The sequence below is a fragment of the Asterias rubens genome, chromosome 5 (assembly GCF_902459465.1).
Source record: "Asterias rubens chromosome 5, eAstRub1.3, whole genome shotgun sequence".
NCBI classification, from domain to species: Eukaryota; Metazoa; Echinodermata; class Asteroidea; order Forcipulatida; family Asteriidae; genus Asterias; species Asterias rubens.
In genome coordinates this window covers 3900332-3960926 of record NC_047066.1, presented here as the reverse complement: position 1 = coordinate 3960926, position 60595 = coordinate 3900332, and the positions used below count along the sequence as shown (strand labels likewise).

General features: G+C 40.0%; 4 protein-coding genes across 4 annotated transcripts; 3 read left to right on the top strand and 1 right to left on the bottom strand.

Moving 5' to 3' along the window:
- Positions 1–4995: 4995 nt before the first annotated feature.
- LOC117290573 (switch-associated protein 70-like) lies at positions 4996–37481 on the bottom strand. The gene is made up of 13 exons (XM_033772029.1): positions 37197–37481; positions 25879–26415; positions 24867–25013; positions 21800–21926; positions 21066–21244; positions 19752–19889; positions 18571–18708; positions 15435–15572; positions 10396–10533; positions 9266–9432; positions 7931–8141; positions 6786–6983; positions 4996–5500 (listed from the first exon to the last, which is right to left on the bottom strand). Exons 1-13 carry the CDS (start codon positions 37287–37289, stop codon positions 5396–5398), a joined length of 2316 nt encoding a protein of 771 aa, XP_033627920.1. The 5' UTR covers positions 37290–37481; the 3' UTR covers positions 4996–5395.
- A 375-nt stretch (positions 37482–37856) lies between these two features.
- LOC117290656 (electron transfer flavoprotein beta subunit lysine methyltransferase-like) lies at positions 37857–40638 on the top strand. The gene is made up of 3 exons (XM_033772175.1): positions 37857–38572; positions 39422–39552; positions 40103–40638. Exons 1-3 carry the CDS (start codon positions 37989–37991, stop codon positions 40465–40467), a joined length of 1080 nt encoding a protein of 359 aa, XP_033628066.1. The 5' UTR covers positions 37857–37988; the 3' UTR covers positions 40468–40638.
- A 3150-nt stretch (positions 40639–43788) lies between these two features.
- LOC117290261 (TLC domain-containing protein 2-like) lies at positions 43789–51022 on the top strand. The gene is made up of 4 exons (XM_033771557.1): positions 43789–44452; positions 48277–48359; positions 49189–49271; positions 50187–51022. Exons 1-4 carry the CDS (start codon positions 44265–44267, stop codon positions 50565–50567), a joined length of 735 nt encoding a protein of 244 aa, XP_033627448.1. The 5' UTR covers positions 43789–44264; the 3' UTR covers positions 50568–51022.
- A 1120-nt stretch (positions 51023–52142) lies between these two features.
- LOC117290085 (TLC domain-containing protein 2-like) lies at positions 52143–57420 on the top strand. The gene is made up of 5 exons (XM_033771333.1): positions 52143–52481; positions 55378–55444; positions 55496–55604; positions 56278–56360; positions 56953–57420. The coding sequence occupies exons 1-5, from the start codon at positions 52294–52296 to the stop codon at positions 57331–57333; spliced, it is 828 nt and encodes a 275-aa protein (XP_033627224.1). The 5' UTR covers positions 52143–52293; the 3' UTR covers positions 57334–57420.
- The last annotated feature ends 3175 nt before the right edge of the window (positions 57421–60595 follow it).

Here is a 60595-nt window from a genome sequence, read left to right as displayed (position 1 = left end):
GCACGTGGTTTTCTTGCGCAGTCCTTGAAAAAAATAACGACATTATTGACATTAGAGCGTGCGTGCGTACCTGGGGAAGTTTAACAGAGGGCGCCCTACATCATAGTGAACACTTGTTTTCGACATAATAAAATAAAACCCCTTGAAGTTGTGTGCCGTTGTCATGACAAATTAATGTTATGTTTATTTCGCAGAATTGCGTGTTTGTTTAGGTCAGAAAAATGGTTTGCATCAATGATTTAGTGCATGATCCCATGTCAAATTATATTATATTTTGTGCTAGCCAGTTCAAGTACACTCAGTATGTTCCTTTAATTCTAAATAATGCCAATCTTGAGCAGGTTAAGGGTACTAAATTTCTGGGAATTCATATTGATGAAAATTTGACTTGGAAGAAGCATATTGGCACTATAGCAGTTAAAATATCTAGAAATATAGGTATAATGAATCGGCTTAAAAATGTTCTTCCCCGTAGCATATTACTGACCTTGTACAACTCTTTTATTTTACCTTATCTTTATTACGCAATTTTGACATGGGGGAAGTCCAACTCCTAAATGTAATAAACTTCTCACTCTTCAGAAACGTGCAGTTCGGGTTATTTCCAAAGCGGACTATTGTGAGCACTCTGGGCCTCTCTTTTGTAATTTAAAACTGTTAAAATTCGTTGACCTTTATCATCTTAACTTAGGAAAGTTTATGTATAAATATATGAATAATCTTTTACCTGCTTGTTTCAACTCCAGTTTTACACTTACCTCAAACATCCACTCCTATTATACCCGTAGCGCTGCTAGGAAAAATCTGTATGTTAACTATATCGTAGAACCTCCTTGTCTAAAAATGGTGTTGTCCAGCGTGGCACTTTATTTTGGAATAGTCTGTGGATGACTCCTTTAAATCATTGCGTACTCTCTCAACTTTTACCAAAAAAACTTAAAACTTGTTTTCTTAATGAATACTAAGATTCTGATGTTATTTTTGTATGTAGAAATTGTAACGGCTTTATTTTCTGTCTTACACCTGTCAATTTTGTCCTGTTAGTTTTGTCCTGTATTTTTAATGTCTGTCTGTTTCTTTGGTTTGTCTGTTCATAGGCTGGGGAACAAAAGCTGTGCTTCTCCCCGGACCGAGATGTTGCCTTTTGTTTATTGTTTCATCTTTTAATATATTATTTTATATTTACTTTTATTTTGTCCATATTACTCTGTATTATACACTATTTGCAACATTGAATAAAAAACAAACAATGAATGTTTTTCATTCGTGCAATGGTGCGAATATGTTCATTCGTTGAAAGTTGGAATGTTCCATTCAACTCGGCTCCGCCTCGTTGAATAGAACATTCCATCTTTCAACTCATGAACATTATTCGCACCATTGCACTCATAAACATTCATTATGTGTATAATATCTATCTATCTATCTATCTATCTCAGTATCACAAGTAGAGCGCATTATAATAATTAGAGTCCCCAGCACCACACACCTCAGCAACATACATCCCTACATTGCGAGATTGATTGCAGTATCGATCCAGATCCAGATCTAAATACTGAGGTGTGCATCCACCTGTTCTTACTAATTAAAACCTATCCACTTAAGGCTCGCACAATTGTTTGTTTTCATGCCGAATGGTTGAGAGCATTGGATTCAAATTCTTGTGGTTAAGCTCATCACAGTGTGGGTTCGAACCCAGTCATGACACTTGTGTCCTTGGGTAATAATTGCTTCAGGGATATACATGGATAGGCCTATACCTGTGGTAGGTTTATATTCTGTCCTTACTCTATGGTTTATATGGTGTATGAAAAAGCCACTAAACAATCACAGCAGCTCAGGGAGGTATACTCCCAAGGGAGCTATACTCCCAAGGGAGCTGAGAAAGATTAAAGGAATGTTATTGGTCCAATGACCAGGGCACTAAATGTAAAGCACATTGAGACGTTATCGAGAAAGTACAAGAACTAGTTAACATTGTTAATATACAAATGACATAGACAGGGAAAACAAATACTGTGAAGTTTTTTTTTTTAAAGTACTGCGTACATTTATTTGTAAAAAAAACCCCAAAACAATTCAAAACATATAATACAAAAATACTTCATTAAGAAAGTACAATAACTCACAAATTTAAAAATATATAATTTGGGAGAAAATACACAGCTATAGTACTGCTGGTCATAATTAACATGAATTAAGTACTTAAATAGAAATTTATAGTATATTTATCATGTAAAGATAAAAATTTACCATATTGGAAATTGATAAGTTTATGAAATTGTATTTTAAAAATTTAGAAGTCACATTATTATTTGGAAGACAGAATAGCTTTTTTACCAAGGGTTAGGCCTGAAATTATTATTATTATTATTCTGCTTACTGATCGACTTTTATGCAGGACAGCTGTTACAACTTGGAACAGATCATGTTCAAGATCACAACACTTCAGTGTAACCCAGAAACCCTTCTAAAGGCCACTTTTGGGGCTTAGGTCGTCAATTATTTTTAAAAACATTTTTAAAATATGCACTTTCCATAATACTACTAATAATAATAATGAAAACTTATAAAGTGCACAAATCCATCAAAGTGCTCATGGCAATAAGTACAAACAAAAAATACACATATATAAACAATAACTCAAATTAAAGCGTAAGCCTAAGCTGAGAAAAATTCTAGAGTATAGAAATAATTATACTACAATTTGTGGCGGTTCATGCCTACGGTTCATGCCTACAAATATAAATGTGAATTCAAACATATTTAAAGACAGTGGACACTATTGGTAATTGTCAAAGACTAGCCTTCACAGTTGGTGTATTTCAACATATGCATAAAATAACAAACCTGTGAAAAATTTGAGCTCAATCGGTCATCGAACTTGCGAGATAATAATGAAAGAAAAAAACACCCTTGTCACACGAAGTTGTGTGCGTTTAGATGGTTGATTTCGAGACCTCACGTTCTAAATCTGAGGTCTCGAAATCAAATTCGTGGAGTATTACGTCTTTCTTTAAAACTATGGCACTTCAGAGGGAGCCGTTTCTCACAACGGTTATACCATCAACCTCTCCCCATTACTTGTCACCAAGTAAGGTTTTATGCCAATAATTATTTTGAGTAATTACCAATAGTGTCCACTGCCTTTAATGTAAGAAAATATAATAAAAATCATGATGAAAATGTTTACACAACTAAGTAAAAAGAAGGCGTGCCACCATACAACGTGTAAACATCACATCATCTGTGATGGTGTCTTTCCAGGGCCCAATTTCATAGAGCTGCTTAAGCACACAAATTTGCTTAAGCAAAAAATTAATTGCTTAGTAAGATCAGATTACCGGCCAAGACTCCACTCAATTGTTATGCTAAGTAAACAACAGCTAAATACTAGTCATAAGCAATGTATATGGCATGAAATTTTGGCCAGTAACACGTGTAAAATAAGCGAGCTATTTTCGTGCTTAAGCAAATTTTTTGCTTAAGCAGCTCTATGAAATTGGCCCCAGGCTTAGTGCTTTGACTATTTTACCAAAATAGATTAGGCGCAATATGAATGTATCATTATGTGGTGGAATGTTTGTCTGACATTATGTGTATTTTGAGCAAAAATTGCACCATTAGTGTGGAGTGCTTTTGCCAGTTACGACCAGCAAATGTTTAACCGAACACTAGACCCAGTGACATGGGGCTCTTTACTCATTTAAAAAAAATTTGACGTTTTGCAAGTGTAAACATTAAAGGCAGTGGACACTATCAATAAATTTTAGCATAAAACCTTACTTGGTAACAAGTAATGGGGAGCTGTTGATAGTATAAAACATCATGAAAAACGGCTCCCTCTGAAGTAACATAGTTTTCGAGAAAGAAGTAATTTTCCACAAATTTGGATTTTGAGACCTCAGAATTAGAGTTTGAGGTCTCAAAATCAAGCATCAGAAAGCACACAACTTTGTGTGACAAGGGTGTTTTTTCTTTCATTATTATCTCGCAATTTCGACGACCGATTGAGCTCACATTTTCACAGGTTTGTTATTTGATGTATATGTTGAGATACACCAAGTGGGAAGACTGGTCTTTGACAATTACCAATAGTGTCCTGTGTCTTTAAGAAAAGAAAATTATCAGTTACTGGGTCTTACCTACATCTTATACAGTATACAATTCCATCTCAAAGCATCACTCAATAAATGTACTAAAAAAAATAAACAGATATAGTCTTGATGACTCGCATCAGTTTTGTACCGAGTGGATAAAACCGGCAGAGAGTCATTTTTTTAAAAAAGGTAATTTCTCACTCACATAATTATAAAAGACTTCACAGGCCTGAACCCTTCTTTTATGAGGCATCTGAAAGCCCACAGCAACTTCAAAGACCAAATTAGTCAAAATTTAGTCAAAATGTTAGGATACACCAAGTGTGGAATTTTTTTGACAATAACCAATGGTGTCCAGTTCCTTTAAAGCAAAATATATACAAGTAACTAAGAGTATTCGTCATTTAAAAACAATTTTTTTCTTTTTCGAATCCCAACTGAGGCATATGCCTGTGATTTTGTTCACAGGACTCTGGAAAATATGGAGTATACAGTGCTATTACACACATCAGTGTTTATGAAAAAAAAAAAAAAAAAAAAACCTTTTTTTAAACAAAAAAACCTTTTTTTAAACTGCATAAAATACAAAGTCTATGACCTATAAAGTAAGTGAAAAAACACAATCATAAGTTGCCAAAAATATATACACATACCACAAATAAACCACTGTAGCATTTTGTAACCATAACTGCCTTGTATCTTATATTATACAGGTATAACACCCAAGCAGATCCTTGCCATTTGATTGGAGGATTGTCCGTCACAAGATGGCAAATAAACGTACCTCTGCGCGCTATGACAATCACCGTAAATTTTGCGTTCCATTCACTGGCATCTTTGGACCATCCGATTTGTTCTATTGCATGGTGAGTACCACATCGTAGCGTGATAATGCAGCAGTACAGACCACAAGGCATGATCCACGTGTCACAAAAAAAACCAGCAGTTTTACAGAACGAACTTAGTCACTGTTAACTCCTAACAAGCCAAACCAAAAGAAATGGCTGTAGCCAGCCTAATGTCACAGTTAATAATGTATGCTTGGTTTATTTTGAAAGTTGTATCCTCCAATCAAAATGACTAAGATCTACTTGGAAGATATATAAATCAAATATTGAATGTTTTTTAATTTCTATAGTGAGAATATTTTCATTCTAATACTCCATTCAACTCGGCTCCACCTCATTGAACAAAACATTCCATTTCCCAAATTTTTATGAAAATATTTGCACCATTACACTCATAAGCATTACTTATTTGTATACTAAAACAACCACAGATGGAATGAGTTGCATCTACCTATTTAGATTTTCTGTCTCCTCCTGGTTGGTCTGCTGACCATTACAACCCTCCGAATGACCATTCGCAGCTGACCCACTGTTGCTCGTTTTATCACTTGCCTGCGTTCAAGAGAAAAAAACAAACAAAACAAAAAACAATTATGGAAAAGTTGGCACTGTCAAGTTGGGCGACTAGTCACACCTAAAATAGTCGCAAGATGCATTGCGGGAAACTGCGACATATATGGATTGAAGAATTGAGTCACTGATGTCTGATTGTGCTTTCGTAAGTAAATTATGTTGTCGTGAATAGTCGTGAGTGACACAATTGGTTCACCAAGCAGGTAGTCGGGACTATTTTTGTAGTCGTGGCGACACAATTACCCGAGTAGTTGATAGTCGCCTAAGCAATCAATAGACCACACGATGCTAGTTGTTTACAGTCAGCCCTTTAAAGGCAGTGGACACAATTGGTAATTACTCAAAACAATTAGTATCATAAAACTTTTCTTGATGATGAGTAATGGGGAGAGGTTGATAGTATAAAACATTGTGAGAAACGGCTCCCTCTGAAGTGACGTAGTTTTTGAGAAAGGAGTAATTTTCCACCAATTCGATTTCGAGACCTCAGATTTAGAATTTGAGGTCTCGTAATCAAGCATCTGAATGAGCACAACTTTGTGTGACAAGGGTGTTTTTTCTTTTATTATTAGATTGAGCTCAAATGTTCACAGGTTTGTTACTTTATGCATGAAAGGAGTAATTTTCCACGAATTTGATGTCGAGACCTCAGATTTAGAATTTGAGGTCTCGTAATCAAGCATCTGAATGAGCACAACTTTGTGTGACAAGGGTGTTTTTTCTTTTATTATTAGATTGAGCTCAAATGTTCACCGGTTTGTTACTTTATGCATATGTTGAGCTACAATAAGAAGATTGGTATTTGACAATTACCAATAGTGTCCAGTTTCTTAAAACCATCACTACAAGAAAATCTGTCTTATTTGTTTCATAAATGTGAAAGTTTACCTCAATGCTCAACCGAATTGAAAGAAACTCATTAGACTGATAGTCAAGCTTTTTCACAAAAATATGCATACGTTGAGACACACAAAGTGAGAAGACAGGGGTCGATTTCACAAAGAGTTAGGACTCGTCTTATCTCGAGTTAGGACGAGTAACTCGTCTTAACTCGGGATTAATCTTAAGGTCTGCATGCTACAGTGCAGGGTTGGGACTCGTCCTAAGTCATAAGATTAATACTAAGTTAGGAAGAGTTTTGTGAAATCGACGACAGTTCTTTGACAATTACCAATAGTGTCCAGGAGAACCGGTAGAGAGCGCACTGATTTCCCCATTACAAGCATTCAAGTCAGAGTTTTCGAAACCCTGATTATGAGCTTACCGCTATCTCCTGAATTAATTCTTGTTGCTCCTTGTACAGCTTATTATCCAGGAATTTGGGTAATCCACGGTGGGTGAAGAGAGGCTTGGCGCTAGGCTGGATCGGCCGCGCCAGACCAACTGGCTTCAACAGCTCTCGTCGTAACATCTCTTTTCTCTCCTTCAACTTTTCCGCCTTGTCGATCTTCTCCAGTGCGACCTGTTTCAGAAGATAATAATAATAATATTGAAGTCTTATACAGCGCACGTATCTACCAAACACGGTACTCAAGGCGCTGAGTATATACAAACTTAGAGAAAGATTCAAGATAGAAGGGACGATGCATTGTTAAACAAAATCTTGCTGACAATTTTAAAGGCACTGGACAGTATTGGTAATCACTCAAAATAATTGTTAGCATAAAAGCTTACTTTGCATCGAGCAATGGAGAGCTGTTGATAATATAAAACAGTGTGAGAAACTGCTCCCTCTGAAGTAACATAGTATTTGAGAGAGAGGTAATATCTCACTTAAATCATAAAAGCCTTCACATGACGCCTTTTACTTGGCATCTGAAAGCACACAAACTTGTGCAACAAGGTTGTTTTTCTTTTGTGGGAGATATAATAGAAGAATAAATACCCTTGTCACACTAAGTGTTGTGCTTTCAGAAGCTTGATTTCGAGACCTCCAAATCTAATTCTGAGGTCTCAAAATCAAATTCGTGGAAAATTACTTCTTTCTCGAAAACTATGTTACTTCATTTCTCACAACGTTTTATACTATCAACAGCTCCCCATTACTCGTTACAAAGTAAGGCTTTGTGCTAAAAATTATTTTGAGTAATTACCAAGAGTCCACTGCCTTTAAGATAAAAATGAAGTTTGACTCGAGGTCTTGTGTGAGAAAAGTTTAAGGCAAAGTATACCTTTTGGTTAAGACCAGGACTCGAACCCACCCTCTACTGATCAGATACAATAAAGCGACTGTTGCAGTGGTCCAATCTAAATGTAACTAGTGTGTGCACAGCTAACTTTGTGCTCTCGACAGTGAGTAGCTTTCGCACTCTACCTATGTTGACCAGATGGAAGTTGGCAGACTTGACAATACTGAACTCACTCGGCCACGACACTTCCATCCCTGATAACATTCTTACATCCACTCACCTTAAGTTGTTGATCGGCTGCCATCCTCTCGTTCTCCAACTCCTTGAAGCGAGCTCTCTCAATATCCAGGAGGGCCTCCTTCTCCTCTCGCTGCTTGCTCAACACCTCGCTCTTGAGCTCCAGATCTTCTCGTCTTTGCTGTTCTTCTTTGAAGATGCGGTCTTGTTTCTCTTTGAATTTCTCCCGCTCTCGAGCCTCCTGCTCCAAGAGTCTGTCGAATTTATAGTTTCAACTCAATTAATTATTTTTTAAGTAGGATTTTAAACTTTGCATGGTGGAAGTATAACTACGAGAGGTTTGCTGTAACACCATGTGAATATCTCCATTGCTTGTACCAAGTAAAATGTTATGTTAAAGGCAGTGGACACTATTGGTAATTACTCAAAATAATTATTGCCATAAAACCTTACTTGGTGACAAGTAATGGGGAGAGGTTGATGGTATAAAACATTGTGAGAAACGGCTCCCTCTGAAGTGCCATAGTTTTAGAGAAAGACATAATTTTCCACGAATTTGATTTCGAGACCTCAGATTTAGAGCTTGAGGTCTCGAAATCAACCATCTAAATGCACACAACTTCGTGTGACAAGGGTGTTTTTTTCTTTCATTATTATCTCGCAAGTTCGATGACCGATTGAGCTCAAATTTTCACAGGTTTGTTATTTTATGCTTATGTTGAGATACACCAACTGTGAAGGCTAGTCTTTAACAATTACCAATAGTGTCCACTGCCTTTAATAATTAGTTGGAGTAACTATCAATAGTGTTCAGTGCCTTTAGAAGGTAACCAAATTCAATAATCGGGAGAACATCCAATATCATGGCTCTGATTACTACTGAAATCAGCGATTACGATCACCATTCTCCGCTTACATGCAAGCACAGAATTTCTGCATTAGCTGTGTAAACGTAGAATGCCTAGTGACGTGGAGTTTGCACGCGCATTGCTAACGGTAAGCAGAGCCATGAAAAATGCCATTTGCATGTTAGATTTTTAAATTGACTAGTACAATGGCGTGCTCGGTCATAAGTTTCCGGAGTTGCAATGTCACATAATTAGGGGCAAGCTTTTGCTTAGTTACGTAAGAGACGGTGAACACCCATACATCATTCTGAATGGCACACAATGGTACCTGGGTTTGCTCCTCTGAAGGGTTGCTACGCAAAGGCTTGCCCAAAACAATTTGACATATAGAGCAACTGTCTCTATAGTCTGATGAGGAATTCAAATGTACGCGGAATTCAAATGTACGCGAAACCAGTTACTGTACCAGATATTATTCAAATGAAAATCGCAAATAGTTTATTGGGCCAAGTCCTGTAAGCGCCTCTCACCTTTGATGTAGTGCCCTGGCCTCCTCAGCGTCTGTCCTGGCTTTCCTCTCTTCTTCTAAGGCAATCCTCATGTGCTCCATGAGGGCTTCAAGCTCAGCCTTACGTTCCTTCTCTGCCTCCTTCAGGGCCTCTTCAAGCTTAGCTTGTTTACTTGCATCAGCACAGGCCTGTTTAACAATAATAATGAATCCTATGAAGAACTATTCACTGCCCTAAACAACTTTTAATTGGCAAGCCTTGTCCGTGTTCACAGCATCCTCAATGCAATCACCGGCACCGCGTTTACACTAGATCAAGAAAAGTGGATTGAGATCCAACAATTTTTTTTGTATGACCGCAGATCAAGATACCGAATCGCATTTACACCAGTGCATGATCCGGCTTCGATCCCACTTTTAAATGGGATGTATATTTGGCAGTGACATCACCACTCCTCAGAGAGCTCACGCAGTTTACGTGGCAAAGATGACGGGTCATGATTACAGCGTGCCATATTTTCCTTGATGTACATCAACAAATATTACGATGGAACGATCTGTATGGTTATTGTTATCCCAATATTGTTGGCGAAGATGACAGGTAATGAATCTACACGGAGCGCTGAGTTAATCAGTCTGGTATCAACAATTAAAGCAATAGATTGTACTATATTTGTAAAGTTGTTGAGGGAATCCCCAAAACCTTGTTTTCTGATCCGTAAATTTTGCGTTTACAATGGTTAACAGAAAACAAGGAATAATAATAATAATTCAAAATTCTTATGTGGTGCATTTCACAATAACCATATCAATGGGCTTTACATTAGTGCCCTGGTCATAGGGCAAACAAAAACATCCCTTTAATCTTTCTCAGCTCCCTGGGGAGTATACAGCCCTGAGCTGCCGTGGCACTCCAGTGGCTTTTTCATTCAAACTATCAACCTCTAACCCTCACAGGGTACCCGTTTATACCCCTGGGTAAAGAGAAGCAATTATAGTAAAGTATCTTGCTCAAGAAAACAAGTGTCACGACCGGGATTTGAACCCTCGATCACTCCAGTGACTTAGGTGCACAAGAACTTGAATTTGATGCTCTTAAAACTGCTCGGCCATGACACCCTACAGGAAAGGTTAAGAAGGAAAGTCACTGACCATCCTGAGCTCCTCAAGTTGCTGCGCTTGTCTGGCTCTCTCTTCATCCTCAAGAAGATGCCTCTTCTCCTCTTCCTCTTCCTTGGCTTTTCTCAGCTTAGCTTCTTCCTCTGCCTTCTTTTCTGCAGCCAGTCGAGCCTACAACCAAACACACAAACCATTGCATCAGGTAATTAATAGCTATACAGCACTTAACGGTCAAGCTACAACCTACCTATCTGAGCTTCTACAAAAACATATACCTGGACGCTCTGGTCTTCGCTCTTCTGACACTCATAACAGAGTTTCTAAGACCATATTGAGACAGGTCATTCTGTGTGGTTGCTCTTCGAGTTTGGAACACTCTCCCAAAAGATCTGTGTAAATCGACATCCCTTCAGTGCTTCAAGTCCGTTTTAAAGACATCAATTTGTGAAAAGGTTCTTTGTAATTCAGTATCAAGTTTTCTGTTCAACGGTCCATTAATTTCCTCTTTGTGCGCCTTGGGTGTTTTTATTGATAGATATGTGCGCCGTATAAGTATACAATAATTATTATTACTATAAGAAGTGAATTACAAACAATATTTTGGTTGTAATACTCTAAACCAAAGTGAGATATGAAATCTATACTCCATGCCTTTCCTCAAATCCTTTGAAAAAAAAAAAAATTACAAATGCACCATTTAACAACAATTATTTTAGCATGTATAACTGATTTATGCGATTTCCCTAAAAAAAACATTGCTCTGTGATTTTTACAGGTAAATTATAATACACACATGTACATCTTTATTCATGGTGAGTAGGGATTCATGCCATGGCTACATACTGGATCTCCAAAAGGTATCACTGGGGATTTAAGGGCTAGGAATGACCGGGATTTGGGGGAAGTATTGAGCCACTTTCCACCATTAAATGTCCCATATGGTCTGCGTCTCAAAATAGTCTCTCCTAGTCAAACTCCTACTGCCTGGCTTCGTGCGCCAATCCCTGTTTTTTCTAACCGAAGGTAGAGGTGTGAAGGCGAGTTTCTGGCGCCTCAAATCCAGATTGCTCCGGACAGGTGAAGTTCGTTAGCCATGGGAGGCAATCCACCTAGGAGAAGGTACTCTGATTCCAAACCCGGGCAGGAGGGGCTCGTTAGCCATGGGAGGCAATCCACCTAGGAGAAGGTACTCTGATTCCAAACCCGGGCAGGAGGGGCTCGTTAGCCATGGGAGGCAATCCACCTAGGAGAAGGTACTCTGATTCCAAACCCGGGCAGGAGGGGCTCGTTAGCCAAAGGGGGGCAATCCACCTAGGAGAAGGCACTCTTGACTCCAAACCCGGGCAGGAGGGGCTCGTTAGCCATGGGAAGGCAGCTGTCCTAGGAGATGGAAAACTTCGACTTCAAACCAACCGCCTTGGGAGAGGAGTTGCGACCACCCAAGTACTACCTCCGCAATTGAAAAGCCTGAACATGAATTATAATCCATTGATGAATCGTATACTTCCAGCAGCCGGAGTCCGCAGGAACTTAGCTGAGGGGATTCGAGCACGCTCGCCCTGTGAGCATGATGACGATGTTCCTTTAACATGTTTAAACCCCAATTTTGTATCATCTTTGGGGAGGGGGGCGGCTGATGGGTGCCGGAGAACCAACGCGCTACTTAGATGTAAGAAGAGTACGTCTATTGCCACCATGAATGTTCGTACAATCAGAGAGGATAGGAGTGCCAAGGAACTAGTGGACAGGATGAGGAAGTACAGTGTGTGTGGGATCCAGGAACATAGGAGGGTGAACACTGATGTCATATGAAGGAAACGGTGGTAACCAAGATGATCGAGGATTACTATCTTGTTACGACATCGGCTTGGAGAAACGAAGGCCAGGCAGCAACTGGTGGTGTTGGACTCATGCTCAGCAGGGACGCACTGAAGACGCTTATCAGTGTTACCCGGTCCTCTGATAGGGTAATTACTGCCTCCTTCAAGGGAAACCCAGTTCTAACAACCATAGTGGCTTATGCGCCAACCCTTCAAGCACAGGAAGATGAAAAGGTAGCATTTTATAATACTCTGAGACAAGCAGTTGAGGCTGTCCCTCAGCATCACTTTCTTGCCATCCTTGGTGACTTCAATGCCCGTCTGGGACTGGGGGATGCTCCTTTCACCTACCATCAAGTTGCCAATGACAATGGTAAGCGCCTGATAGAGCTCATTGAGGACTACTCTCTTCTCGCCAATAACACCCAGTTTGAAAAGCGTAAGGGAAGGTTCTGGACATGGTTGTCTCCATCAGGTTCAAAGGACCAGATTGACTTCATCCTTACCAGGCGTAAATGGAGGAACAGCGTACTTGACTCTTGTGCCCACAATACTTTCTCTACAGTTGGTTCAGACCATAGAATTGTGGTGACAAAGGTGCGCCTTAGTCTCAGATCTCCACGTAAGGCAGCCACTGGAAGGGTTCAGTATGATTGGGGGAAACTCCGAGGAGACAGTAATCTACAGGAGAGGTACGCCATTGAAGTCCACAATCGGTTCCAGGTACTGACTGAGGATGAGGAATCTGCAACCTGCCGCTACGGGAAATTCATTGAAGCAAATAAGGAGGCTGCAGAGATCTGCATGGACAAGGTTCCTAAGGTGAAAAAGAGGGCAAAAGCCTCAAGGGATCCTCGTGTCGTCATAGCAAGAGAGGAGATGCAAGTAGCCTATAATTCACTAGTAGCAGATTACAGCTGCAACAAACAAGAACAATATGCTAGCAAGAAAAAGGCTTTAGCTGAAACCTACGACCTTATAGAGGAGGAGGTACTATTCCAGAAAATCAGTGAAGTGGAACAGGCTCACGTTAACCAAAAACATGCATTGAGCTGGAAACTGATCAACGAGATCACTGGTAAAAAGACATCCAAGCCCTCTCAGATCAAGGGAGACACAGATGAGCAACGGGTAGATGCATGGTATCGTCACTTCAAAAACCTACTTGGAGACGCACCGGCTGTGCTTGAAGCTCAGGAGGAGGTAGAACAAGTGTTCATTGATCTTGACATAGAGGATAGTCCATTCAGCCAGGAAGAGTATGCCAAAGCACTGAGTAGTCTCAAGAGTGGAAAGGCCTGTGGTGAGGATGGTGTTGTCCCAGAAGTCCTAAAGCATGTCCCCATCAACGACATCATGCTTGTTTTCATCAACTGTGCATATGAGAAGGGAGAAGCACAAGATCAGTGGAGCACAATCAATATCATCCCGGTTCCAAAGTCTGGTGACCTCACTTGCACGGACAACTACCGAGGAATAAGTCTCACCTCTTTTGCTCCAAAACCTTTAACCGCATGTTACTTAACCGGATACGGCCAGTGCTAGACCTGCTCTTAAGGGCAGAGCAGAATGGGTTCCGACAAGAGAGGTCAACGGTGGGGCACATCATCGCGCTGAGGAGAATCGTTGAAGGAGTCAGGCACAAACATCTTCCTGCAGTCATCACCTTTATCGACTTCCGTAAGGCGTTTGACACAATCCACCGGGACAAGATGATGAACATCCTCACTGCCTATGGGATCCCAAACAGGCGAGTTGAAGTGATCGGGTCAACATACGCAAACACCAGAGCAAAGGTCACTTCACCAGATGGGGTCACCGATTTCTTCGACATCCGAGCTGGAGTACTCCAGGGTGACACCTTGGCCCCCTTCCTCTTCATCATTGTCCTTGACCATGCCCTGAGAAAGGCGATTGGCGGTAGAGAAGAAGAGCTGGGTTTCACCTAGTTCCCCGCAAGAGCCGACGTGTGCCTCCTGTGACAGTCACTGACCTGGATTTTGCGGATGATATCGCATTGGTGTCAAACACGATTGAGCAAGCCCAGGACCTGTTACTGTCAGTCGAGGAGGAGTGCCTGAAAATTGAACACAAAAAAGACCAAGGTGATAGCTTACAACATCAGTGACCCTCCTGTCCACACGAGGGATGGCACAACTCTTCGTTTTGAATCTGACTTCAAATACCTTGGATCCTGGATCAACTCCAGTGAAAAAGACCTGAAGATACGAAAAGGACAGGCATGGTCCGTGCTTCACAGCATGAAAAAGGTGTGGTCATCAACGCTGAGTGCCCGGCTTAAAAGATCACTATTTGTCGCAACAGTGGAGTCAGTGCTACTATACGGAGCTGAGACCTGGACCCTCACCACCAGTATGGAGAAGTCTCTGGATGGTTGCTACACCAGGATGCTGTGTATGGCCCTAAACATCCCCTGGCAGGACCACATGAGAAACTCCAACCTGTATGCTGGCTGGCCAAAGGCCACAGAGAAGATCCGTGAACGCCGACTCAAGCTCGCTGGGCACTGTGTCCGCCACTCGGAGCTTGCCGCTTGCCCAACCATCCTCTGGGAGCCCACCCAAGGCAAGGCCTCTGTGGGAGAAGATGTCTCTCCTTTGTAGACACACTAAAACGAGACACCGGCTTGACCAGCGCTGAGGAACTTCGCTCCTGCATGCTGGACCGGAACATCTGGAGAAAAATCACTGGGCAGGCTCAAGCTTCTAGATGGCGCTCGACATGATGATGATGAAAGACACTGGACACTATTGGAAATTGTCAAAGACAGTCTTCTCACTTGGTGTATCTCAACCTATGCATTAAATATCAAACCTGTGAAAATTTGAGCTCGATTGGTCGTCGGAGTTGCGAGATAATTATGAAAAAAAAAAATCCTTGTCACACAAAGTTGTGTGCTTTCAGATGCTTGATTTCAAGACCTCAAATTCTAAATCTGAGGTCTTGAAATCAAATTCGTGGAAAATTACTTCTTTCCTGACAACTACGCACTTCAGAGGGAGCCGTTTCTCACAATGTTTTATTCTAGCAACCTCTCCCCATTACTCATACCAAGTAAGGTTTTATGCTACATAATAATTATTTTGAGAAAAAACAATAGTGTCCACTGCCTTTTAAAGCAGCTTCATGAAACTAGGCCCACCATCTCAAAACCTGGTCGATCCGCATGCAAAGAAACAAAATTTGATAAGTTATATCTGTTTTTGATTCATTTTAAATCAGCCTCCTTACTGCTTTGACTTCTTCCAGTTCCTTGGCTTGCTGCGCTCGGTCTTGGTCATCCAAGCGCCTCCTCTCTTTCTCTTCCTCCTCCTTAAGCTTCCTCAGTCTAGCCTCTTCATTGGCACGGTGAACTGCCTCAAGGCGGGCCTGAATATGAAACCAAAAGTAGCACAAATTGATATTGTTTTTTAATTGGTTGAACTAGGTGTATTACATCTGTTTCAGACAAGCGCGCCAGAGTCGCGCCAAACCAAATAGATTAGGAGCGACTCTAGGTCACCCCAAATAACATTTTGCTTCAGACAGGCACACTTAACATAACATTTACATTGGCTTGGCTTATGACAAGTTCGAAGTCTGAAACCAAGGTGCTCCAGAGTCGTTCCAAACGACTGCAACAGTTAATCTTCTAGCATCTTCAGTAAGACTTCTAGCATGTCCAGTCGCTCCTAATTGACGTCCTTTCAGATGTTAAACTTTTCATGCACTAAATTCAGAATTTGGTTCTGCGCGACTCTGGAGCGCCTGTCTGAAATGTAGTTTTCAATTATGGTAGCTAACACTCGGCTGTGAGTGAAGGGATAAGAAGCAGATGAGAAGGAAGTATATAGGGCTGGTACAAGCTGGAAGGAGCCATCTGCACACCGATAAGACCAGGGTTGTAGTACAAGCTGGAAGGAGCCATCTGCACACCGATAAGACCAGGGTTGTAGTACAAGCTGGAAGGAGCCATCTGCACACCGATAAGACCAGGGTTGTAGTACAAGCTGGAAGGAGCCATCTGCACACCGATAAGAAGGAGCCATCTGCACACCGATAAGACCAGGGTTGTAGCTAGATCAATTTTAGTTCACCAAGGGCGAGTGGATTAACAAAATTATTCAAGTTAAATTATGGGGCAATTATTGATGCAGTGCAGGCCTCCGGCAAGGTGCCAGGTTTCAAAACTGTTTGCGTTATGGAGCCATGCATTAAGTTGAATGGTCTTTTGACTGTGTTCTTTTTTTGTGACATTTCATACTCCTTATCATTAGCTGTGTCTCAGATCAATGCACAGTAGACAATATTCTGATTTAATCTAGGGGAGGTCTGTACCGTATTTTCCTGCGGATAAGACGCTCGGCGGACAAGGCAAAGCACCCTAAAATGACCCCCAAAAAATTCAAACGTCAGCAGACAAAGCACACCGCCACACAAGGCGCATGTTTAACCGCACACAAAAGAACACCGGGCGCCAACCGGTGTCGGTACATTGACACAAAGACGTATGCCTTTCAGAACCTACATATACCGACCTTCATCCAATCAGCCAAAGAGGATCCTTGCTGATACAGATAACATTGCAACGACAGACGGACGTAGCGTGTGTGTGTATCCGCCGGCCGGGAGGTCGCTGCATATGTACACGTGCGAGTTCGTAAAGCTAGCACCCTGTTGATTGCGCTGCTCAATCTCGAGATTGCACAACAGATGTTGGGGGCATGTGGGCACCGTATTGAGCGATGTTCGCCGACGGGTTGCGCTACGCCTTCGCATTTGGGCCGCCTGGAAATGCGCTAAAATTCCCCGTGCGGATCCCAAGCATGCCCAGAAACGTTGAGTCTTGTCTCAATGCGTTTATTGCTGGTTCGCGTAATTTTCACCAATAGAGGGCGTTTAATCTCCCGCTATTACATTGTCCCAAAACGCCCTCTAGCGTTCAATGTTTCTTGTATTTATTGTCACATGCAAAGCAACAACGACTACAGGCGTGATACCTGCTTTTGTGTTGCGTGATGAAATTTACAGACCTCGGAACGATTGCGTTTTGGGGCTTATTTTCTGTGTCATTTTAAGAGATTTTCAAGTCGAACTTGAACATCGTTGATTTTACAGGCAATTTAAATGCAAGGGCAAACAGGATTTTAACAATCGTTCCTACCCGAAGTTTGGAAGCAATAAAATAATTCAATAAAATAAAATGTGTTTTTGTCCCTACCGACCCTCTAATGTTTTTTGGCCAGTGTAATAGGAAACACACATATTATTATTTTGTTTGGAATTACAAACAAATACAAATAATTTTTCTATTATAGTAAGATAATGCTACATTCCCATAATACTTTTTAAAGCAAACGTCTAAAAAGAGGCAATAAATAAATATACGATTTAAATGTTTATTGTAACAATAGTATAAAACTCTTGTCCTACCAAAGATGACTGTTAAGTTCCCAAAGTACTTATCAATCACAAAGGTCTAAAAAGAGACAAATACAAAAATAAATTATTACCCCATCCTTTTTATATGTTAAGCCTAAAGCACACTTCAGAGATCATTATTCTCTACAATAAAAACCCTCAAAGTTTACCACACAATAGCGGTTGGGTGAATGACGTTTGTTTGAAGTTATTGACTGTCAATCGTTTTCGGAACTAATACGTGGCCACACAGAAAAAGGTTTGTACAATGCCGATGTCTGCCGATGCCTGATGAATAGCCTTGTTTGACCGCATTATTGAGTAAGGATTCTTCACACAAAGACCGTTGATTTGAACTGGACAAGAAGGTATTTTTTATTTCACGCAGTGATCATCAAAAAAAATCAATCATCAGCAGACAAGGCACACTGAATGACAAGACGCAACGATGTTTTTGGGGTCTAAAAAGTCAAATAAGACGCGTCTTATCCGCAGGAAAATACGGTACTGGGCGGCACATAATTGCGAGTCCTGGGCAGGCTCGCCCAGCACCAACCTTGCTCCAGTTTGTATAAGAGGAAAGGATGAAATGGGCAGCTCCATATTTTTTAACAATATTTTTACGCAAGTCGCCAGACACACAAGGCCTGAAGGCCACTTCAAGGTGTTGGCTACAATGTGTTTTTGCCAGGGGCCGTTGCCACCTACTCCTGGGGCTGAAACAGATGCTTGGGTATCATCCATCAGAAGCCTGGCTGGTAGGGCATAAAGAACTACCTCCCAAACTTTACGAAGCAATCATGGTTAAGTGTCTTGCTTAAGAACACAAGTGTCACGACCGGGACTCGAACCCACACTCTAGAGATCAAACACCAGAGCTTGAATCCGGTGCTCTTAACCGCTAGGCCACGTCACGCCACAAAAAAGGTCAAGATGATGAAGAATCAAAACGTTGCTTTTGACTTACAGCATTGACAGCCTCCAGTTCCTTTGTCTGTCGTTCTCTCTCTTGTAACTCTAACCATCTCCTTTTTTCCTCCTCCTCCTCCTTGGCTATCCTCAGTGCTGCCTCCTCTTCAACTCTCCGCTCTGCCTTTAACTTGGCCTAGAAAAACAGAAACAGAACCCACAGTCCACCATCAGTCTTATCTTAGAAGAAACATATTAAGGAACACATGTATTTTCTTATTAAAGGAACACGTTGCCTTGGATCGGTCGAGTTGGTCTTTGAAAAGCGTTCTGTAACCGTTTGTTATACAATGCATATGGGTAGAAAGATGTTGTAAAAGTAGAATACAATGATCTACACAAATATGCCTCGAAATTGCGTGGTTTTCTTTTTACCTCGTCGACTAGTACGGTGGGCCATTTATGGGAGTCAAATTTTTGACTCCCATAAATGGCCGACCGTAAAAGTTCGCGACGTAGAAGGAAAACCGTGCAATTTCGAGTGATACTTGTGTGGATCATTATATTCTACTTTTAAAACATCTTTCTAACCATGCATTTCATAACAAACGTTTTAAACCGCTTTTTATAGACCAACTCGTCCGATCCAAGGCAACGTGTTCCTTTAAGCAGCTACCTGAAATTGGGTCGTGATACTTCACACCAGCAAAGGAGGCAGTAGGAGACTTTTGAGATGCTTGCGACAGCAAACATAACAGTCTTTTTTTGTCGCGCCAACATGCTGAGTATCGCACGTGTAGGTTTGATCATGCGCACTACTAGCGAGAATTCTATAAAAGAACCGTTCCAAAGTCTCACATTGCCTAGGTACCAAGTTTCCCCAGCATGCCTTGCTCGATCATAACCCCTGGAAAGTGTTCATTAAAATGTGCTAGCATCTAGCACATTTTAATGAGCGCCTGTAATTAATCTTTCTATCGCGTACGCATGTCTTTCATCTTAAAGAATGTTCATGTTTTCCTTTTTTTTTAAATCGTGTTCGTGCCATAAAAACGCGGGCGTGTTCAACATGCAAATATCTTAAACTACGCGCATGCGAACTTTACATCTAAGGCATAACCAATTTCATGAGCCAATCAGTGTTGTTTCTCAGTACATCACTTCCAGGGGGTTAGTGACGAGAGGAATCGATACAGCGCGCTGCGCATGGTAGCAAGGCTGGGGTCCTCTATAACCTACCGCATTAATACTCTCCATCTTCCGTTCTGCTAGTTCTCTTTCTTCCTTCTCTAGCTGTCGTTGTCTCCTCTCCCCCTCCTCATTGAGGAGTCTTAAGGCAAGCTCCTCAGCAGCCTTCCTCTTAGCCGCTTCTTGGGCCTTTCAGAGCATAGTAAGATAAGACCGTGATTCTTATTTTTTAAAACCAGTTATTGAAAGTATTTCCAGGGATGCCCATCCATGTCAATCATGCCTGGCTATGAACTCCCCATGTTAAGCATTACAGAATTGGCTTTGCAACAAAACAGTTGCTGGCAGTGTAAGCACTTCATGTAATCCACCATATACATATACTGACAAACATGTAGAAGTTTGAGATCGATCGCCCATCTGGGTCACGAGAAAATAGTGAACAACCGATTACACATTTTGCATAACATTGATGCAAAAAAAAAAAAAAATGAATAAAACGCTCACTGAGCGATAAACTGCAAACGCAACGTTAAATTGTTTATTTCTCATCAAATATTGCATTTCAGACAGAAATATTTCAAGGGATGTTTTCTACTATCATCATTATTAGATTGTGTAAGTTTGATGTAAATCTGTGATCTTCACGATTTTGTTTTCTTTCCAATTCTGTAACGTTCCTTTAAGCCCGGTTGTGGAAGTGTCGTGGCCAAGCCGTTAAAGAGCATCAAATTCAAACTGTGGTGTTTCTGATCAGCAGAGTGTGGGTTCGAGTCCCAGTCATGACACTTGGGTCCTTAAGCAAGACACTTAACCATTGCTTTGTCCTGTGGATGGGACTTTAAGCCATTTTGGTCCCGTGTGTTGTGTAACGCACGTAAAAGAACCCAGTGCACTTAACTAAAAGAGAAGGGGTTTACCTACATGTAGGTATTCCTGGCTGTGGCTGCTGAATGCGCCGTAGAAAAATGGGTCTCAAAATTCAAAACTTCAATAACTTTTATTTCTGTAGTTGGTAGATATGTGCACTATATAAGACTTTGATATTAAACTTCCAGCAAATGCAAATGCAAATCAAGTTTGATTATGAGAAATCGCTAGGCTGCCACCCTTGTATTCAAAGTTTCAGGACCTTGTCAAACGAGGCAACTTTTACAGGCAACTTGGAGGCAACCAACAGCAGTGCATGCTACAGCACCAATCAGGTAGCACCCAAGTCATTTTTCGAACACTGTCTGACGGTCCACGAGAAAAATAGATGACAAATTAAATGTGAATGCCTGTTCTTCTATGAGATTGCACGGAACTTGTTGCCTGTGAATTGCCTCGTATAACATGACCTTAAGATGCCGATCCAACAAGTACCTTTTGGAGGTCTTCAATCTCTCTCTCCTTACTCTTCTTCTCCAAGAATTCAGCTTCTCTCCATTTCCTCTCCTCTTCCAGCTTTATATTCTGCAGCCTCCTCTTCTCTCGTCTCTTCAGAAGCTCCCCGTATTGACCTTTTCCTTTTGTCTGCTCTCTCTGGATGATGGCCCTTACAGCTGCAGAAGAAAGACGAACAATAAGCCATTTGCGCGTTAGATTTGAATATAAGCGAGGTTTAGCTGCGCATTACGCGAGCAAATAAGTGAACGTGAACATCAAAAATGTTATGTTGTTTCTGGGTGACGTCGCCATTTTGGGCTTATTGCTTGCTCACATACTGCGCGCACGTATGAACCTGATGTGAAAAATGGAAACTTCACGTATGCTAAAAACGTGAGATTTTAACGACACCTTTTATTGTACCAGACATTATTCAAATCCAACTCGCAAATGGCTTATTTAAAGGCACTGGATGACTACTAATCATTACTCAAAATAGCTGTTAACATAACAACTTTCTTGGTTACTACAATGAAGAGCTTTTGATAGTATAAAACACTGTCAGAAACGGCTCTCTCTGAGATAACGCTCCATGGGACAGGACAACAGGACAGGGCAACGGGACAGGGCAACGGGAAAAGGCAATGGGACAGGGCAATGGGAAAGGGCAATGCGACGGGCCACCTTGATGTTAACTGTCACTTTGAGGTCGGAGGTTATCTGCTCCTTACCTATTAGCCAGGCCTGTCTAGTGCGTGGATCAGGGGCACTCAACTCATATCTCGTCTTCTCTTGCTGTTGACATTCTTTGGTCCAAATGGCAAACACATTCTTGTAGCTCTTCTGGTCTGGAATATTCTTCAAGTGAGACAAACAAAATGAGTGGCGTGAGTTTCATAATAATGTTATTTTAATGTGGGAGGCCATTTCTGCTAAGCAAGAACTTTCAGTGCTTAGCAATTTTTTGTGCTTTTAATACAGGCTTTATGAAATTAAGCCCTGTTCTGTGGTGTTTGTTCCATAGTGTTTCAAGTCTCTACGCTATAAATGTGGACCCTTTTTGTCTTCCCACTTCCTATGTAATGCAGGAACAGGTTTCATACAATTACATGCAAGTCAATATCAGATAACATACATAAAGGTTTAGATGAATCCATGATAAATGAAATAATGTAAATAACAACTGCGAGGTGACAGAGCAAATATCTAAAGTTCAAATACACCAGATTGCATGAACGCAGGTAAAAGATCTATGTGCATTCATCCCGTCATAAGACAAATAAAATAAAAAACAAGTTTAGCATCCTTTTTTTTCTTCAAAATGGCTGCCCAACACATTCTAAAAGACAATCTGCTGGGCTATTTTTCCCAATTTTATTTTTTTCGTCTGAGATCCTTCATTTCCTTTTTTTTTATTTAAACAGTTTTGTTCATAAACAAAGGAAAAAAAGAAAGAAAGTGGCCTCTCTATAGACGAAGTAGGCAGTGACGCCAAACATGTTTTGTTTTTATTTGGCCTAAGTGTACTCTAGATTTGGCAATACCAGCTTCCTACTTCCATGTTTACTCAGAACTGGCAGAATATTCTATCAGAGTGCAACTTCAACATGATTCCTGCTTCTATGAACAAACACTCACATTCTAAACACTGCCACATACACACAAAATCAACCTCATAGTGGGTGCGTTTGATTAGCTTCCTCGTGTCGACCCAGCGATGCTCATTCGGGTGAGCCCCTGACAAGAGCTAATCTAATGGTGACACTCACCCTTTCGTGGTGACATCGTGCACCTGGGGCCAGCCCCAATTGACCCGCTCCACAAGCAGGGCACTTGGGGCTGTCCCAGGTGAGCCCCTGGAATGACATCAAAGCTATTCGAACGCACCGGGGCAGACCGGGGTCGACCAGGGGAAGCTAATCAAAATCACCCTATGTACAAATAACCACATTCTAAGCACTGCCACATTAGGACTCATTTTATACAATCCTATTTACTTGGCAGGGTGCTATGTGGGTGCACTTAATCATGCCCAATTTCTGCATTTTTCAGTTCGACTGTGTTGCACTTTGATGTATTTAGCAGGATGTCCAGAAAACACCAAACGGGGCCCAATATTATCGACAGGATTTCTCAACTTCTGAATTCCAACTGAATGAAAACAGCGCCTATTTTTATGGCTCTGCTTACTGCCGAACTCTGCGCTTACGATCACCATTTGCACCAAATTTCTGCGATAGATTTGTAAGCGGAGAATGACTAGTCATGTGGAGTATGCAAGCGCACAAGCCAAAATTTCTCTGTTAACCCATGAAATACACCTGGGAGGTAAATGAAGACCTCCCTGCTTCCGCAAGTGCCAATTCTCTGGGCCCTGATAGGTCCTCATGTCCCTTAACTCACTTGATAATAATACGCTTTAGCTTTTCGTTTTAGAAGTCAAGCCCCGTGACAAGCCTCTTTGCCCCGTGACAAGTCAATTTTTCTGCATTGTTCCTGCTGTTGTGTTTTTTTAATAACATGATACCATCAACATTTATTATCTTACTTCATCAAAAAGAAAACATCACAGAGAGAAGTTAATTTGTTTTATAAAATTTTTGTTCGAAAATGTATACAGGGTTGGAATTTTACACTCAACCGCAGCCCCCAGGTCAGTAGTTTTTAAAGCATCAGCTGTCGATTTCACCAAACTCTTCCTTAATAAGGATTAATCTCAGGACTTAGGACGGGTTTAGTTCCATATCAAAATACGCAGGACGCATTGAACTCATCCTACGTTAGGACGAGTTAGGATTGATCCTAGCGTTTCGTGAAATCGGCTGCTGGCCAGTAAACTTGTGATTACACAAGTCCGCAGTCTTTTGTTTTTATGTTATATAATAATACCTCACTGTGCAAAATCTTGAATGGAACCAAATCAAACGTGGACTTTAATCAACTACTTGTTCAATTATGCTGAGTAATGAAAACTACTTTTTACCCAAAAAGAATAAAATCAAATAGTTAAATGCGTGTTAAATTGTGGTAGTTTTTTTTCTTCACATTTGATTCTGGTCAGTTGGTCTTGTATCAATTTTTCTGTCGACAGTAAACATTTTAAGATACAAGTCCTGTGGTCATGTGAATTTTCCCCATAACTTTGAGCGATGGAACCATGTTTTAATAAGCTAAAAGCTGTAAGCTGAATGGCCCCCATGAAGCTGTTTTGCACAAAATAGTGCTTGACAAATTTCTTTGCTAAGCAAAAGTTGAGCGGGACACCAGCCACAACAATGTACACTTAGCTGGTAACCTGTTTATGGTAAGCAGTACTTTTTGTCCTTAGCAAGTTAAAGAATCCAGGCCCAGAGGGCAATTCCATAAAGCCTGTCAGCACAAAAACTTGCTTAGGAAAATTAGGTTACCAGCCTAAACACCATACAAATTTGCTAAGCAGTATTGTCTCCTGACGATGACTAGAGCAAGCTAGTCGAAACGTTGAGACCAATTTCAAGAACTGACTCCGCGGTAGTGCAATTATTACGTTCCTATAAGCTAAAGTAGTACCCAGCCTATTTTCTATACATCTTCTGCCCGGGTAGTAGTTAAAAAGTAGGTAAGTTCTTTTCAGAACTGAGAAGTCTCCCGAACATCCGATAAATCTACTCAATGGTAGTAGAAAGGAGTAAAGAAAGACAGTTCTCTACCTGGCAAGTAGATACACACATGGTGTTACTGCAAAGCAGGTTTTACAATATTTTCTGCTTCTAAAACAGCTTTATAAAATCAAGCCCTGATCATAAAGAAGAAACTTACTTCTGCCTCCCAGCAGGATGTGATGAAGACGTCTCCTTTTTTCTCCTTCTCGTTGCGGTTAGTGTAGTAGGACAAACAGCCAGGCTTCAAGACAAACCAACGCTCCTTCCAACTCTTAATCTTGTGACCCCTCTTAAAAAGTAATCCCTTTAAATACCGAATTACGGCAAAAAGAAGAAGTATACAGATGTTATTGATTTTTTAAATTGTTTTAACATTTTACAAAAATAAAAATTTTGTTTAAAATCAGTGGACACAATTGGTAATTACTAAAAATAATTATTAGCACAAAACCTTACTTGGTAACAAGTAATGGGTAGAGGTTGGTAGTATAAAACATTGTGAGAAACGGCTCCCTCTGAAGTGGAGCAGTTTTCGAGAAAGAAGTAAATTTCCACGAATTTGATTTCAAGACCTCAGATTAAGAATTGGAGGTCTCGAAATCGAGCATCTGAAAGCACACAACTTCGTGTGACAGGGGTGGTTTTTTTTTTCAACTATTATCTCACAAATTCGACGACTATGTTCAAATTTTCACAAGTTTGTTGTTTTGTGCATATTATGTTGAGATACACCAAGTGAGAAGACTGGTCTTCGACAATTACAAATAGAGTCCAGTACCTTTAATAGTGTTACATAACCAGTCTTAGGCCGTGTCCGAAACGGCGACTTCGGCTACAGCTACGGCTAGATCGCGCGCGTCTGCCTATTCTTTAACACTGGTAGACGCGCTGATCTAGACGTAGCTGTAGCCGAAGTCGCCGTTTCGGACACGGCCTAACACCCGTTTCAGACAGGTGCGCCAAAGTCGGGCCAAAATCAATAGGAGTGATTCTAGGTCGTTCCGAAAGACTGAAACAGTCAATCATTCGTCTTCTAGCGAGTCCAGTCACTCCTAACTGACACAGATGTCAAACTTTTTAAAGTGTATTCAAAATTTTGGTTTGGCGCGACATTGGAGCATCTGCCTGAAACGGTAGTTACAAAACCTGAACTATACACAGTTATATACCTTTTTCTCTACTTCTTCAATGATCTCATCATAGACTTCTAACACCGCCTCCGCAATGGACGCCTTGTCCATCCCCTTAGCAAATGTCGACTCATAACAACACAGCATCTTATTGAAGGTGAACGTCTTCAGGTCCTTGGTGACGTACTCAAAGTGGGTCATGTCCCACTTCATCCCGAGCGCCAGCACAAGCTTCTCCATCAAGAGGGCCATCTCCTCCCGGTCGATAGTCACGGGGTACGTCTCAGGCTCCGCTAAGAAGTTAAAGATCTGCCAGAGTTTCTTGAGTTCCGGATTAGCGACGATCTTGTTGTCCCGGGTCTCGTACTTTTTGAAGCTCAGCATCCAGCAGGTGTCTTCCAGCTTCTTGTTGTCGATGTTCTCATTCTGGAGGAAGTTCTGCTCCTTGAGGAAGTCTAGGTAAGATTGGAAGCAGATGGAACCCGTGCTGTTGCACTTGAATTTCTCGCTTACTTTACCGGTGATTTTGCCTGTGTTGTGAGCACCTAGTGAGGCTCCAACGTGGGCCGTCAAAACCTGTTCACAAAAGAAAATGTGCACAAAGTCATAACAAAAATGTGCCCACAGCATTCAGAAAAAGTTACGTTACTAAAATTTTGCAAAAAAATAGTTAATGGCCTGACGTTTTGAGTCTGTCTGGAAGGCTAAGTCAAGAAGGTTTTCGAGAAAGACTAATGCTAGGCCATTAACTTTTGTTTGCATAATATACACCACATGTCCTTTTGGTTGGTAAGCAGTTTGCAGCTACATCAATTTCCTCATTACTAAATTTTGATACATCAAGAAAACACTAGCTCAATGATCTAGTGGTAAGACAATGTGAACACAGTCATCAAAACATGTGAACACAGCATTCAGAAAAAGTTATGTTACTAAAAATTGTGCACAAAATAAATGGCATGACATACTAAGCCTATAGTATGCTTTTAACCAGTAAACAATTTTATTAAATTGGGCCCTGACCATCCCTACTAACCCACGTCAGAGGAAAGGGCTGGCAATTGTTTTGGGTCACCATAGGTGACTAAGGAGCTCCATGAGGGTGCACCACCCGGCCGGGATTTTCATCTTTGAGAGGGCAAGGCCATACATTTTGCAAGGGGGCACTTCCATAAAAAAAATCTGATAGTTTATAGGAAACTTTTGAAGGGGCACCAAGGCCAAGACCAGGGGCAACGGAGGTCATGGCCTTCCCGGCGTCTGTGTAATTAACTATAATAATAATAATAATAATAATAATAATAATAATAATAATAATAATAATAATAATAATAATAATAATGTATGCATTTATATAGCGCCTCACAAAGATCAGTGCGCTTTACAATTTACATACAAACAAACAATGCAATGACAAAGATACAAAAAACAGTACAAGCAAAAACAAAATGGTCGGATTAAACAAATAAATGAGTTTTGAGTTTATTTTTTAACCGTTCCAGTGTGTTGGTTTCCCGGATGTTACGAGAGGGAATTCCAGAGCCGGGGAGCAGCGGCTTGAATAGCATGATCTCCTATGTGTAACTTAGTTTTGGTGATGTAAAGACGTGTTTTGTTGTACGATGAGCGGGTGGCATAAACGGATAAGTTGAGTGCACCCTGCACCCCACTAAATAAACTCCAATAGCATACAGTGTAAAAAGGTAAATACTCCAATTTTACATGTACACTTAGAAGTCTCACAGCTTTTTTTCAGTAAACATGGTAAAGGGGAAATGATTCATTGACTCTTGAACTTTAAAGTCACCTGGAAGTGGTATTTTTTCAAAATAAAGCTTTTGTCACTAATATATGTGTTTTGATGAGTGGAATGTAAATAAACAGTTAACTAAGGTTTTAAACAATTAGTTCTTATGTTATTTACAAATTTAAGAGTAGACCCCGACCCGAGAGGGCGCTGTTCGTGACGTCAATCGAGGCAGGGTTTTTTTTTTTTTCCGGCAATGCCGACCATTTGTATTGCTGCTGAATGCAGAAAAACACTTTTTGAAACGTACCAACTCACGACTTGGACGTACATGTACTTTGCACGTGTGTTTACTATACGCATTGCAGGCAAAGTCTGCCTCGATTGACGTCACAAAAGGGGTAGGCGGAGTCAGCCCCCCAAACAACTTTATATATTTTTTAAACATATAAATCGTGACAAACAATTACTAAAAAAATTGTTTTATTGTTCGTAAGCATATACTCTTATGTTTGAAAGAAAAAAAAATCCTATTTCCAGGTGACTTTAATCATCAACTCAAGTTGATATGGGGAGTCCCAGGGATCCTTGAGGTATTCCCTCTCCAAGTCAAAACCATCCCACCACCAGTGTAATTTTCCAAACATCTGAGCATCAATTTTGGCTATTATTACAATTTATTTCCGGCCCTATGTCATTGAAGTCAACAGCCCAAAGTCACAATTGTGAAATTTTGAACACCAATCCCTTTTCTTGGGCTCTCCAATCCGTCTTGAATAGAATATTTTGAGGCTCTGTTTTTCTCCCATTTAGTGGGGTGCACCCATGCCTCCACACACACTAAAAAGGGAAATTCCCTTTTGCCTACATCCCCTTTATTTATGCACAGGTCTAGTATACACGCCTCCATAGTGATCAAATACAGAACGTTTACTCCTTTCTGCCCATGGTGCACAAGTATTTACACTCTGTTCACAAAGGTCAGGGTCCCAATTGTAATGTGCCTTTACAACAACCAGGGAAAACCTAAAAAGGCTTTTATTACACTGTGCTACGTACCATTCAGAATTGTGTTTGCGATCACATGATGAAAGAGGAAGTAAAACGGCACAAAACAATTCTGAATTCGCATGAATTAAATATATTCTGCAGACAGTCTGCTATTTAAAGACAGTCTTGTGACCTTCTTGATGTTGCAATTGTACACCAGACAGAGTAATTGTTAGGCATAGATGCTTCCAATTCTTACTAAACCTGCAATGAACAACTTTTCTTGGTATTTTTTTAACAAGTTTTGAAAACTACCAAAACGCATTATTTTTACTCTATTTTTGTAACAACCGAAAATTCATACCTCTTCATTGGAGCTGGATTGGGAAGGTAGTTGTCAAAGACCAGTATTCTCACTTGGAGTATCCCAACATGAATAAAATAACAAATCTGGAAAAATCAGTGGACTCAAAGGCCTGAAGTCGTTCTCAGATTCATATATTTTGATAAGAATTTACATCTATTCTCAAAAACTACAATACTTCAGAGGGAGGGAGCCGTTTCTCACAATGTTTTATACTATCAACAGGTCTCCATTATTGCTTGTATACCAAGGACATTTTTTATGATAACAATTATTTTGAGTAATAACCAATAGTGTCCAGTGCCTTTAAGCTTTTTATATAAAGTATCCCATGGGATATGTGGCTAGTTAACTGTGCATTTTACTCGCCCAAGTGAATGCGATCAAAACCAGTAATGGTCATTAATTTTGGTTTTTACCCATACACCGATGTGTGTTAGCACTGTACACTCAGTATACTCAGTATACTCAGTATACTGAGTATACTCAGTATACTCAGTATACTCAGTATACTCAGTAATGGTCAAACGAAATACATTCACGCACAAAATCAAAGATTTTAAAAACGTATTATTCACAACCGGAAAAGTAAGTGAATAATTATGAGCATTTTTAAACAAGTACATTTTATGAGAGTGGAAAAAGAAAATTTGTACTAGCCAACGTCCTGCGGGATACGGTGCAAGATTGATTGACATTTATGTTGCAAAGTTTTCAGTAGCCTACAGTGTAAATTGAGATTTTCCCATAGGAAGTTCAACATGTTCAAGGATAAGTCATCTTGTTGTGACTCTCAAGGGGTCCTGAGAAAGAGGAAGAGGATCAAGTTTAATTAAGGGAAGTAATTAAAGGCAGTGGACACTATTGGTAATTACTCAAAATAATGATTAGCATAAAACCTTTCTTGGTGACGAGTAATGGGGAGAGGTTGATGGTATAAAACACTGTGAGAAACGGCTCCCTCTGAAGTGCCATAGTTTTCGAGAACGAAGTAATTTTCCATGAATTTGATTTCGAGACATCATATTTAGAACTTGAGGTCTCGAAATCAACCATCTAAACGCACACAACTTCGTGTGACAAGGGTGTTTTCTTCTTTCATTTTTATCTCGCAACTTTGATGACCGATTGAGCTCAAATTTTCACAGGTTAGTTATTTTATGCAATGTTGAGATACACTAACTGTGAAGCTAGTCTTTGACAATTACCAATAGTGTCCATTGCCTTTAAACAAACTTTCACAGACCACACAAGTCTCAATTTCAAAAGCAAGCAGAGGACACGCAATGTGGTTAGAAACTTGCAAAATGATGTCCAGATTTGGAAGAGTGTGTCACTGTAAGTACTACATGTAGCACCTTTTACTTTAACTATAGAAGCAGGGCTTGCCCTAAAAACTAGCCTGGCTTTATACGTTGTCTAGTTAAAACTGCTACGAGCTAGTAAACACCACTTCTCAACTTGCCCTTTGGGCTAGTTAAAACTGCTACGAGCTAGTAAACACCACTTCTCAACTTGCCCTTTGGGCTAGTTAAAACTGCTACGATCTAGTAAACACCACTTCTCAACTTGCCCTTTGGGCTAGTTAAAACTGCTACGAGCAAATAGTTATTGTTTTCTATGAAATATGTCACGTTTCTTCCTTGTTATGTTTGGCTTAAGAAATAAAATATTTATGTGCATTTTTTTCATTTGTTTGCATTTTCCCTATAAAAAAGCAGTTTTACAAAATTTTCATGCAATTTAGTAATATGACCTTTATACCTTTAAAAAGAAAAAAAAAAAAATCTGCCCATGACTTTTCTTTAAGATTTGTAGGTGCACAGTTGTTGGGTGCAAAGAGAGGTATGAAATGCAAGTGACGAAAAACTCCCTTTTTTATTTTATTTCACAACTGGTTGTGATTGTATTGTTGGCAATTGAAAACTTGCTTCTCCCACCAATACCAAGTATAAAAGCAACAAGTATTAAAACAAAATACCAGTCACATTACAATAGGAGGCCCTTGAAATTTGAAATGCGAGTGACGTGAAATGCGAGTGACGAAATGTAATGTGACTAACGGTACCATTTTCTATTATAAGAATGTATACAAAGATAGTTTTGAGGGAAGTAAGGTGTATAAAAGTATACGACATGTACTAGCATTACTTAAGCCTATTGTTTTAGGCCTATAGAGGGCAGGCATAATTTGTGGTACCAAGGATGCATCCCATCTCCATAGGAACGGCATCTCAGCTGCAGGTAGCACTAACTAGGACAAACACTACTGATCCTTGGGCTTTCTACAATTCTCCACTATCCAGTCTGGTTGTATTGAAACAAAAGGTAATTTAAATTGATCATTAATATGTGTAGTATGTAGTAGCTTACTACCAAAGTAAATAAAAATAAATTATTTGTTTATTGTTGTAATTAAAAGATAATACTCGTTGTGTTCAGGGTTGTAAACATTTAAAACGAGGGGCCTTAGAAAATGGATACATGCAAATATTCTCGTTGTTCAGATCGCCCTCACGTATTATTTTAGGTTTTAAAAACTATAGAAATTAAAACAGTTTCTCTGATTTATTACAACTATAATTTGATAATTTGGTATTTATGAGATGATTTACACAATTGAATTGTTTTCTGCATTTATTGTATTAGGCCTATATAAATTCTTGTATTTAATATAATCTTATTACATCCATCCCATGTTGACTGGCAAAAGGAGGCAGAAGCGTTAGATTGAAAAAAAGAAAGCAGCAGGAAAGTATGATGATCACAAGAACACAGGGAAACTTCCAGTAAAAGCAAACAAAAATAATAGGCCTTTTGTTTAAAACTAAGACTTGTTACGAAAATCGGTAACACAGTCAGGTAGAAATTAGAAACAACTATGTACAATAAGCATTTCATGAAGTCCTGCAATTGAAGTCCGTGGTCTAATGTTTTTTATCTAAACATTTATGCAGTTATTGAATCTTAAATAAAATGAAATAATTTAATTAGCTTGAAAAACATGTGAGCGTCAACGCCGCTTTTTCTTTTGTTCATAACGAATGAAGAAATTTAGTACTCCATGCTATGCTATAATATCGCAAAGTTGAGTTGAGGCCAAAGTCAATAGGCTACGATTTACTTCAAAATATCTTAAATATTCATGAATCAAATATATATTTAGCTCACCCAAAGTGTGAGTGTCAACACAGCTCTTTATTTTGTTTACAACATGACTGTATACAATGCTATAATGCAAAGTTGAGTTAAGGACACAAAAAGACTACGATTTACTCCAAACTCAGAGGACGAGTTGATAAACCAGGAACAGGAAATGACAGGAACAGGAAGGCAGTTCCAGAAAACAGCATTTTAATCAGGATATCAAGTGTCAACAGATTTGTGTGACAAATGTACATACTGCACGTACCTACATCATACTACCGAGTAAAGAATACACAGTTCTACAATATAATACTTGTTTCCATTACTAAGGGAGTCAATGTGTAGTGAAGAGGTTTTCAACTAGTGGTTTAGGCCTAATCCCAACGAGGCCTGGTTCTTGATAATTTTACCGAGACGAGACGGGTTTAAACCACTAGTTGAAAACCGATTCAACACACTTTGATTCCCATTCATACCTTTTCGGTCAAAAACGTCATCACTTTTTGGTCAAAAAGTAAAATCAATTAAAAAATGTTAATTGTTAAATGATTTCTTTCAACACAACACCCCTCCAGCTATGAAATGGTAACGCCCTCCGCTGCCCTTGGGTAAACAACTCCTTATAAGGGAATGCTGTGCACGTCGCGCGTATCGCGTGATGTGGCACAACTGTTTCAGCCGTTGCTCTCGACCAATAGGAATGAAGAAACTGTGTTATAAGAACAGGTGCAAGGTCGCGTGTCACGCCCATGAATTAAAACTTTTAACCCGTCATAAACAAAGGTTTATACACACCCACGTGACGCGCTCTCCACCAATAGGAATAGCGAAACTGTCTGAGGTATTTATGAATCTAGGTTTACAGGCAGTAAAGCAATTTTACCAATAATAATAATAATAATAATAATAATAATAATAAGACTTGTAATGCGCACATATCCACCCTGCTGGGTGTTCAAGGCGCAGTAAAACCAAAAACAAAACAAAAACAAAACACAACACAAAGAAAAACAGACACAACAAAATTAGTCATTGAAAACCTGTGACATACATGTAAGATAAGTTTTGAGAAGAGACTTGAATTTTGCAGTACAAAGACAAGATCGAAGATTAAGTGGTAGAGAGTTCCAGATGCGTGGCGCGGCTGAAGAAAAAGACCTGTCACCCCATGAGTGTCGAGACTTGGGTTCAATGAGGAGAAGCATAGAACTTGATCGAAGATTCCTTGATGGAGTGTAAACTTGAAGCAGTTCAGAAATATAGTGGGGAGCCTTGCCATTAAGAGCTTTGTGGACAATGAGCATCAGCTTGAAGATGATTCGTTGAGAGATAGGGAGCCATTGTAGTTGTTTCAGAATGGGGGGTGATAGCACAGGACTTTCTAGACTGTGTCACAATGCGGGCAGCAGTATTTTGGAGCCGTTGAAGTCTGGAAATCTGACTACTAGGAAGACTGTAGAGAAGAGCATTGCCGTTGTCAAGACGAGAAGTAACAAATGCGTGAATGACCTTTTCAGTGGCACTTTTGTCCAAGTACTTGCGAATCTTACCTATATTCCTGATGTGATATGATGATAAACGAACAATGTTGTTGATGTGTGGCTGAAGTGTCATTGATGAATCAAAAATAACCCCTAAGTTCCGAGCTTTCAGCGAGGGAGCTATCCGAGCATCACCGATGGAGATGTATGGCACTGAAACCTTAGTTAACTTTTGACGTGACCCAAATTGAAGGAACTCTGTCTTATCATCATTTAACTTCATGAAGTTTTGTTGTGTCCAACGTCGAATCTCTTGGATGCATTTCTCAAGTCTTGCAATAGATGCATTGGCGTTTTCTTGAGAAGATTTAAACGTGATGTATAGCTGAGTGTCGTCTGCGTACACATGGTAATTCAGATTAAATTTCAGGATGATGTCACGAATCGGTAAAGTGTATAGCTTAAACCACTGCGGGCCGAGTACCCACCCCTGTGGCACAGAGTAGTTCAAAACAACAGGGTCGGATATCGCGGTGCCAATACATACATGCTGAGTTCTATTGTAGAGATACGATTTGCACCATGCTAGGGCTGTGTCCTCTATGCCAAGGTGATTCTGGAGCCGAGAGAGAAGGATGTTGTGATCGACAGTGTCAAAAGCAGCACTCAAGTCTAGCAGGACTAGTGCTGTAAGGTTACCACTGTCCATTGCAGAGAGAATATCGTTGCTCACATGGACTAGTGCAGCCTCGGTACCATGGAAAGGCTTGTATGCTGACTGGAACACGTCGGACAGGTTGAAAGTATGAATGTGATCAGAAATACGTGATGAAACTACTCGTTCGATGACTTTTCCAAGATATTTTAAGTTTGCAACCGGTCTGTAGTTTTTGAATATCTCCTTGTCCAGTTTTGGTTTCTTGATGAGCGGCCTGATGTAGGAAACTTTGAGGCTATCGGGGAAACAACCGGAACTGAGGGATTCGTTTACAAGCTTAGTGATGTAGGGTACAAAAATATTGATGTTTTGCTTTATCATGGATGTTGACACTGGATCCAGCTCACAGGATTTTGAAGGAGATTTCATAATAACCGTTTGAATCTCAGCAACAGTCGCAGGCTAATGTATCTGTCCCCTGTCATTCTTCTTTGATCTTGAAACTCTGTATTGCAATTGAGGGTGACCATTTAATTAACTTAAAACGGGATCAAGACAAAATACTTGAATTTTGTATACACGCACATTAAACATATGATAGAGCATGTACTAAGCGCCCTGCAAGTGCCAAACAAGCACCCAAAAGTGTTTCTAGGGTGTGCGAATCAAAAGCAACCCTGTGGAGGTTTTATGTACATTTTGTTTACACTATGAGTGTACACTTAGCAAACTCTTATGAATACAATATCAAACTGTAGGTACATGTTTTGTATGTAAATCAAACAACCTTCAAGCGCTAATGTATCATTCAGCTTCAAGGAAAAGGAAAGCCACACCAGTATCAGGTCCCTCACTCATGTGGAAACAGCTAGAATCAATGACCTCCAACGAAGGTAACACCTCTAACCATGGAGGTAGAATTACACCTCTAACCGTGAAATTTCATGCCCCTAAGTTTTTCATCCATTGTTGTTGTCGTTCTTTATCGTCAAGTGGCCACTTCTTTTACACTTTGATTTCTTGTTGTCCCCTTCGCCTGTGACGTTAATCAACGTCCAGCCAAGCAGAATAACTGATTTTTAAGTAGGCCATACTTGTAACCTTCATGAGTAGGCCTATGTCACCATTCAAGACTCAACACCACTCAAGACAACTCATTTCAAGGGAAAGAAAATTAGAAATTACCATGGACTATGACCCGTGGGTGTGGCAGAGACCAAGTCGAATATCATAAAGACAGCAGTCAAGAAAAGTCAACAAACAGTAACTGTTTGCTTTTATCAGTAATTTTTTTTTTAAATTTTTTTTGTATGAAATAATTCATTTTCTGAATATACAGTAGCATAAAATCTTTAAGATGTTGTATTCACAATGCAATAGGGCCTACTCAGGGCTTGAATTAAATATACATAAAGTTTCTATACTAGTGCATCTATTCAAATAATATTACGAATGAGATTAATTGTCTCTTAGTGCTCATTCAGGAAAAGTTTCCGTATGGCGCCACCACTTTTTCATTCGAAATAAAATAATATAGTATCTAATTTACCTGATTGATATATCCCTTTTTGTAAAAATGAGTAAAAAAGTGGTGGCGCCATACGGAAAGTTATCCCTCATTCAAATTATGTCTGGGGTATGGGAAACCTTGATGTATTTTTTTTTTCCAATTTCAATTTGGTCAGGTAAACAAATTCTGGTTCAGCTACACATAATGATACACATAGCACATACTAAAGTGTTACTCGCCCAACAGTCTTGCAGACTCTTGGCCTCCGCTGCCCATGGACTTGGCCTTAGTAACTTAGTGCCCTTCAAAAGTGTCCCATTGATTTTAAAATTTTACAATGGAAGTGCCCTCCAGTGCTCTTCAACAAGAAGTGCCCCAAAACAAAAATGGCATTGCCCTTGCATTCAAAAGTGTACTTGCCATAACATTCCTCCATGCGATAACGTAACCTACCTCCCAAAGGGAGGAGGGTTACGTTGTACCCCCTGTTTTACCTACCTCCCAAAGGGAGGAGGGTTACGTTGTACCCCCTGTTTCGTTGTACCCAGCCATGGATGCACAAGGGCTCGCTGGCTGTGCTTTATGCATGTACGTGTATACTGCGATGGCTACTGGATAATGTGCTTTACAGGGTGCCCTAAGCAAAGGATAGCCACTGTGTTTTGGAACCAAAGGGAGAAGGGTTACATTATCGCAACTATCAAAAGAGTGATACAGACTAGACTACAATTCAAAACACACAACAAAGGCCTTCAAGCATGGGTCCTACTACTTGTAGAAAAAAATTCTCGAAGCCAAAAAACTGTCGGCCGCCATCTTGCTTTTTCACAATGATTAGTCTTTGCCCAAGATGTCAATGATTGGTACTTTTTTTTATCAACACAAAGTCGTTTTTGTGAATGAATTTGTACCGAAAACCATGAGAAATATGTAGTTTAGCCCAGACTTAACACTTCCGTGCCCCCTTTTTATAGATTTTTTATGTAAATTTAATGAGTTGACAGCACGAAAATGAGTTGACGGCGAGTTGACGGCAAGTCGGCGAGTTGACGGCAAGTAGTAGGACCGTCAAGCATACTGAGTGATACTGATAGCATGGGCTACCTCCATGGTGATAGTTATAACTTTTATAGCTTTTATTAACCTTTATAACTATCTATGACATCACTCAGCATGCTCAGGCCTTTGTGTCTTTCGGGACTAAAGGTTGGAAAACTCTAAGGTGACTTGGATCCGAGTCTGACTTTTAATTATATAAATAAAATAGGCTTGATTTTATTGCAATACAGTCAAATCATGGAGGAATAAATTCCTCCATGGTCAAATCAAGGCTTGATTTGATTCATAATCAAGTCGATATAACTAAAGTCAGTTCCAAATCACCTTTTCAAACCTTAAGACCCTAAAAAAGATTGAACAGTTCGGTTTAGTTTTTTTGAAGAACTTTTTTATTTCCTTACCTTGAGTTCAGTGGGGTCAATGGCGCCAGTGTTCCTGTCGATGCCGTGAAAAGCGTGCCACAACCACCTCTTAACTTTCTCCGTTTGGTCCATTGTTTATTCCACTGTATTTGCACACTTGACTGACGAATGAATGGTTGACTTTAGAAACCTGTCCAATTTATGTTAAGTTTTTCCTCCACTCTACAGTTTATAGTAAAGGTTTGTGAGAATAAAAAGTGTGTGAGTGTCCGAAATTTCCGCAAACTTTTTATTGGAAAGTTCTCCAACAATCCCTCTCTTGTAACTTTACGAAACTGACAATGACCCAAAATAAAAAGTAGTGCTGATTTAAGTTGGGTCATTCAACAAAGTTTGAAGGGGTGCATAAATGTTGTGAACAAGATAATAACTTAAATATGTGAAGAATTTTAGCTAAAGAAGACATCAAACATAATTGAACATAATTTCATCAGAAATCTAAGAAAAAAGTACAGTAATGACGCTGTTTTATTTCAATGCGTAAATTTGTTATTTGTTTACTAAACACTAGGGTTTTTACACACCCCTAACAAATAATGAAACAAACCTAAGAATCTAAAGTCTTTTTTAAGCATGTGTGTTTAGTTTGTGGTGCAGAAAGGCACCAGTCTACGAATTGACTTCCGGGTTTATGACAAGTTTAAAGCGCGCTAAAATAAACATCAGATTCAGAGAGACAGCCGAGGAGTTGAACTTTGGTACTTTGTTTCAAATTCATGTTTGGCAATTTGGAAGTAATGTAAACTATCTTTCAATGAAGTTGGTGAAATCATGGGTCACATGGCACGCCATAGCCATCGCTACACTTCACTACTGCAGTACTTTCGGGGGAAAACAAATGGCGCACGGTGTCTTCACTCATCATGCAGCAGGCATGGCAGGAGGAAGAACATGGCAGTGGCACCCCGAAACAACAACAACATAGCCGAGGATGTTTATGATGGGTTTCATGCCAACCAAATGTCATTTGTGTCAGCTTTAACACCTGTAAAATTTTGGTTGAACAGCCAACAACCAGTGTTGAACAAAGCGGAATGTTTACACAATCACAAACGAAATGGAAAGTCATTTGGGCAAATTGATTATGAAAAATGCAGTTCAGACTGGAGTAACGTAAACATGATGATGAGACGAGGAATGTCGACAAGCTCAGGTTCAGCTGAGCAGTTTATCCTCGACAACAGCGAGATCAGCAGAGATCATCTGACTCCGGAGATTGCGCTGCATCTGATGTCACCCTCTTCAAGTGGTCTTTGGGATGCCTCCATTGAAGAAAGTTCTGCTGTCTTAATGGAGAACGGGATATCGGATCCATTCTGGGCTTTCTACTGGCCAGGAGGGCAGACCCTGACGAGGTGCACCAACAAGGGCTTGGCAGGGGACGGGGTACTCCACAAACTTTGAGGTTCATTCCGCTATCGTCTCCACATTCATGGAGACGGAACGTAGCTACGATAGCGGAACGAACCTCATATCATAGTTCTAGGAGTAGGGCCGGATCAAGGGGTTGACCTAGCCTACTTTTAGAAATTATAAGGCTTCTCCTGTGAGGCTCACGGGGGAGCCTTATACATGTAGTTTAAGTAGACCTAGCCCTGGTAGGATGTCATGTCAGTGTCTGTTGCACTGCACTGACACGTTGTATACAACAAAAGAGTCCAACCTGATCTCCTACTACATGTACGAGAACTAGTTGTGATAATCAAAACCCTCCATCCTCCTGTCGGGAGGATGGAGGGTTACGATCATCGCAACTAAACTAGAACTAGAGGTTCTCAACAAAATTCATAGTGAGTAGTAGGCTAGGGTAGACCCAGTAACTGGGGAGCTGTACTCCTTTGATTTTTGATTGGACGTCTTTGGTCGTTCTAGTACGACCAAAAGATGTAAACAATCATTTTAAGGAGTGCAGGGTCCAAGTTTCTGGGCTAGGCAATGAGTTAGTTCAGACCCAGTAACTGGGGCTCTGTACTCATTTAAAAAAAACGGACATTTGCATTTCGTACTAGAATGAAAATGCATACAGAGCTTCTGGGTCTAGTAGTTTGAGTATGGTTTTTGTTCCCCTTCAATAACTGTTCAAGATGGAAATAAGTGGAACTGACTGTGGCATGTATAAACATAGAGCAATGACAGAGGGTGGAAGCAACACTGGTTCCATCAACTGAATGAGAATTTTTTCTCTTCCTTCTTAATGCATGCAGGTATCTTCTTGACCATCCAGCTGTTGTTCAAGGCAAACGTATCTTAGATGTTGGTAGCGGGTGTGGTGCGAGTGCCATCGCTTCGGCCAAGTGTGGCGCCAAATCAGTCCTAGCCAATGACATTGATCCAGGTATAAAATGCAGTAGGGGAATGATCCCCTTGGTCAGAGTGACCAAGGGGATCAGGTTTGCTCAGTGGTTTCTTTCCCTACCTTTCACCTCTGTGGACCCCAGTTCGAATCCCACCTTGAACCGGAGCCTTGCATGTGGATTGGGTTTTCAATCAGTCCCTACCTGATTGCATGTGTTTTCCTCCCACAAAACTGAACGTTTCTTCTTGTTTCCTATCCGTCCTGTTATTCGCTCTAATTGTGCTGTTGGGTGTGTAATAAATAAATAAATAATTAAAAACAGGAAAACACAATCGGGTGGCAAAAGAAAGATTTTGTGATCACTGGCTCTGACAAAACCCTAAACAAATTAATTTGTCACAAGTTGGCCAAAAATAGGTCTGGAATTTCAACCTTGAGAGGGCAAGGCCATTTTCTTTTCACTTTTCAAAGGGCCCTTTTTTTTTTTTTTTTTTTTTTTTTTTTTTTTATGGGGGGGGGGGGTCACAAATTCGATCAAGTTTTTTTACTGAAAGTCCTCATGAAATATGTTTTATTTATTTATTTCCAGTTGCAGTACAAGCTATCCAACTAAATGCCACTCTGAACAATGTCACCATAGCAACAACAACGAGTAACCTAATTGGCAGCTTGGACAACCAATGGGATGTCGTGTTCCTTGGGGACATGTTTTATGACCGAGAATTCACCAACATTGTTGTTGATTGGTTGAAATATCTAGCAGCCAATGATACACATGTTTTGATTGGTGATCCTGGCAGGTTGTACCTGCAGGAACATCCAATCACAGGCCTCCTTACAAATGTATTTAAAGTGGATTTGTCAGACAGCTGCAAAATGGAGAACAATGGGATGACACAGGGCTTTGTTTGGAAGTTATGTAATTCTAGGATTAGGAACATATGCATGAAATAACAAGTCTGTGAAAATTTGGACTCAATTGGTCATCAAATTTACAAGAGAAATAATGAAAGGAAAAGCATGCTTATTTCATTACCTTGTATGCATCCATCTGTCTAATAAAAGTCACCTGGAAGTGGTATTTTTCAAAATAAAGATTTTGTCACTAAAATATGTGTTTCGACGAGTGGAATATGAATAAACAATTAACTAAGGTTAACAAAAAATAGTTTCCATGTTATTTACAAATTTGAAAATAAGCCCGACCCGAGAGGGCGCTGTTCGTGACGTCATCGAGGCGTGATGAATCGCATGCAGTGCCAACAGAAGATAATGACACTTTGCGCAAGCTAAAACATGCCCTCCAAGGAAGTTGAAACAATACCTGATTTTTTTTCGCGTTAGGTAAATGTTCCTTTAGGTTCGTTACGTCTTCGACTTCCCCACTAGCTGGAAAAATTATTGGTAGGCGTCGTGTTTTAGAGAACTTTTCTCTTCATGTCAAAATGTGTACATGTAGTGTGTTCCGGATTCTCGAACCACGACGGCTCGAAGTGTTTGCTGGACAGCGCTGGAAAAGACTTGCAAACTGACCCCATCTTTAGTTGTTTTGCTGCATCCAGCAGCAATACACCTGGTCGACATTGCCGGGAAAATGCAAGAAAAGAACCTTTTTCGAAACGTACCAACTCACGACTAGGACTTGAATGTACTTGCACGTACGTGTGTTCGATGTTCGATCGAGGCAAATTCTTCCTCGATTGACGTCACAAAAGGGGTAGGCGGAGTCACCCCCACACAACTTTATTTTATTTAATTATTAGCATAAAACCTTTCTTGGTAACGAGTAATGGGGAGAGGTTGATGGTATAAAACATTGTGAGAAACGGCTCCCTCTGAAGTGACGTAGTTTTCGAGAAAGAAGTAATTTTCCACGAATTTGATTTCGAGACCTCAAGTTTTGAATTTGAGGTCTCGAAATCAAGCATCTGAAAGCACACAATTCGTGTGACGGGTGTTTTTTCTTTCATGATTATCTCGCAATTTCGACGACCGATTGAGCTCAAATTTTCACAGGTTGGTTATTTTATGTATATGTTGAGATACACCAAGTGAGAAGACTGGTCTTTGACAATTACCAATAATGTCCACTGTCTTTAAAGGCAGTGGACACTATTGGTAATTACTCAAAATAATTATTATCATAAAGCCTTTCATGGTGACGAGTAATGGGTAGAGGCTGATGGTATAAAACATCGTGAAAACGGCTCCTTCTGAAGTGCCATAGTTTTCGAGAAAGAATTAATTTTCCACAAATTTGATATCGAGACCTCGGATTAACAACTTGAGGTCTCGAAATCAACCATCTAAACGCACACAACTTCGTGTGACAAGGGTGTTTTTTCTTTCATTATTATCTCGCAAGTTCGGTGACCGATTGAGCTCAAATTGTGTTTGTTATTTTATGTGAAGGCTAGTCTTTGACAATTACCAATAGTGTCCACTGCCTTTAAACATATAAATCGTTAAAACAATTACTCAAAAAATTATTTTATTGGTATCCTGCTTAGCAGACATTTTAATGTAACTGTCGCTATGGCCCTTATCGAATCCACGTTTTTGGCGTTGGATTCGGCTTCAGGCTCCGTTCTCTCGTCTGAAGCCCTGAGCGAGTACACAAAGCACGCGCAAAAATTAATTGTGCCATTGTCAAAACAACCGCGGGGCCAAGCTAGCCTGAGGAGAATCTGGAGCCGAAGCCGTGGTTTCGAAAAGGACGTATGAAGTTTATGGTCCTGGCCATGTGATTTCCCCTTTTTCTTCAATATAACTGAAAAATGCACGAAGTGAAGTTGGTTGATTTTCTCCCTTTTTTTATTCAATGTATTAATTAACGCCCTCCCGTGCTTTGAAGTGAGATCATTCGGACACGTTATAAGAATAAAGAGGCTACAATTTAAAATAAATTATTATTGTGTCTCAAGTGTGCTACAAAATTATACAATTGAAAACTATAATTACATGTATTCATTTGAGTTCAATGGGCAATTGAGTCAAGTTGTCCATTCATTAACTTAAGCGCATTTATTATTTTGAAACCTAGTTTCTTGTTTGGTTTATTTAAAATATAATTTACAAAAAGTCACTTCAATAAAAACGCCCTCTTGTGTTTGGGACAAACTACAAAAAGGCCGTCTCTTTCGTGCAACCCCCCCCCCCCAAAAAAAAAATAAAATAAAAAACCGGGTGACTTGCATATAGACAAGCTTTTATGAATGAATAACCTAGACCCACGATATTCATTAAACAGCTAGGCTACTTAATCGTGCTCACCCCGAGCCCCCCCCCCCCCCCCTACCCGCAATGTGTCCCTATAGTTTCGACGAAGCAGATTATGTGGGTGCGTGGCAAATATATTTTTCCCCACTATGTGTCGACACAACATGATGGAAATACTGGTATATCTGCTGAAGGGAGGAACTATAACAGACAAATTATTCCTCCCTCCATGAGAAAACATTCCAGCCTCAAATGAACAATTCCCTCCCTCCCCGGAAACCCATTCCTCCTCCAGGGAAAACAACATTCTACCTCCGTGAAAACCAATCCTTCCTCCACTAGAAAACCGATTCCTTTCTCCACGAACAATTTGTTTTCTCTATATAAATGTATGTGAGAACCATCCCTTTTTTTAGCTTCCTCTAAATGAAAACAGTCCCTTCCTAAATGGGAAAACTATTTCTTCTCAATGAAAACAAAGCATTCCTTCCTCCATGAGAAAACCATTTCCTTCCTCATGCTCGTGAAAAAACCCATTCCTTTTCATTACGGCAAAACCATTTATTCAATCGTTGGATTAAAACCGCGAACCGGATGACAGTAATTATAATATGTACAGAAATGACAACTTGGGGTCAGATGCTCAACAACATTCTCTTCATCCAATATTTGTGATGATCATTGTATTCTACGTTTACAACATCTTTCTAAGACACTCGTTTGGCAATAACTTTGATTAGGGAAGAAAACGCAAACTATTGATCTACACACACAACCCAGTCCAAGCTCAACAAAATGAAGGACAGGACTGCGAAGTTGGTACGGAGTATTTTTGTCGTGTGTGGAGTGTTGCCGAACACATTCCACTTGGGGAGGGGCCCCACAGTGGGTACCCATGGGTATAAAACCAAACACCTATTATTTGAGGTGTTGCGGTAACACAATGTCAAACCCTGTCACAATACACTGGTGTATTTTAGTTGGCAAAGTTTAGTACACCCACTCATCCATGTCATGGTACATACTTCACACGACACGTAGTTAGGAAAGAGATGGCACACACACGTAACCGCCATTCGAGGTCCGCAGTGATGTCGAGTAGTAGACTTGACTCACGTTCCAATCCAGTGCCATCGCCAAAAAATATTGTTTTGTGGCTATGCATTCCCCATTCTGTTCCATAATTATAGCTACACTGTTTTGACGGCGAGCGCACACTGCTTTGCTAGTTGGGCGCGATTACACGGTAACGGGAGTTGATTCAAGTAGGATTTGAAACGTGAATCAGGTCAGCCCGATGATGCTCTTTTTAGTCTAAGCTGTGGTGATGAAATTGACACTCTGACCTTCGCTCCGACCGCTCCACGTGTCATCCACTTCAAAAACTAACTATCGTGTGTCAGTGAGTGTGTGGTAATATTGAAGAGAGAAACTTCACGTGTCTTCAACTTCAAGAACTAACTATCGTGTGTCAGTGTACTGAGTGTGTGGTAATATTGAAGAGAGAAACTTCGAGAACATTTCTTGCTACGATGTTTCAGTGGTATGTACCAATCGTTGTCGGCTCTGCCGCCGGCTATCGGTGTTTCAACTCGGCGTTGGATGTGCTACCGATACCCGCACCTCCCGGGAAGTATTTAGGGAAAGAACGGCACAGATGGAGGAATGCCATCACATCGTTATTCAACTCTGCACTGATGTCTGTAATCGTATTGTATTGGTATGTCAAATTCACGCAAGGGGCCTGTTCAGGGTATTTTTGGGCATTTTAATTTCCTTACAAAGATTGGGGGGGGGGGGGGGTAGAAAGTTTAATCCACACACAACATTTTCCCTAAACTATGTATATTCTTTTCTAAATTCACATTGTCTTATACTTTTACATTGATTTCAATGCTGCCACAAATAACATAATAATACATCATGTTATGTAAACAAAACTGACAGTGCATGTGTATGATGGAGGACGGAATACATCCATGGTGTAATAATAAACACGCTAAATAAATTGGTATCAAAGTGATCTTTACAGAAATGGTTTCATCTAGGTCCGGAATGAGCAACGGCCTGTTAAATTAGGTCCAAATTCACAGACCACCTACATTGGGATATAAAAATAAAAAAAATAAACATATTAATATATTTCTGTGTGTAAAATATACTTTTCGCGGTTTTGCAGGATCAGCCAGTCAATCGGTGTACAATGTACTGGCGCCAATACGCGATATAATGACCAGCCCTTTTATTCTGAATATTGGCTGTCTGCTGAAGTGTAACAAACGTTATTAGTTTTTTTCACCATAAAATAAATACTGGCTCCGAATTTGTTACGAAAAATGTAGTCTGTGACTGGTTGCTTTTCGAGGGCGTGACGAGATGATGAAGTCGAGATTATTATGGCAACAACAGACACTGGACAAAAAAATAACAAACCTGTGAATATTTGAACTCAATTGACGTCGAAGTTGCGAGATAATAATGGAAGAAAAAACCAATTGTCACACGAGTTGTGTGCTATCGTATGCTTGATTTTTAGACCTCAGCTGAGGTCTCGATTTCAATTCAAATATTTTAGTGAGAAATTACTTCTTTCTCAAAAACTACGTTACTTCAGAGAGAGAGAGCGAGCCGTTTCTCACAATGTGTTATATCAAGAGCTCTCCAACTCGTTACCAAGTCAGTTTTTTGCTAACAATGATTTTGAGTCATTTACCCAAAGTATCCATTGCCTTTAGGATACAAAGTAACGTGAAAAGGCAAAATTGTATTTTTTGGGGTAAAACTTTTCTTGTGCTTACTAGTGGAATAGCGAAACTTAAATTAATGTTTTATCGACTGAAACTTATGCGAAAATGTTGACATAGATGTGTACAAACACCAATTTGCTTCGTATGATTCGTTGAGAATACCTCTCGAGAAAACAGTGACGCAATGCGTGTGGTGACGTAATCTGTGTTTATTTTCCTAAAATGCACAATGTGATTACACAATGGTTCATGGCACAACTAAAAAACACCCTTGTCACACGAAGTTGTGTGCTTTAAGATGCTTGATTTCGAGACCTTAAAATCTAATTCTTGAGGTCTCGAAATCAAATTCGTGGAAAATTACTTCTTTCTCGAAAACTACGTTACTTCAGATGGAGCCGTTTCTCACAATGTTTTATACTATACAAACATGTATATCAACAGTGTCCACAATAGTGTCTACTGCTCTTAAAGGAACACGTTGCCTTGGATCGGTCGAGTTGGTCTTTGAAAAGCGTTTGTAACCGTTTTTTATAAAATGCATATGGGTAGAAAGATGTTGTAAAAGTAGAATACAATGGTCCACACAAACATGCCTCGAAAGTGCACGGTTTTCCTTTTACCCCGTCGACTAACACAGTCGGCCATTTATGGGAGTCAATTCATAAATGGCCGACCGTGTTAGTTCGCACAGTAAAAAGAAAACCACGCAATTTCGAGGCAAACTTGTGTGGAACATTGTATTCTACTTTTAAAACATCTTTCCAACCATATGCATTTTATAAAAAAGGGTTACAAACGCTTTTTATAGACCAACTCGTCCGATCCAAGGCAACATTAGTTTCCTTTAAAGGTACATATTAAAACTGTTTGTTATTGACTTGTTTGAGGCCTTTTGTCAATATTGCAAACACAAAGTTTTCTCAAATGCAACGGCCATGTATCGTGACTCTGTGTGATGACTTAGGAAGCATAAACCAATCGATACTACTGATCGATATTGCTCCCAATATCCATAGGGCAGACTCTACTTCGGACATGCTTGGTTTGCTCTTCGGAGAAGTTCTTTGTTCACAAAGTCAATAAAGTTCGTCTTTTTGTAGAACTTTGCTTTGCAACAGGCGAATTGGCTTTGTCTTGCATAATGTCACACATGCTGGAAATTATCCCCTCGCTGAGGTCAATGAACAGGGCCTAGTTTCATAGAGCTGCCCAAGCAGTTTGCTACTGCTTATTAGCAGTTAAACGTAGCCGATCACAACAACATTAACCAAAGCACGTAACTGATATCCTGCTTATTGTTGCCCAGCATAATGTTAATATAATAATGTACAGTGGGCACTATTGGTAATTGTCAAAGACTAGCCTTCACAGTTCGTGTATCTCAACATATTATGCATAAAATAACAAACCTGTGCAAATTTGAGCACAATCGGTCGTCGAATTTGCAAAATAATGACAGAAAGAAACACCCTTGTCACACGAAGTTGTGTGCTTTCTGATGCTTTATTTCGAGACCTCAAATTCTAAACTTGAGGTCTCGAAATCAAATTCGTGGACTTCTTTCTCAAAAACTATGTCACTTCAGAGGGAGCCGTTTCTCACAATATTTTATACCATCAACCTCTCCCCATTACTCGTTCCAATTAAGGTTTTACGCTAATAATTATTTTGAGTAATTACCAATAGTGTCCACTGCCTTTAAACGTAGGCGATCACAACAAAATTATTCAAAGCACAATCTGTAACTGGTGTCTTAACTGTTGTTGCTCAGCATAAATGTTAATATAATAATGTCTAATTAAGAAGCTCTATGAAATTGATCCCATGACTAAATTTTATAGAGCAGCTTAAAGGCACTGACTACTATTGGTAAAAAAAATAAAAAAATTGTAAGCATACAAACTTAGTAACAAGCAACGGAGAGCTGTTCATAATATAAAACATTGTGAAGAACGGCTCTGAAGTAACTTAGTTTTCGAGAAAGAAGTAATTTTCAACTGGAATGTTTGAATTTGATTCCGAAATCAAGCCTCTGAAAGCACACAACTTCGTGTGACAAGGGTGACTTTTCTGTCTTTATTATCTCGCAACTTCGACGACCAATTGAGCTCAAATTTCCACAGGTTTGTTATTTTATGCATAATGTTGAGATACATCAAGTGAGAAGACTGCTGTTTGACAATTACCAATAGTGTCTAGTGTCTTGAAAAAGTAATAGAGCATAACAAAATTGTGCTTAGCAGAATAAGGTTACCAGCTAAAATACCATGTCACATGTACAATCTGTAACTGGTATCTTGCTTATTGTTGCTCAGCATAAATGCTAATAGTATATTATTGTCTACTTAAGGAGCTCTATGAAATTGGCCACAGGGTTCAATTTTATAGAGTTGCTTTACGGCCGATTTGGTGCTTACTGTACGAGTACCATAACGCTGCTAACCGTGAGTACATAACGAAAATGCACGAAAACGAATGACATCACAATGCAAATCCATGGTGAACGCGCAAAATGGGTGCCTATTTTTCTTGCTAACAATGTGAAATACGTTTACACCGCAGCAATGTATTTCTGCCTGAGTTAGGACAAAATTTGCTTACCGTTAAGCAGCAATATGAGGCCCAGCTATCATTGACTGTTGAAAGTCGTGCGCAGAGCTAACACGCGTGCGCGTTTCCATTGTTGGATATAAAAATGGCGGCCGATCAAGGGCAATTAAGTTTTCACTGTAGCCCAATATTACATCGTAACCATTATTTGACATGACACCCTTTTTTCCCGTTTTTTCCCCAGTTTGTTTAGTCATCCACAGATATGGACGGACCCAATCGGTTATTACTCGGTTGTTGCTGACGCTGGTTTTGCTGTAATGTCTGGTGAGTTTGCGCAGCTTCGCAAGGCCGTGGGTAGGGCGTGGCTTCAAACTGGCGTTTACTTTCTCCAAGGAGACTTTTTAAAGCTCGTGGCGAGTTATAGGGAGCCAACCTTTGCACTCAGTCGCCTATTGTTAAAGGCACTGGACACGTTTGGTTATTGTCAAAGACCAGTCTTCTCACTAACTTTGAGTATCTCAACATCATGTATAACATTTAAAAAAAACTGTGAAAATTTGAACTCCTGGGCGTCGAAGTTGCGAGAGAATAATGGAAAAAGCCTTTCTGCACAAGTTGTGTGTTTGCAGATGCCTTGAATTTGATACCTCAGCTGAGGTCTCAAATTCAGTTCATTATCTTAGTGAGAAATACTACCTCTTTCTCGACATCTACGTCACTTCAGAGGCGTTTCTCAAAATGTTGTGTACTATCAACAGCTCTCTATTGAATGTCAATAGCAAGTATGTTTTTGTGAAAGAATTATCTTGTGATTTTGGTATTGAACATATAATTATCTTTCACTGCACATGAAGAACAAAGGACAATAAAGGCATCTGCACGATCGCAATAGGGGACTTTTGGGACGCTTAGTGGCAGCAGATTTACCAGGTAAAATCCATTGTTCTCGGTAATGTGCGCGTGCTCAGAACTACGTAAACAATGGAAATTTACCTGATAAGTCTGCTGCCACCTAGCGTTCCAAAGTCTCCTATGGAAAGTTCTCAAAAGCGGGTACGGAGTGCAGTATCATTTTACCTAGTGTTTGTTTTTGTTATGTTCGAGTGATATCGGCTCCAAGAGTTCCATGCATGTACTGTCTTCTATTCCCCAGGGTATGTGTTGTACGATACCTACGACATTCTGACGTACACTGATCTATCCAAGGTGTTTGCAGTTATTACACACCACGTTATTGTAAGTATCTAGGGAAGGTTTTTCTGAAATTAAAGTAAGAAAAAAATGAACACCCAGCAAATCTCGAGGTGACATACATGTAGACCTTTCTGTTGTTGTAAAGAAACCGCCTTGAGTGGCATGGTCGGCCGAATGCTATAGTAAAACACTCAGTCGTATAACAGATGTTCTGCAAGCTTCATTCCAATGAAATAAAAAAACCTTTTCATAAATAGTTTGTTTTCAACAGAATCAACACAATTTTTGAATAATATTTGGTAATATTGTTACAGTAGCGATCGTTTTTTGATTTGCATTTATGGCTTTCCATATAGTTTTCCGATGGGTTGGCAAAAACTCGGGCTGTGACGTTGCAAAAGAAAAGTCTGCAGACCAAAGTGAACGAACAACATCCCTTTACAAAGAAACCGACCGTTAGTTTAAAATGTAAACCACAGTTAACGTGCAAGAATGCGTGTAAAATAATATTGTATAACATCCATTAAAAGAAATGTGGCTCTTCTGTGTGGATAATCTTAATAAGGCGTTTGTTTACTTTTGCAGTCTTTGTTGTCCCAAATGCTTTGAAGGGATATTTTGTATTACTATAAGCTTTGAATGGATGAACTGATAAGGGACCCATCCTTTGGTATTAACTGTCAAAGACCAGTATTCTCACTTGATGTATCAATAGATCACTCGTCCATCGGACAACTCGACCGTCGGACAACTTTATGGTTGCCTCAACTCGTCAGTCGGAAAACTCGATGGTTCGGACCAGTCGACAGATGGCCAATACAAGTCGACGGTTTGCCGTGGTACACCGGTGTGCAATTGACCGCCGAACCGTCGAGTTGTATGCTGGACGAGTTGTCAGTCCTCACCGACTGAATTGAATGTAACATTCACAAATATTGTCTCTGTCTCTTGTTTCAGATTGCTATTTCACTGTTTATGTTGAGCTACGAGACAATAGGTATTGGCGTTTTATACATCGGCCTCTTGACTGAAGTGCACGCTATCTTCCTTCACTCACGTCAGCTCCTCATCATGTACGGTATCTCCAAAAGCTCCACTCTGTACAGCGTCCATAAATCCACAAACCTCGTCACGTTTGTGGTGTTACGTCTCGTGCCGTTACTGTTTGCTTTGTACTGTTCCTGTACGATGATAAGTCGTAACTTCTTCGCACTGTATTATATTCTACCATGTTTTACGGCGGTGATGTGTACGATTAACTTCGTGTTGCTGTGGAGGCTACTCCGCAGCGATTTCTTAGTTACGAACGGCAAAGACGGAAACATTCTTGAAGACTGAGGGTGATAAGAGCGTACCGAACTTGGGTGTTTTTTTAATGAATGGTCGTCCAGATAATGTGAACAGCTGTTTGGATTGACCATGGAGGAAAGAATACATCGACCATCTCCATGAACAACACCGAGGGTTAACTGCATGTTAATTCCCTGTCTTACATTATGACAATTTTGTGTCCCCCTTTTTGGATTTGAATCCGAGTTTCGGCAACGCCAACAAACGTGTCTGAGCGTCAGTCATAATTGGTTATGCCATTATGTATTTGGTTCGGTTCTGCCGTACCTACTGTGGGAACGCTCTGACCGAAGTGTAACTTTGTTGACTTGTTTAGGTTTGGTGTCAAGATGGTGTATTTTACAAACTAACGAAAGGTTTTCTCCTAGATTGTTTTAACTGCTTAAGTTGCATACAATCCAATAGTGGCAATAAAGTTATATTGTTTTTACACAAAACCGAAACACTGCATTTATTTTGTGCCCTTTATTTCAGAAGATTTACCTCTAAGTCACGCAGAGAACAGCACGATTGAAAGTTGGCTGACCTTGGGACCGATTTCACAAAGTGCTATAAGTTTGATCTTAACTGAGCATTAGTCGTATTGCTTTGCAAAGTGTGATGTCACAATCAATTTCAGATAACCTCAGCTTTTTCGGATTCTTGACCCAGAACCTGGGAAACATTTGGTTTAAATTTATTCAGACTAACCGTGTACTTTTGTTACTGATGGTTCTAGAGAGCCACCTTTTTTCTCTCCAAAAATACCGTTCGAATTTTCTGGACAGCGTTCAATACCGGAAAAGAATTCCATGATTTACGGATTTTTAAACTTTTAAGTTTAAAAATCCGTAAATCATGGAATAACCGCAACATGGAGACTTTATGGTCGCGTTTTGAACTACATCAACCATCGGAGAACCCTTGATAGTTTAAGCAAAACAAATCTGCTGTAGACCCAATTGGTAAAAACCGGAAGCTATGATATAAAAAATATATAAACGAGCATAGTTTGGGGGCGGGGCGAAAGGAAATCTTGACAAAATCTCTTAGTGTATATACAAAAACTCGAAACCGGAACAATGACTTCTTGTGGCGTTTTTGTTATTCCTTTGCAACAAAACCCACAAGACACCAGAAAGGTGTTTAAACACCCCCACGTTGACGCGCTCTCCACCATTAGGAAGAGCGAAACTATCTGAGGTATTTATGAATGTATTTCAAAAGTATAACATTATGAAAAATCACACAAATTACTGACAACGAAAAATCATATAGCGCCGCGTAGCGGCATCAATGCACAAATCGGATCACAACCTTTTGCACACAGGTGCTCCTTTGTTTAAGCAGCGGCGCGGCGGCGCTGTATACTGCTCAAAAACATTGGGAACAAGGATGATCCTAACTGTTGAATGGGAAATGCTATTCCCCATGGGCGAATAGGTCTTTTTGATCGCCGGTGCGGATGGGAGTAATAGTGAATGTCACGTGAAGTAAGTTCTACCAATCAAATGACAAGGATCTGTATGTCAGTTCTATAAATTTTGTTTGACGGCGAGCGCACACTGCTTTATATACGGCTTGTTTGCTAATCGGGCGTGATTACACGACAACGGGGCTTGAATGAAGTAGGATTTGAAACTTGGACCTATCCCTCGTGTCTTCAAGAACAAACTGTAGTGTGTCAGTGTGTGTGGAATTGAAGAGAGAAACTTCAAAAACATTTCTTGCTACGATGTTTCAGTGGTATGTACCAATCGTTGTCTGCTCTGCCACCGGCTATCGGTGTTTCAACTCGGCGTTGGATGTGCTACCGATACCCGCACCTCCCGGGAAGTATTCAGGGAAAGAACGGTACAGATGGAGGAATGCCATCACATCGTTATTCAACTCTGCATTGATGTCTGTAATCACACTGTACTGGTAGGTCAACTCAATCACGTTCACGTAAGGGGCCTGGGGCCAATTTCATAGAGCTGCTTAAGCAAAAAAATTGCTTAAGCACGAAAATAGCTCGCTTGTTTTACACATGTTACTGGCCAAAATTTCATACCATATACATTGCTTGTGATTGGTATTTAGCTGTTGTTTACTTAGCATAACAATTGAATGGAGTCTTGGCCGGTAATCTGATTTTACTAAGCAAGGATTTTTTGGCTTAAGCACAATTTTGTGCTTAAGCAGCTCCATGAAATTGGGCCCTGTTCAGAATATTTTGTGGCACTTGAATTTCCATGCAAAGATGGGCGGGGTTGGATAGCAAGTATACTCACACAATTTTATTTTGTTTTACTCTTTCCACCCATAATATGTATATTCTATTCAGAATTTAGAAATTGAGGTCTCGAGATCAAGCATCTGAAAGCACAAAACTTCGTGTGACGAGGGTGTTTTTTCTTTCTTTATTATCTTCGACGACCAATTTAGCTAAAATTTTCACAGGTTTGTTATTTTATACACAAAAAGTTTTAAGCTTGTAAAGCTTTTTAATAACTAATGTAATATTTTTAATTATTGTAAATTATGCCGCAATTCAGCAGTATGCTGCGATGGCATTTTTAAATAAATAAACCAATTAACTATATATTGAGATACACCAAGTGAGAAGACTGGTCATAGACAATTACCAATAGTGTCCAGTGTCTTGGGCCTACTTCGAACTGAAATGCTGACATTTTAAAAGAAGTGCACGCCGCAATTCCCCGTTTCTAATTAAAATATAATAAAAATACTCAGTGTGTTCCATTCTTTGTATTTTCTAATATTTTTGTTATAGCATGCAATATTTGGTGCAATAATTTTGAACAAAATGGTTAAGAAAACCCTTTCTGGGACAATACTTTTTTGTAGAAAACCTCTTTTATTAGGCTTCATAGCTGCACACAATTTGGTAGAAAACCTATAAAAGGCCAAAACTGGTTTTGGCCTTTTTAGATATTAAAGTAAATGCCTGCAAGTTAAATAAATAAGTAAGGAGAAACGAAAAAAAATAATTACTAAACCGACTTGATGAAGGAATTACATGCAAGTTTGAACCTGATGGTACCGGCATTTTGAGAAACCGAATACTATTAATTTATTTTATTGTTGTGCTAAAATGTATACTTCCTTTATTTTTGGTTTAATTTATGTATTCATTTCTGCTGTACTTGTTTTTATGGATAACTATACAATTTATGTATTCATTTCTGCTGTACTTGTTTTTATGGATAACTATACACTTTATTGTAATCAATTTATTTGTTGGTATTATCGCAAAGTAATTTTGTTTAAAGACAGTAGACATAATTGGAAAGACTAGGATTCTCACTTGAATTGGAGTTCAATCGGTCGTCGAAGTTGCGAGATAATAATGAAAAAAAAAAACACCCTTGTCACACGAAGTTGTGTGCTTTCAGATGCTTGATTTCGAGACCTCAAGTTCTAAATCTGAGGTTTCAAAATCAAATACGTGGAAAATTACTTCTTTCTCGAAAACTACATTACTTCAGAGGGAGTCGTTTCTCACGATGTTTTAAACCATCAACCTCTCCCCATTACTCGTCACCAAGAAAGGTTTTATGATAATAATTATTTTGAGTAACTACCAATAGTGTCCACTGCCTTTAAATTTCGTTTAAATTTATATGATATATTTAAATTGCCTTTAAATTTCGTTTAAATTTATATGATGTATTTTTTGCATTTTTATTGTATTAATCAAAATTTACGACTTTAAATGATGGTTGAATTTTTGTCTGATAAAATACTGTTTTTCTGGCGCCACACCATTTGGCAAAAATGGTATAGACAACCTTTTCTTGGCCAATACTGGTTTTGTAACGGCGCACCATTGGGCCGGCATTGAACCAATGTTGGTCACAATATGCAAATTTCAAGGCAGGGTGTCAAAGCTGTGCCACAAGATGGCTTAAGATTGTGAAAGTGTTCTAAAAATTGACAAAGTTATGTGATTTGTTGTGATTTTTTAGTTGATGTTTTGTTAATGCACCCCTGTGAAACATCAAATGAGTCACTCTGGAATGCAGTAGTCAGATTGGAAGTCCGAGGTTGCCACCCACTTCCAACCTGAAGTGATGGCTCTGTGTGCGCCTACGGCGACCTCTTTCGACCAAGCAACAGGTAACCCGTCTCAAAACCAGACAACTACACCACTCACAATACAATGACCAGAATGTTAGGAGATATCGCTCGGCCTCTGACCAAACCAGAGGGCTCGTCTTAATGCTCTCAGCCAGCAAACCAGACGAGTCGTAAGAGTGAGTTCGGAGGAGGCTTTTTGCACAAAGAGAAGCTGAGCACAACAATTATGCTATTCAGAATAAGTTTATCAGCCAAATGCACAACATGTACAATATATAACTGGTACCCTGCTTATGAAATTGGGCCAGTGGCTAAATTTAATAGAGTTGCCTAATGGCCGGTTTGGTGCTTACTGTATGAGTACAATATTAACGCTGCTAATCGTGAGTACGCATAACGAAAGTGCATGCGAACCTTCGAAAACGAATGACGTCACAATACAAATCCATGGTGACGTTAAGATGGCTGGCCGTTTAATTGTCTTGCTATCATGTGAAATATTCTTATATCTTAGTATTTGTTCTGCTACAGTAAGCACGAAAATTCGCTTACCGTTAGGCAGCGTTATGGATTGGGCCCAGCTATCATTGACTGTTGAGAGTCGTGCGCGTTTTCTATTCTTTGATATCAAAGATGGCGGCCAATGTAAGGAGTATGAAGTTTTCACTTATAGCCCAATTTTTGCATCGTAAGCGTTATTATTTGACATGTCAATATTTTTATTATACTTTTGTAGTTGGTTTAGCCATCCACAAATATGGACGGACCCAATGGGAGACTTTCCAACGCTAGGTGGCAGCAGACATACCGGGTAAGTTTCCATTGTTTACGTAGTTCTGAACATGCGCATAATTCTGAGAACAATGGATTTACCCGGTAAGTCTGCTGCCCTCTATCGTCCCAGAAAGTCTCCCATTGGTTATAACTCGGTTGTTGCTGACGCTGGCTTGGCTGTAATGTCTGGTGAGTACGTACAGGTGTGGGCGGGGCTTCAAACTGCATTAAGTTTGACTTTCTCCAATTATAAGAAAACCAAATAAAGTTAAAAAGGGCACGTGAAATTTTTAAAGTACATTGTCTATATATGTAATATATATAACCACAATATCTATATGTCTAACATTTTGTTAATAGTTCGATTTGATTATAGCTTTTATAAAGCATTACCACGTATAGAATACATGAATAAAGGTAGCATATTATTCTATGCACACTCATCTGCCGTTCGTTACTAAACATCATTCAAATAATTGTGTCACAACTAACACCTAGTTATCTGGGCATTGAATGTATCTTTCACTGCACATGAGGAACATCAACAACAAGTTCTCAAAACCGGGTAAAGGTATCCCACCGCTGCCACCATGTTTAAAAGATCGGGGTTCTTCTTGGACCTAGATGGGGTTATGTCTAAAGTAGATCTCATAGCACAGAACTATTAATGGTTAAGCCATGTTTTAATCACACTGTTAACAGCGTTCTCTGTTGGCGAGTAAACACAGATATATTGTTACAGGGCACAACTTGTGCCTCCCAACCTTTCGACCTTCATAATAATTTATTTGTGATGTTTCGAGTCACATTCATTGACTCCTAGAGTTTCATGCATGTACATGTACTGTCTTCTCTTCCCCAGGGTATGTGTTGTACGATACCTACGACATTCTGATGTACACTGATCTATCCAAGGTGTTTGCACTTATTACACATCACGTTACTGTAAGTATGTAGGGAACTTAGGTTTTTCTAATAAGAAACAAATATATGGGACCCAACAAATCTCGCAGTGAATCATAATTAATAATATCGAAGTCTTATATAGCGGCCTAGTACGGTTAGTCCCTGATCCTAAACACTGCAGAAAATATTGCTTAACATTTGTTTGCTTAGCATAAATGAGCAGGATACCAGTCACAAATTGTACATATTATGACACGGTAGTTTGACTGGTAACCTTATTCTGGTAAGCAAAGTTTGGTTGTGCTTGAAATTGGGCCCTTTTTGTCTGGTGTCCCAGTGAAGACTGGTCCTTGTACGGTGAATGTCAGACAACTCGTCCATCGGACAACTCGACCGTCCCACAACTCGACGGTTGAGACAACTCGTCCGTCGGAAAACTCGATGGTTCGGACAGCTCGACAGATGCCCAATACAAGTCGACGGATTGCCGTGGTACACCGGGTGTGCAGTTGACCGCCGAACCGTCGAGTTGTCCGCCGGACGAGTTGTCTAAACTTCTGCACTGTGAGTCCCTGGTCCTCACCGACTAAATAGTAACATTCACAAATATTGTCTCTATCTCTTGTTTTAGGTTGCTGTTGTAATATTTATGGTGAGCTACGAAACAATAGGGATCGGCGTTTTATACATCGCGCTCTTGACTGAAGTACACGCCATCTTCCTTCACTCACGTCAGCTCCTCATCATGTACGGTGTCTCAAAGAGCTCCACTCTGTATAGCGTCCATAAATCCATAAACCTCGTCACGTTTGTGGTGTTACGTCTCGTGCCGTTACTGTTCGCTTTGTACTGTTTTTGCACGATGATAAACCGCAACTTCTTCGCACTGTACTATATTCTACCGTGTTTTTCGGCGGTGATATGTACGATTAACTTCGTGTTGCTGTGGAGGCTACTCCGCAGCGATTTCTTAGTTACGAACGGCAAAGACGGAAACATTCTTGAAGACTGAGGGTGATAAACGCGTACCGATTTATTTTTTTTATTTTTTATTTAAGCCATTGGACACTATAGGTAAACAGTATTGTCCAAGGCCCACACTTCGTGTATCACAGCTTATACATAAAATAACAAACCTGTGAAAATTTAGGCTCAATCGGTCATCGGAGTCGGGAGAAAATAACGGGAAAACCCACCCCTGTTTCCGCACGTTTCGCCGTGTTATGACATGTGTTTAAAATAAATCCGTTAATAATGTTTTCTCAAAAAGTAAAGCATTTAATGGAATAATATTTCAAGAGAAATCTTTCACCATTACCTTCTGTAAACCCTGTATGTTATTTGTAAATCTGTGAACTTTTATTTTTTTTCTGTTCCGAAAGGGAGTGTAACAATGGCTTTAACTGGTCTATGTAACTTTTGTAGGACAAAAACCACAATGTCCACAGATTTACACGTAACTTACACAGTTTGAAGATAATGATAGTAGAAAGCTTCCCTAAAAATATTAAAGGAACACGTTGCCTTGGAATGGTCGAGTTGGTCTTTGAAAAGCGCGCAATTTCGAGTGATACTTGTGTGGATCATTATAGTCTACTTTTAAAACATCTTTCTAACCATATGCATTTCATAACAGGTTTCAAACGCTTTTAATAGACCAACTCGTCCGATCCAAGGCAACGTGTTCCTGTAAGCATAGGTGCTGTAGTTTTGGGGAAATGAGTAAAACAATGTCATGAAAATAGTTTTCGTCTCATGAGACGAAAATTATTTCAATCATTTACAAACGTATTTTCATGACATTGTTTTACTCATTTCCAAAAGCTACAGCACCTCAGTAAGTAATATTTGAAAGGAAGCTTTCCACTATCTTTATCTTCAACCCATGTAAGTTTAATGTAAATCTCTGGCATTTCGAAAAGGTACCCAAATCCTTTAACAATGGACCGATCCGGCCTGTCAATCAAACTGTGCGCGTTCACCCATTTGACCAATCACAGCAATGATTGTGGTCGGACAAACTCGGTCATGCGTGCGCGTATATTTGGCACGCGCGGCAGAATCGTGCAGAATGTCATTGGGAGTGCTTGTACACGTGTCTTGCTCATGTGCGCGGTGGGCGGAGCTTAGTGGATAGCCGGAACGGTCCATTAATGGTCGTCCAGATAATGAGAACAGCTGTTTTGATTGACCATGGAGGAAAGAAATCGACCATCTCCATGAACAGTAACGAGGGTTAACTGTATGTTAATTTCCTGTCTTACATTATGACAATTTTGTGTCTCCCTGTTTGGATTTGAATCCGAGTTTCGGCAACGCCAACAAACGTGTCTGAGCCTCAGTCGTAATTGGTTATGCCCTAATTTGGTTCGGTTTTGCCGTACGCCTTGAACACCCAGCAGGGTGGATATGTGCGCATTACAAGTCTTATTATTATTAGGTGTTCGGGCAACAGCCCGAACAAATCTTTGTTATTGGTCGGTTTTTTTTAGGTGCTCGGGCAACAGCCCGAACAACTCTTTGTTATTTTTCGTTTTTTTTTTAGGTGTTCGGGCAACAGCCCGAACAACTCGTAGTTATTGTTCGTTTTTTTTTTTTTTTTTTCATTTTTAATATTCTTGTCTTGAAGTTTGTCCGCAAGAAAAAACATAGTTGCGAAGCGTGCTGAAACTACGCATGCAGGTAGACAATGATCAGTAGATGATACACAAGTTGTTACGTCACGATGACGTCATCAGTTGTCGAGATACACCAATTCAAAGTTTATTATTTCAAAAAATCATATCTTTTGATCTACAGAAGGGATTTTTACAATCAATACATCATCGGACAGGTCATTAAAAACTGCGTAAATGCTTCACAGACACGACCCCACTTTGACCTTGTCTTCCGGTTCAAATCAGAAGTTGAAAATAAAACAAATCAAATTTAAAGCATTACGCCAATCCCCCAATTGTTCGTGCACAAAGATTTAAACACGTAGAACTATGGAACGCCAAAGAGGCATTTAATCATCGGTGATGGTCTTTTGCAACCGGTGATCAAATTTGTCATCGGTGGTGGTCCTATGCGATCGGTGATCAACTTTAGCAATCGGTGATAAAACACGATCGGTGGTCCAGTTTAGCGATCGGCCATGCATATTCATGATCGGTGATGGTATTAGCGATCGGTCATGCATATTCACGATCGGTGATGGCTTTTTGCAATCGGTGGTCAACTTTAGTGATCGGTGATGGCTTTTTGCAATCGGTCAACTTTAGGGATCGGTGATGGCTTTTTGCAATCGGTCAACTTTAGTGATCGGTGGTGGCTTTTTGCAATCGGTCAACTTTAGTGATCGGTGGTGGCTTTTTGCAATCGGTCAACTTTAGGTATCGGTGATGGCTTTTGCAATCGGTCAACTTTAGGGATCGGTGGTGGCTTTTTGCAATCGGTCAACTTTTGCAACCGGTGATGGAACTTTGCAATCGGTCAACTTTAGTGATCGGTGGTGGCTTTTTGCAATCGGTCAACTTCAGGGATCGGTGGTGGGATTTTGCAATCAGTCAACTTAAGGGATCGGTGGTGGCTTTTTGCAATCGGTCAACTTTTGCAACCGGTGATGGAATTTTGGGATATCCGAATTTTGCGTCCGGTCGGTGCAGGCCTACTTCAAAACCTATGATTGTGTAGATTGTGGATATTAATTTTTGTTATTTTCTAGTTCACACCACCGTGGAGGAATAAATTACACTCACCAGCGGGTTGACTGACTTGCCAAACATTTTTAGAAGAGTACCATTTTATACCCAGATAACATACATACATTGGGCAATCAATATGGCAAATTATTACATTATTGCAATCAAGATTTATTAATATCTACAATTTTGGGGGTATTTTATAGCAAAAAAAATCTCAACAAATTACATTACTTTGTCATTTTATAATTGTTTCGACAATCTTAAGACATCCTGTGCCACAGCCTTGACACCCTGCTTTGAAAATTGCATATTATGACCAACGTCGGTTCAATGCCGGCCCAATGGTGGCCGTTACCAAATCAGTATTGGCACAAAAAAGTTGTTTTATACCATTATTTGCCAAAGTGGTGTGCCACTTCGAAACCAGTATTGGCCCCAAAAAAGTTTTCTATACCATTTTGTCAAAATGGCGTGGCGCTAAAAAAAAAAGTATTGGCCCAGAAAAGATTGTCTATGGTGCAGCTACAAAACCAGTGTTTGCACAATAGAGGCTTTCTACCATTTTGCCAAAATGGTGTGCCGCCAACA

Excerpts from the sequence above, each read along its gene's own strand:
- LOC117290573 (XM_033772029.1), bottom strand. The coding sequence starts at position 37,289 with ATGGACCAAACGGAGAAAGTTAAGAGGTGGTTGTGGCACGCTTTTCAC. Across the intron at positions 21,927-24,866 it reads CATCCTGCTGGGAGGCAGAA|AATATTCCAGACCAGAAGAG; the intron begins GTAAGTTTCTTC and ends TCTCACTTGAAG. Across the intron at positions 15,573-18,570 it reads AACTGGAGGCTGTCAATGCT|GCCCGCCTTGAGGCAGTTCA; the intron begins GTAAGTCAAAAG and ends TTTCATATTCAG.
- LOC117290656 (XM_033772175.1), top strand. The coding sequence starts at position 37,989 with ATGGGTCACATGGCACGCCATAGCCATCGCTACACTTCACTACTGCAG. Across the intron at positions 38,573-39,421 it reads GGAGGGCAGACCCTGACGAG|GTATCTTCTTGACCATCCAG; the intron begins GTGCACCAACAA and ends TAATGCATGCAG. Across the intron at positions 39,553-40,102 it reads AGCCAATGACATTGATCCAG|TTGCAGTACAAGCTATCCAA; the intron begins GTATAAAATGCA and ends ATTTATTTCCAG.
- LOC117290261 (XM_033771557.1), top strand. The coding sequence starts at position 44,265 with ATGTTTCAGTGGTATGTACCAATCGTTGTCGGCTCTGCCGCCGGCTAT. Across the intron at positions 44,453-48,276 it reads TCTGTAATCGTATTGTATTG|TTTGTTTAGTCATCCACAGA; the intron begins GTATGTCAAATT and ends TTTTTTCCCCAG. Across the intron at positions 48,360-49,188 it reads TGGTTTTGCTGTAATGTCTG|GGTATGTGTTGTACGATACC; the intron begins GTGAGTTTGCGC and ends TCTATTCCCCAG.
- LOC117290085 (XM_033771333.1), top strand. The coding sequence starts at position 52,294 with ATGTTTCAGTGGTATGTACCAATCGTTGTCTGCTCTGCCACCGGCTAT. Across the intron at positions 55,605-56,277 it reads TGGCTTGGCTGTAATGTCTG|GGTATGTGTTGTACGATACC; the intron begins GTGAGTACGTAC and ends TCTCTTCCCCAG. Across the intron at positions 56,361-56,952 it reads TTATTACACATCACGTTACT|GTTGCTGTTGTAATATTTAT; the intron begins GTAAGTATGTAG and ends CTCTTGTTTTAG.